Below are 70,851 nucleotides of genomic sequence, written 5' to 3'. Positions count from 1 at the left end.
AAATGGACATGCATATTTAAGACATTAATATTTTTAAAATAATAATTTCCAAAGCAAATTTATTTATTTTGATTTGCCCCACAATCAGATAAAGGAATATAAGTTATGTCAGTGTTAAGCATCCTTCATATGTGAAAGGTTACCATGTCCCATAGAGTTTCATCCAGTGGTTTTCCAGAATCAAGTGCTTCAAGCTTGCCCAATTCAGTCTTTTTCTCGGTGATCTATGAGAATGCGATAAGGTATTAGAAAAACATTGAAGTGGATACTGAATCAAGTGAAATAAATAGCACTGCAAAATAGAACCTTGGCAGCTATGGCACGAAGATATCGAGCGCGGACGGAGCCAGAAGCAGAAGACCAATCAGCACCTTTGTTACGGGACAAGGCTGATTTGGCAGCAGCGACAGCGAGGTCTACATCTTCTTTAGTAGCTGCAGGAATATCCCCTGAAGAACATAATAATAAAAGCTACCTTATCATGTAAAATTTATAATGAGAAGTAAAATAAAGGAATGAAATTGAAAGAGAAAAACCAATGATTTGTTGAGTCGAGGGGTTAATGATTGGAATTCGTTTTTTGAGGACTGGAGCTTTCCACTCTCCATCTATAAATAGTTCTCTACTTGGTACTGGAATTGGCATTTTCTCAAACACTTTGTGTGTGTGTGTCTGTATGAGTGAATTATCAAAGTGGAAATTATTCAAGTGGGTCTCTATCAAAAAAGGAAGAATTAAAACTATGGCATATCAAAGTGGTAAAACAATGAATGAACTTTGGTCCAAAAATGTTGGTGCTATATATAGTGTAGCATGTATGGCATGTGATTAATGTTTTGTTGGTGGCAATGAATGCAGCTAATTCGCACGTATTAGACAGTTATATGTGTATCATTATTACCAAATGGGTGATGCTATCACTTTATTCACAAACTCCAAAACAAACCCATCAATTTTCCTTTCTAAATTGGGATTTTACAAACTTTCTTGCATGCCTTACGCTGCAAAGTTGCAGCATTTACGAGATGAAGTGTGCCCATTACTCAATAATTACTTCAGACCATAATACAATCACCTTATAGCACATTGCGATTATATCAAATGAGATGTAAAACAAGAACATTATAATCAGGGTTGTGAGTGGAGTAGGACTTATCCCATACTCAACTCCAAAATAATCCCTTAGTTAACTTTGGGTATTTTTTGGTACTACCAAAAATATATCTCATCGGCTTTTAGTTAATGAACTAATCTCTTTCAAGTCATAACTATCTCTCTGTCTCTCCCAACAAGTATAGCTCCCAGAATCGAATTATTAACATTTTGGTTATCCTTAAAACCTTATCTTACTACATCAGCGCCTTTTAAGTTTAAAGTCTAAATTAGTCCCTTATAAGTATAATGAATTGGACGGTCTAAGAAGAATGTCACCACCGACCAGGTTAGTGTTGCAGTTGCCTTAACCATGCTTCACTAACTAATCTGGTGTGCTATATACACATATATCATATTATTAAACAAGAGTCTATCAACTAGCCCTTGTGGAATTGCACACGTTTAACATGGGAAAAAAAATTCATTTCACTACTTAAAGTTAAGCTTCTAACTTATAAAGAACTTGTGTGAAAATTTGGCATTCAAAGTTTTAAGCTGTGCATTTTAACAAAAATCATATCTAAATTTTAGGTTCTAGAGATCTATAACTCAGAAAACAATCATAACATAGACACGCACCTGTCCTAAAACAGCCTATACTGGTATTAAAATATATAGGCATGATCGATTTGCATTATAAAATGAATGGTTTACATATTTTAGGGTTATACTATATGTGGGGTTTAATTAGAGTTAGGTTCAACTAAAACATCATATTAATTATTTATTGGTCCACACCTCTTCCCTATTTGTCTGCTGAATCTCATTGGATCGTAAAGACTAATGTAAAAGTGTCACTCACCATTCTCTTACAATGAGAATGACATAATACATTAAATGATATACATATGGACAAGAATTCTCTGTCTTAAGAAAATCTTATCCTCATGTATTAAGTCAATCAAATTTCATAGAATAATATACAAATATTAATTTATATTATTATAATTTTTATTTTTAATTAAATAAGATTTTCTAATTAGATGAAGATACCAAATAGGACAGGTAATCTCTATTCATATACATATTGAGACAGAAGATTTGATTCCATTTTGTTGGGGTTGCAAGGAAAATGTAACATGTCTAATGGTGGGACATGGAGATTGAATGGAGGGTACAAATCAAATGGCGACCCAAATCACTATTGGAGCTGTTGCATCGGGAACCAAAGGGCATAAAATGGAAACACCAAAGAGGGTCCAAATTAAATGTGTGTTTATCAAAGATGTCTTGCCAAAGACTAATCATACATTAGGAGAGGCGTAGGGGTTTCTGAATAGATTTTACCTTTACAAATCTCCACCGATATCATGTTTTAAAAAATCTGGTTATCTAATTAATTGTATTGTGCCGTCTTGTAATTAAATGAGAAGTGTTTCATTCACCAACCAATGGAATATATTAAGAACTTACATTAGCTTCTATGTTCTATCTCTCTTCTGGGGATGGGTATCCTTATACTCATTGATCTTACCACTAAGGAGGGTTGTTGTGATACTGATTATCTCTCCTAGGGTAATTGTTTGCCTTGGTTGATTATTCACATGTTACACTTCTTCCTGGGGTGAACAATAACATGTTTGATGGTCTCCTGTTACATTTTGACATTTTAGAAACTTCCTACACATATATACTTAAAAACCAGTTTTTCACTCACTCTTGCAAAAAGCTCACAATTTCCGAAATAATTATCAACCAATTAAAAGTTCAAAATTTTCCGCTTTTCAGTAATTTTACATACATTTTTAAAAGAAAAACTCATTTGGATCTTCTGGAGAAAAAAATACCCGTAATCCCATTTCAATGGCCCAAGGGAAAGCCAGCTGCTACCCTCCACCTTATTTTGAACTTTGAAGGTTGAAAACGCGTATTATTTATTTATTTTACGTGGGGTGTGATCAATAAGAAGCATAAATGCAAATATGGACCCACACAGCGCACAAAGATTGATTTGACCAAAGCAGATAGATTAGATTTAGATTTTAGAGCTTAACGCTACACTATTTTACAAACGATCATTAACTAAAAGCAATAACAACCGCTGTACAAACCATTTGCCTCCTAATTTCAATTTCAATTTCAATTGTAGCACAAACAAATGTGAAATGAATAATTTAGGAGGCAAAATTGTAGCACAAACCATTTGCCTCCTAAATGAATAATTGAAATGAACAATTGATACTAGCAGTATCTCTCTCGTATAAGCTTTATCTTGGAAGGTTTTGTATACAACAACTTGCATCATTTGAAGATAAATTCTAGCAATATCATAACAGCAACCATTACAAGGAGTTGTGCCATTTGAGCTGAAAATCTGGCTACTGGTGCGCATTATACTGTTGTACACAATAGGTACTCTTGGTAGGGAAAGTCGTTCATTCTCCAGCAATGCATCATGTTGGTACAAGTGATAGTGTGGGGCACAACAATTTACAGAACAAAACCAACAGAATAAGCATCTACACGAGTTACAATGGTTCTTTTGCTGGTGTACCTGTATCACGGGGATATTTCTTTGGGGTGAGACGATCCTTTGAGCATATGACAGCAGTTCGCTGACCAAATGGGCTTTGTGATTGCACTGAACATGACAACATCAATTGGTGTATATCATGTATTGAATACATTAGGAATGATTTTTTTTTACTTTTCCAATAAAAAAAATTATAATTTTGATTCCTTAGCAAGTGCACTCAGGGAGGACACTTATAACAAAACCCTAAGAAAAAAGAACTTTTATTTTTTAACTCAGTACAAAAGTAGAGATGTCTAAAACATGACCCATGAGCAAAGTTTAAGTTTTCAAGTTATACCTGAGCATACTTGCAATAGAGATCCACCCATCTTGTGGATGGCACTTTCTGCTCTCTTAACTTCATCCTATCCAAACTCAATACATGGGATATTAATGGATGGTTCACAACTTCACATCTATGGGATATGTACAGAGTATCCATAAAATATTTCAGCTTGATTTGATAGAAAAAGGGTAGAGAATAAAACTTTGTACCATAACTGCTGACATTTTTTGCAGGAAGAAACCAAGTAAGCATCATTAAATAAATAAAATATTAATCAGAAGAAGATAATGATCGAGACTTAATCAATTTCTGACAGCTGTTACACACCTCAGGATCATGACCCTTGGGAGCAATAAATAATCCACCAACACGAACCAATGGAAGACAATACTCAGCTAGAAATGCAATAAGAACAAGAAAAAACCAAATCAGTAAAAAAATAACTGAGTATTAAAGCAATGAATAGCTAAATCACTTAAATGTCGATCGATATTACCCAATACTCTCATTTCCGCAACTGCCCTGGCCACTGCTATGTCAAATTGCTCTCTGAAACATGAATTCTGCCCCAAATCCTGTCCTATGCAAAGCACAAGACACATTTTCAGGCATAACAAGATAAGGGTAATTGGTGAAAGCTGGTTGGCAGTGTGAGGGTGTTTGGCAGTGTTCAGTTTATGAAAAGTGTTTGAGGTTATTCCAGAGTGATTGCTCTCAAAATATAAGAAACCATGCAAAACCTTTTTATTCTTGGCTTTTACAATTTCCTTTTTATCACATTAATTAAGAAAGTTACCATGCAATACACTATTAGGAAAATCACACATGAATTAAAAATAAAAGGATATATTGCCTTTCCAGTACTAGCTTAAGTCTTGTAGATGGCAGTGAAACACATTGCTTCAAAAGTGATTCGGAGTTGGAGTCTACATTTATACAGGATGTAGATGCAAAATGATGGTTATACTATGGGCAGCCCAGTGCATAATATATATGTGCCTTACTCTCATAAGTGAATATGTTGTTTATAGGATTTGAACCTCTAATCTTCGCCTAACTTAACTTACTACCCTACTGAACCTTTCATTTGGCAATAACAAAAAAATGCATTTAAATATAAATAATTACAAGAAATATTCAACTTGAGTGTCTTGCAATAAAATGAAAGGATAATGTTTGTGTTTGAGTGTGTTACCTCTGCTCTCCCTCTTACAATTTGAATGTTTGAGGAACCAATAACGCTGACAACATGCTCCAAGAAGACGCAACGCTTGTTCAAAGACTCAATCAGCGTTACCTCCCATTCTATTCCAAGACGATGAGTATCACAATTCAGAAATTTAGAATGTGAACATATACATTAAATTACAGGTGAACTAACTCACCCGGGCAAGCTATGGCCAAAACTACTCCGGGAAGACCCGCACCAGTTCCAACATCAACGAGTTTGAGCTTATCATATGAAGTTCCACAGTGCGTACGATACGAATCCTTCAATGGAGGCAAAATCGCAAGGGAATCCTCCACGTGTCTTTCCATTACTTCATCAACTTCTTTAACAGCAGTCAAATTCATGCGCTGCAATATAATCCAATCAGATTACACTTACATAGAAAGAATATGAGAATGGATGATACGAATGAATACCTTGTTCCATTGAAGAAGTGAATCAACGTATAGATGAATCTGGTCTTTCTGGTGAGAATTTAGAGTTCCGAAGTGAGAGAGAGAAGTAGTGTTAATGGATTTGTGGTGACAGAGTGTTTTTGACTTCCGAGGGATAAGGTGTTTGAAGAAAGTCCCATGAGAAAAGTGCAAGTTGAAGTGAACCATGCAGCGAGTACCGTTGGTAAGCAACATTTGGAGGGTGCGTTTTGCGCTTTCTTCACAACTTACGTTGGAATGGTTCACAACATAAGTTATCTGATATGGGCTTATGGCCCGTAAACTTCACATTATTGAGCCTAATCCTTTTTTCTTTTCCCCTTATATAAGGCCATTAATTAACAACCCGATACCAATTACCCCGGTTTGTGTCACTCACTAATTCCATATTTTAATGCGTCAAATGTGCTAAATGTATTGAAGGAATTAATTGAGAAGATCATTATGCATGATGATATTATTGAAATGACTAACTCGGATTAAATTGTAGTCACAAGAAAACAAATTGAAAAACAAGTCACCCACAAGATTAACCTAAGCTACGTGGTAAAGGGAATAAGAGAGATCAAAATATTAGGAATGGTTGGGATGGAAGGGAAAAAGTAAAGCAATCATCTTTTGGAGAGGGTATACACTTATGATAATGTTAGATATTTTTTACTTTTCCTTAAAAAATATGATTAACAATCAGAAATAAATAATAATATATAATTATATAATTTCACTAAAAATATTTCATTATTTTTATATTTTGTTTCCAACAAAACTTCAGAACTATAAAAATAGAAACCCTCCAAAATATTTTCCCCTTTCATCCGACTCCCAAATAAATAAGTGACTTTCTAAAATCATTTGATACCAAAATTACACTACCAAACAAATTGAAACTATAACTTGTGGCAACAATATATTAATTTGACCGCTCACAAACTATACAAAGTTGAGTTTCACATTACCACAATGTACTGATGATTTATAAGGATAAGTATCTTCCGTCTTTAAACATATCTTAAAGTGTGTCTTAAATTAATCATATTATATTATATCAATCAAAAATATTAAATACTCATAAATTTATCAATTTTTGTTTTATTATAATTGGTTAAGGATAAACTACGAGATATACTTGGATACAGCAAATACTAGATTTGTATAGTCTTGACTCTTGCTTGAGAGAGAAAACATGGAAATTGATAAGTGGGTGATGTGTGCAGGTTGAATTAATTAATTAACCTCTCTCTATATAAGAAATAAAGGACAGAGGGAACATGGCATACTGTGCACTTTATATATTTTGGTTTAGACAATGTTTTGTGCCAAAAAGACTTGAATCTCTGAAGATGAACTTCACTTTTATTCTATAGTTTCACTTTTTCATCAAACTAATTGGGTTTGCCACATTTTCCTCCAATCATAAGGGGGGAAAGTGGAATAAAAGGTTGGCTCATGCGTTACTTTAGCAGGGTCAAACATAAAGTCATAAGCAAATTAAAGGTTATATGATTGATTATTTTTCAAAACTAACTTTGTCCTCTATGCTCAAAACTTAATGGCCTCTTTATTGACCAGGCATATTTGCAAGCTACGAAAGGGGATTCTAGAATTGCACAATGTGAGATAAATCAACTTCATTTTGTTAAATGTCCAATATTATGAAAATGGGTATATATATATGTATGTATATATATAGAGGATAGGATAGGTTTTAATAACATAGGAGGAAATTATAAGAGGTTAAAATGGTGAGCCATAAAAGCAGGAGGGTGGGGAGTGCCACAAAAATGATGAAAAGAGAGAAACTAAGGAAATATTATAAAAGAAGAATTATGTAAAATATATTCTAGACAAATATATATCAGATTGTTGAGGAGTGTGAGAATCAAGAAGTATCATCAGACTAGGTTTAGGGTACTGGACAAAACATTCAAAGTAAGCTTATAGGGGAATCTTTTTATACTTTTCCTCTAGTTATGTAAACAATGAATTATTGCTTTCAAGCCTCATAATGCCGGGAATATTATATTGTTGCGTTATATAAACAGTAACTAACAATTTTTGTTCCCTTATATAAGTTTACTTTTGCAGTAGGACAGCCATTACATTCAGAAGACAACATATTCTATCTTCTTAATTCTTTCAATGTGTGTCTTCCTCCTCTTAACATTTTTTGCACTTTTATTCGTTCAAACTCTGTCATTGTCAGTTCTTTTGATGACTTTATCGTTCTTTATTCCCATGAGTGTATATAGGTCTCTTTGTCCTGCCAAATTTCATCTTTAACTAAACTCTATAAAGCTTATAAACACTTCATCATCCACTTCATATACAGTCACAAACAGCCTTTTACTATTTTCAAATATAAAACTGTTTATGATACAAATAGTTTGTAAATCCCGGTAACAAAATTGAAATAGATCGAAATCAGCTACAAGTCTAGATCAGACAACTATATCCTTTGTATTACATGTCGATGGATATTGATATAGACCCAATCATTCTGCATTTTTTTTCTTCTGAAAACACTAATTCAGATATTTTTTACTCACATCTCCTTTCTTTATTTAGATGAAATGAAATTGAGGCATAAACATAAAAAAAAAACAAAATGAGGTAAGTGCTGTTACAATTGAATGGGAAAAAATATATTAATCACCAATGATATATGTGCACATATCATTGTATGCAATTTTAGATGGCAATTCTGTAAGGCTGCTTGTGATCGTGTCAATTAGATTTTTGGTTTCAAGATAAGTAAAATTAATGCCTTTTTACTTATGAATTGAACTTTGAACATTAACTTTTAAGGGAGCAGGTTATATCTAAATAAATTGGTCTAATTATATTGGTAAAGAATTCGCCTAATATTCTAGAACTGTAGTTTGAATTAATGGTGGTGTAAGAATCTAGTTAGTCTAATTCAATTCACAAAAAATTGATACCATATGCAATTAAATGTAGTTCGATGTGACATAATGTACAACAATAACATTAGCAGGTGACATTCTCCTTAGAAAAACAAATGGGGTCATATTTCCTTTTTCCTTACCAACAAGAGCTTAGGGACATAAAAAATTGGCACTATGAGTTTCGTGATAATTCTTTCTTTCTTCCCACAATAGATAAGGAGAGAGAATAAGAGTTATCATTTTAGTCCCTCTCTTTCTCAGCAGAGATGATGATGGCACGAACTACCTTGGATTTTTCTTCAACCTTTCAACGCCATGACCCAACAGCAATCATCATTCCCTCACCCTTCTCTTTCACTCTCCTCCATAAACATCATCATTACCCCTTCAACGCACCCACCACCTCTTATTATTCCTTTATCACAAACATCATCATCCACCAACTTTTTTCTCATAATCACCTCCATCTTCACCACAAGAACCACTTTTCACATAGAACGCAAGCACAAGAAGAAGACGAGGATAACAAAGACAAAGAAGGAAAAGATGCTGGTTTTCTTGTGCTTATGAGAAAACCCTAGCTTCAGCAAGCTTTTATATATTGAGTTGATTAAAAGGGTTTTGCTAGCTTTTGCTGCAACGATCCAACAACTAACTCAACTCTTGGGGAATCAAGCGCCTCGGTCCGATCCATTTCTGTATTGCTTATATTAATATTCCACGTTACTATGTAGCACTTTTTATGTTGTTATAGCTAATTTTATAGCCATTTTTAGTTCGATTCGTGAAATAAAGATTATGTTATCTTGCTTTACCACTGCCTTCTAGCGGCTTGGGAAGTGTTATTACTTTTGTGATTTATCACTGTCTTGGTGCAATATAATCTTGAAGCTTTTGGCATGCTAAGAATTAAATTTGGTGTAGAAATTAAGGAGAACCGTATATTTGTTATTAATATTTAATGGTTTTCTTCTTATATATGTACAGGCAATCATGGTTCTGAGAAGAGCCTATTTGTGTAACTGTGTCACATTTGTGTCCCTGTATCCATTGTAACATATTGTCCACATAATGTTAGCCATGCCTTCAATTTGATTTGCTGGGTCTAGCTAGGGTTTGTTTTGTAGTGTCATTTTCCTTTGATCTTTTACACTAGTTTATGCTTCCTTTTGTGTAAGATCTGGATATATATGGTCTGACATGGAAGATTAATATAGGGATACACAGATGCAAGAGTATACCACAACCCCATTTCCATTGAAATGTTTGCACCTCTACTCTTTACTTTGAATATTCTTTGTCCATAGCTCCATATTCCTCTATAACATTATCTAATAAGCTTAAATTTTCTCTGGTTTTTGATGTGTTGCTCATCTAATTCGAGCCTCACTTTGTGGAACATGCTGAATTTTTTATGCATATGAATGTTGGCAAAGTTTGGAGAATGCTTTAATTTGGTATGTTGTTGTGTTTGGATATTGTGTCTGTGGCTTATGAGGAATGAAACAGTTTTTTGCAGTTCGAGTGTGGATTTTATATAAATTATGGACTTTATTATGTTAGCACTTCAGATCATGGAATTGGTTCTCATCATATGTGGGTCTTGTGTCTTTTGGTTATTCTCAATTATGTATATTGATCCATTTTTTTGTATTAGTTTCCCTATTTCTTTCTCAAACTTCACTTGTTAAAGTCCATACCTTATATATGAGTGAGCATCCTTGTGCTCTTAGTATTAAATTTGGCTTATAAACAAATTAATCGCTTCATATGGATAGATAAGCTAATTACAAAGTGTTATACATTTACGTATACATAAAAGAACTTAGAGAGCAATTCATTAAAAACTTGTGTGCTTGGATGAAGGGGTAAAGTCCCCAGAGTCACGGGTAGCAGTTTTCCACGTGCAATACGGATGGTGTATATATCATCATTCATAAAACAAAAACAAACCATGAATATGTTTTTGTTTTTTGTTTGATTATTATCAACTGTAACTTTTCAGGTATATATATCGTAAAGAATATAAAGAGGCAGATTTGATCACTTTCTTAGGAGTCTTGTTCCTCTCTATCAATGGAGATGGAGAGAGCAGTGCATATATATGATTATGATACATGGCATTAACAAAAATATAATAATTTATATTTTTACTTTTTTATAAATTAATAATTTTAAAAAAATACCCCTCTCACATTCCCGGTCCTGGTAATGGAGAGTCCAGTACTAAACAGGAACCACGTTCTTTTGTTAGTGGCGTACATTGCTAATAATAGTATACGGCGTCGGCGTCGTACTTTTGCAAATTGAATTTTAGAGGGAAATAGAAGGATTTATAATCAAATCATGTCATATTATTTCATGATTCTTCAACTTTCCATTTTCTTTCATTGTCTTTCCAAGTTAACTCTTACCTTTTTTAAGTTATATTTGTGAGTTGAATTTTTTACTAAGAGGAAAAGTTCAGGAACAATCTGAATGTTTATCCTTCTCTTCGTTTTCTTTCCAAATCTCAGTTCACGTTGACTATAGGAATCCATACTTGGAAAGGAACTTAATGGGGAAGCTCACCAATTTTGTTGGCAATGGAGGGCTATAGTACCCGCTCCAATTCCAGCCCTTGACTTTCTTGGCCCGTAATACTCGCATTGGGGAAAATGTTTTCCGTATTTTCCCGTGTTTCTGAAGTGTATGAGATGTTGAAGCTACAAAGAATGCTAGTATAAGAGGGTTGTCCAAAATTTGAAGCATAAGTTGCTAGAAAGGGAACACTGATATGAGAATTACAGTTGGAAATATGATGAAACGACGGAAAATACGCATAAAGCCGTGAAAGGATGAAAAGGTGCGTGCGATTAGTAGCATAGAGAGATTTGTCTCTCCGATTTGAATTCAAGCTACCAATCCACGTAAGAGATGATGAAAGAATGAGTATGCCCTAGTTGGATGACACAAGTCGAAAAACAATAGGTGAGTGAATTCATTTTATTACATGTCAAGCATATATTTTTTGTACGATATTCAATATCTGCACCAACACAATAAGTCAGATATTGGAGATATATCACTTGCCAGAGGAATTGCAGAAGGAACATTACGAACTCCTACAAGGATCTTCAATTTACCCTAAGTTTCAAAAATAATCCCAAACTGGTGTGCAAAGGAAGAAGATTTAAGTATCCTTTGCAGCTCTTGAATTGCAGAGAAAAGTATAGTAGCCATATTTGATAAATTAGATTAGATGAAATTGGAGCATTCTGTTTGGGATATACTGGATTCTATACTTCTGTTTATCCTTATTATTGTCGTTGCCCTTTGACATGGATTTGTTATGTGAAAATTTGTATATTAAGATACATGTTCGTTCGATTCTGGTTGAAAACTAGTTAAAGCTTGACTTAGTGCATGATTGGGAACTTCTATGCTAAAATGTAAAATGTTTTGCCCTAAGGTCTTGTAAAACCTTAGTGGTGATTATTTAGAAGTCATGAGCCCTGTCTTGGTTTATTCTATGAATTTAGAACTCTTTTTTCTTTCTCATTTTTGTTTGGTTGGAAAGAGGTGTTCTCATTACAGTTCTGGGCATTCTAATTAGGAGACAATTTACTAATCCTTGAGGACAGATCAATCTGTCATGTCCTATAGTTTCTCATGCATGTAGTTTATAGCTTTCAATCTGTAGTCATTTGATGATTTGATCAACATTGTTGGATGATGAGGACTAGTTAGCTACAAGACCTTGATACATTTTCAAACAAGTTGTTTATGTGTCTTATATATGTGTGATACCGACAATCTTACGTCATGTTATGTATAAGATACTTAATCGATCTCATGTTCATTTTAGAATTAATTTTTTATTGATTCTCATACTTAGCTCTCATGTCTCCGAATATTAGTCGATACCCAATTTTTTAAAATTTAAAATATTGTACAAAAACTTTTAAATTGTAACAAATTTGGATGAAAATGAAATTAAAATATGTGGTGATGATTAAGAATACAACGGGGTTAAGGATGCTCCTGTGCTTCTCAAGCAATATCTTCTCAACAACATCCAATGTTGCTCCAATTCTTTACATGATGTTAAAACATCTTATTGTTGAATGATCTCCGTATTTTTATTTAGATCTAATACATTTATTTTATAATTTATTACACAATTCTATAACAAATATTATTCTTACTTTTATTTGGGTTCCATAGTCTAGTAACACTTTTATATTTTATACAAATAAATGATTTATTTCTGCTCCTTTCTACCCATATTTTATTATAATTATAAGCATGAGAATATTATTGTACCTGAAGTATTCTTAAGAAATAAAAAAACTCAAATTGATAAATGAGTGAAAATAATTTTTATTTCAATAACAATGGTGCAAGAATGATGGATGAACATGCTCTTATTTTAAGAATGGTACCTAAGAACAAGCGTCAAAGTGAGTCAAACTAAGGTAAATTATATTTTATTTCCCTTTTCTTTATTTTACTTTTAATCCAACCAAACATTAACACTATGTTGGGAAGAAAAGAGGGGAAAAAGTGGTGAAAATTTTCATTTTCCACCATTGGTTCTAAAATTAAATAGGGAGGAAGGAAAAAATATACATGAGTCTCACAAAAAACTTTTCCTCCCTACTTTAGGAAGAAAATAAAGGAAAGAAGTTAAACCACAAAAAACTTTCAAAAACAAATATTAGTATGCTAATATTTTGTGACTTGTGAAATTAGAATCATCAACCTCTTTATTACTCAATTTCATAAGCAATTCACCCTTCCATCATCTTATTGATCTTAAGCCTCTGTTCCTGGGCTATTTCAGTATTCAATCTATTTTTGCATTGCCATTTTTAACAAACACACCCATATTGTACACCCAGGCTTTTTTAGGCTTAGCATTTGAGCCAACCGTAGGGAGATTTTCCTTTTGCGATGAAAAGTTCAAGTGAGTTGGGTTATTGGGTCATTTGGACTAGAGTCTGTGTAGAAAGTACTTACTAATTATCCGCAAACAAATTTATTATATAAACAACATGACAATAAAGTTTGAACTCATGACCATCTTAGTTATGGACAGATTTTTTACCAACCAAATCAACTTCCACAAACAATAGATGGTGCGGTAAAAACTGTTTAAAAAGAGATGATATGTGGGAAAAATTAACTCACAATATTTGTGGAAGCAGCGTAGCTTTTAGAGAACTCATTGAATGAAATCCACGAGTTTGAGAAATTGTAGACCAATAGTGTGACTTTCTTATGATCTAGTGCCTAATACTTCTTTAAACACGATTTTTATTGTAAATAATAACAAAAATACTTTAAAGCCTAAGTAGTTATTGGTTTACATAGTAACTCAGAGGTCCATGGTTCAACATATACTTAAGGAACACGACTTTTAAACTTCCATAGAAGAGAGAATGTATAAGATCGCAGAAAAGTTATATTATTGATAATTCATATAATACTGTAGTCAACTACACTATCCATTTAATTTTTCCATGATATGCGGTACCACTCTTCTGCCAGCATTTCATGTAAAAAATATTTACTTTTGTAATTAAAGTTTCCTAATATGAAAGCGAGATTAAAGATATTTTTGTAGCGGTCAGTTGAAGATTAGCTTTCGAAGCAAGTTCTGCAACCATGTACGGAAGGTATATGATTCCCCTTTCTTTAGTTGTTGATCATATAGATAGTACTGTCAGACATGGTTGCTGACAGCGTCTTTTTTTGGTGCATATACACAATGATACAAGAGTAAATGTTAATATTTCATCATATTTTTTTTTAGAATCAGTATATTATATATCATTTATTTATATTATTTTTTAAAAAATCAATAATAATAAAAATGAGTAGTGAGTGATAAATTGACAATGTGGGTACATATATTTTTTTCTCATTTTATTTTTAAAATATGTGCCAAGAAAATATATTATTCTACTAGAGTGTTTCCATGTAGTGTGTTGTGATGGGATAAGGATGGGAATAGCGGTGGAGGTAGCAGAGTATGATGTTTACAACCCTCATCCAGCTGTCTACAATAAATGTTATCTTCTCAACAACTTTCTTTATTTGGCTTCTTCATTCATCCCCTTCCTCCCATTTCAATTTGGATGCATGCAACCAAGTTGACCTAATTTGATCATGCTCTTGTCCTCTTCACCATGTAGTGAAGTGACATTTTGTGCACCATCATCCCTTACCCCTTATTTACTTCTAAAATAACGTCATATATGTCTTCAAAATAATTTTCATGTTTTCAAATGATTACGTACTTATATGTATTTTTTTTTAAATGGTTAAGCATTTATGTATCATCCACTTTTTATGTCATAATTTCTTTTGAGATAAAAATTATGCACCTAATTGATATAAACAACTTAACATGGTACTGTAGTGGATGGGGAACACGTGCCTTACTTGGTATCTTTATCTAGTTAAAAAACTTATTTGATTAAAAATAAAAATTATAATAACATAAATTAATGTTTGTACATTATTTTATGAAGTTTGATTGACTTATTATATATGGAAATGATTTTCTTGGAAAATCTAATAACACTTTTAGTACACAACTCTAGAACAGGATTTATAATAACAAGTGTGGAGTGTTACTGAATTAAGTCTGTAAGAAAATACGTGACCAGTTGTTAATAAGATGATAAAAACTCGTTAGATGCATGACAAAGGATAACTTACATGACTTAGAACGTACATTGAGATGATGGTTTTGAAATTTATAATTTCTAATTATTATAGAAATCATATATTTAATATAATTATATCACTTCTTTATTATAATTATATCACTTCTTTATATATTTAATATAAATAAGTGTTTTAATTATGACAATTAATAGGATTTAATTTCTAGAACTCATAACTAATATGAGTTTAATAACTACATATTTGAATGGTTGATATGTTGGGAATAATGAAAACTCTATATATCAACATATTTGGAATGGTTCTGGTCGCAATATACCAAACTAAAACTAGTTTTCTCTTCTCTCTATGTCTCTCTGAGAGAAAAATTTAGGATTTAGTTCAAAAAATTATTATACTCCTATACCAAAACTTTCTTAAGAGATAGTGAAAGAAATAGACTTAAAAACATAAATTGAGGTATGTGTTTATATACTTATGAGAATCAAGATGGTTGATTATTAATTCTAACAATAACTTTTATTTTTTGAGGTCTAACATCACTCACTCACCTTCAAGGGGCACTTGCTCCCCATAAGATTTTCTTCACTTATATATATATATATAATATCTTTAAAAATCTAAACATTCAATCCCACAGTATTATCTGAGATATAGAGAATGTGATTCATCCATATACTTACATTTTTCTTTAATATATTTTCTAGTTTTACTAAATTATAATTAAATATATGGTAAATCTATGTTTAATTCCCACCGACAAATGTTAACTCATTTGCTGTGTATTATTGTTTTCTATAATCTTACTGGCGATTATGTGTCGAGTTGATACAAATCAAATCAAACTAGTGTCCGATCTGACTCCCCAGTGTGGCAGACATTTGGCACGAAACACACAAAAGTGCTCTGACATTTGGTGAAATCAAATCCATAAATTCTGAAGAATGAAGATATGCTTAAAATAATAATTGACAACTCGAGGGCTCTTTTGGTAATTTGAAGTTGCATGCACATAAGTAATAAGTTAAGAGTACTATGGGTTTTGTGCTTGTGCTTGTACCTATATAAATGCTAGTATGTGAGGTAAGGTACTCACTGATTCACTGAACAGTGTTGGCTGAGGTTGAAGTTCAATCCTCAAACTAACAACCTTAATTCTCTGATTTTTATCTAACCTTTGTGTCTTGCTGCAATGACATTACGTGTACTTGTTTTGGGGATGTTGCTTTTTGTGTGCCTTACTAAGGTACACTAAATAACATTAGCTATATTTTGCATGTAATCAACTAATTAAAGGGACATGTTCCTACTCCTTTTTTAAGGTTGACTAGAGTGATTTTCATTTTTTTTTACTTTTCTCTGTGCTCTATGTTGCAGGTTTCATCTGATCTCAAGATAGAAAAAGAAGATGAAGAATTGACACTGCTCAATGAGCTAGTATGCAATTAATTATGCACAACTTTTTGCATAATATTATTATAAAAAAGTTGATTTACCTTCATGATTTACTGAAGTTCTCTGCTTTACGATAATGTCTTATTAACTATTGTTTACCTAACATAGAATCTTCTCCTTTTATATTTTGGAAACAAAAGAGGACCCCAATTTTTTTTTCTAATTTTCTTACTTTTACCAAATTGATATATAAATAACATTATTTTCTACCATATAACTATGTACATATTATAATATAATATGTTCTTGTTGGAATTTTCTCTTCAGCCTATTGTGAGAGATGTAAACAGAAGGCTAATGCAAGAGATTGGTAAGCTGTAAAAAGATTTTGATTAGTACTTTAATACTTTTTTTGTTGCAAAAATGTAATAAAATATAAAAACCAAGTTTAAATTTTGATTTGGTGTTTGTTTATTTCATTTTGCAGATTGTGGGGGATTATGCAAGTCGAGGTGCAGTGTACATTCGAGACCGAACTTGTGCAATAGGGCATGTGGGACATGTTGTGTAAGGTGCAAGTGTGTTCCACCTGGTACCTCCGGTAATAGAGCGCTTTGTGGAACTTGCTATACTGATATGACAACTCACGGCAACAAAACTAAATGCCCTTAGACCCAAAAAAGCCCATGACCCATGTCACCAAAAGGATTGGGCTTTTTCCTATTTCCATTAATCATCGACTACTGTGTGTTTTGTTGTAATTATAGGTTTATTATCTAAGTGTGTTTTAGTTTTTGGTTATTTTGTTAGATATCAGTTGTCACTTGACTGAAGTGTTGTCTTTGTTGGTTTGTGCAAAATATATTAAAAAGGAAACCTTTTCTCTTCTCAGCCAATTTCGGCTTAAGAAGATGTGAAAACATCTCTCTATAAAAACGGTGAGTTCCGAGGTGTGAAGTGGGAGAGAAGGGATTTCATAATATGGTGGTGCATTACTTGCTTTCTAGTTTGTGTCATTCCATCTATTTAAGTTTAAATTAAAAATAAGTCTAACTTCTTTGAAGTATTAACTGTACTTTTACATTTTAAATTGTATATTAGTGATCATACATTTATATAAATTAACAGTTGTTACTATAAGATATTCTTACGCAAATATGACAAATCATCGAGTTATTATTATGATTACAATTATGCATTTTACACTCTAAAAATACTTACACTTCGAATGAATCTAAGTCCATTAAAAATATATAAGTCTTAATATTTTGACAATCAATATTTAATAAATTTTAATTAACTTTTTGTTTGTAAATGGTTTTTACTTTTTAGTATAGTTGTGGAAATACAAAATTAAAAAGACAAAGATAATGTAACTTATTTTAAAATAAGTCGAACTAAAAAAGTGGGGTGAGCGTGTGGACTTATTTTGCTAATTTTGGAACAGTGGGGTCCATCTCACACCAGCACAGCACCCAATAGGCCATCCGTACTCTATTTTTAGTTTATTTTTAAAAATAAAAAATGTGATATCAATTAAAGGATATAAGTGTTAGAAATTTATAATTTCTAATTAAGGTGAACATTATATATTTGATACAATGATATCAACTATTTATTTTTGGGTTATATTATAAGTGACCTAATTATTGGCACCCCTTAGATTTCTAAAAGTTGATAACGGATATGAGTTTAATGGGTGAATACCCATCAAGTTAACCCATAAGGGATAATGAGAACCCTATAAGTTAACGCAGAAGGAAGATTATGATATCCAATACACCAAATCACAAATAGTTTATCAAATGAATAGATTAGAGAACATAGATTCATATATGACTTTGTATCCTTGTTTTATATAATGTGTGAGAATCATGAGATTCAAGATCCTAAGATTGATATTTCACCAATCATCAGGAAATATCTAACGAAGAATTTTGAAATGAAAGATCTTGGGGAAACTTCTTTTGTATTTGGTATTCGGATACTGAGAGATCGTTATGTTAGATATTTTCTGGAACAACAAGCATACCGTATCGTTCAAGTAGTAAAATTCAGTAAAGTAACGAAATATCATCCTCAGGGAGCAGAGTGAATTTACACTAATTCCTACAAGAATTAGTTGAGCAACTATTTACACGAATTTGTTTGATAATTTGATAATAATTTTATAACAAGGTTGAATTAAAATAAAAGATTAAATGTGAATTTAAAAGAGTTGAGATAGAAATTAATCATATTTACCTTTTGACATTCGTAGATTCAATTCCAAGCAATTTGCGAAGTTATTGATTCTGATGCACATTTTTGGCAATTCATTTACATCAATTCTTTGAATGTAAAATCCTTAGATAATCACTCAATTACCAATTCCTTGGCTAATTGACTGATTAACTAGCATTAAAAACAATGTAAAAGCTATTCATACATCATTATCCATTCCTGAAATAATAGTTTATGAAGGAAGATAATCTAAATGAGGTGTCAAATTTAACTTTCCAATTAAACTTGAACCTAAGAACAAGAATTCAGTAGCTAATTAAACTCATGCATTAAGAACGGGATAAACTTCCCAAAATCAAAAAACAATTACATTAGAATTGAATCTAGGAGTACAAGGTAAGAAAATTACATTTCAAATCTCAATAACGAAGAACTAGCCACTCATCCCTGCCATTACAATACTCTAATCATGAGAAATACAAGAAATTATGGATTTAAAGTCGTTCTCATGACTTCTATCTTCCTCTCTAGTGTTTCTCTCTCTAAAATCGTCTGAAAAAGCTTGGAAAATGGTTGGATAAGCCCATTTGCTGCCCAGAACTGCCTATATCAAGTTCTAACTGCCACTCTCTCGCTCAAGCTAAGGATTCTCGCTTGAGCGAGAGAAAAAGTTCCTTCCTTGCTTAAACACATTGCTTGGGCGAGGAGTCATCGCTTGGGCGAGGAGTCCTCGCTTGGGCGAGGGAGAAACAGAAGTTACCAGGTTTTTTATCTTCAATTGGTGCTTGAGCGACATTCCCTCGCTTGGGCGAGGGGTGTCAGTATTTTCTAGTTATTTTCTTCTGAATTATGGCCTGAGCGACCATTCCCTCGCCCAAGCGAGGGGTGTTAGTATTTTCTGGTGATTTTCTTCTGAATTATGGCTTGAACGATCATTTCCTCGCTTGAGCGAAGCATGTGTTGTTCAGAAACTCATTATTCTCTTTTTTTCCTCCTTTGTTCATCATTCCTAAACCTGCAAACAATAAAATACGAGTAATTTCCTAAACAATACAAGATTAGTTAAGTTATTGGGAATTGTACGTAATGACAACATAAATACACGCTAAGTGCCCCGAAGGCATATAAATTTCCTTAACAATTTGACACTTAACACGCTCTCAAGGTATCCCAAGGTTATCACAAGAAAGCTATATAGATAAAGTCTTAGATAGATTTGGCATAAAGACAGTAAACTAGTGGATACCCCTATAGTTAAGGGAGACAAGTTTAGTCTCGAATAGTGCCCCAACAATGACCTTGAAAGATACGAAATGCAAAATATTCCTTATGCATATGCAGTAGGAAGTCTAATGTATGCTCAAGTTTGCACACGTCCCGACATAGCATTTGTTGTGGGAGTTTTGGTTAGATATTTGAGTAATCCTGGAATGCATCATTGAAAGGCAACCAAACGTGTTATGCGTTACTTGAAGAGAAAAATTAGTACATGTTCACTTATCGGAGGTCTGAGAATTTAGAGATCATTGTGTACTCCGACTCCGATTTTGTTTCTAGACAGTAGATACTCCACCTCTGGATATGTGTTTGTATTGGCTGGAGGTGTTATATCTTGGAAGTCTATGAAATAGACGCTTATAGTTCCTTCAACCATGGCTGTGGAGTTCATGGTTTGTTTTGAAACATCAAACCATGGAATTTTGTCATTGGCTTACGTGTGGTCGATGGTATTGAAAGGCCATTGAGAATTTATTGTGACAACATATCCGCGGTTCTTTACTCCAATAACAATAGAAGTTCTACAAAGTCAAAATTCCCTAACATAAAGTTTCTAGTTGTTAAAGAAAGTGTTCAAAATGGACAAATTTCTATAGAACATATAGGGACAAATTTGATACTAGCTGATCTACTGACTAAGGGTTTGATACCTAAAGTCTTTCATGAGCATGTTACTCATATGGGTGTTGTTCCTTAGGATACCTTAGTTCAGTGTGAGTCTATATATTTTATGATTTGGATGTTAAATATAATTTTTTATGCATAATAAAATTGATGGTTTATTGTTTCATTTTGAAATTGTGCATTTAACTAGTGTGTTGTTGTTAAAGAATTTAGATTGATCTCATTAAAGAATAAATAAAGACTAGTTGGAAATAGACATGTTTGAGATCACATTGTATGAAATTTCCATGTTATTCATCCATATTTATCTATGTCATTGAATATATTAATATGGTGATCATCGTGGTCGAGTCACACTTGAATGTGATGAAAGTCGCGGTTCCATAGTTGATATATGAGATGGACCAACGTATTAAGGAGAAGTTTAAATGTAAATTGCATACGGATGCGCGCCTAAAGAACATGTGATATAATTGTTTCAGAAAGATATGAAGCTCATGTGGGAGATTGTTAGGAATTTATAATTTCTAATTTAGGTGGGCATCACATATTTGATACAATGATATCAACTATTTATTTTTGGGTTACATTATAAGTGATCTAATTACTAGCACCCCTTAGATTTTAAAAAACTGGTAACGAATATGGACTTAATGGGTGGATACCCATCATGTTAACCCATATGGGATAATGAGAATCCTATAAGTTAACGCATAAGGAATGGTATGGTCCCCAATACACCAAATCAGAAATAGTTTTCATCTTATTCAGGTATGACTCTGTATCATTGTTTTATATAATGTAAGAGAATCATGAGATTCAAGATCCTAAGATTGATATTTCACCAATCATGAGTAAATATCTAACAATAAGTCCTATTATATTTGTATTTTCTAGAATTTCTATATCATTGTCACCTCCAATAACATATTTACCATAAATATCAATAAGTAACATATTGCGTTTTTTATAGGTAATAATAAATAAACGATAATAATTAAAAAATTATAGTGGCGAGTTGAATGTTTAAAATCCAAGTGGATAATATGCTAAAACTGTAACTCAAATGACTTATTTACATCAAGTCAAAAGTTAAATATATAAATGCAGGTGTCTCTTCTTCAGATATCATATCATCAATTTATTCTGCTGGTGGAATTAGTGACTTGGATCACTATTGCTTGTCTAATTTTAACAGCATGGGCCATAGATATAACCAGACTCATAGTTTTCCAGTCCAACTCACCAACTCATCGGCCTGTTAAACATATTCAATGGCCCTCTCTTATATTGATGAAGATCATATGCAAATTTTCAAAGATGTCTTAGCCATGGGGACATTAAAATACTTTATTATAAGATACTTCTGATTAAGTTATTACTTTTCTTAATTTTTTAAAAAATATTATAAGATTACAATCTTATTATTAATTAATATTATTCATTAATTGATAGTTTTAATAACAATAACAAACGAGAAAAATAATCAAATTAGATGATATAAATTGTATATATACTTTTTAAAATAGATCGAATACAACTTCTAAAACAGTTTTAGAAAATCAGTTTCACTCAAGAAATTACTTGACGTTCGGGTAAAAAAATCGGGTCACTTAGAAGTTATGTTACCCAACATAATTTCCTAGTTCTCCCCTGGTCCATTTAACTCCATAAGAATGCATTCTTAAAGAAAAACACATCCTTCCTTTATGTTATTCTTTAAGAACACACCCAACTATAAACAAATCAATATGCATTCTGTAAAAAATGAAGAGGCTGGATTATGGAATGCAATAATTTCTTCATATTAGAGTTAAAGACCCTTCTCTCATTTGTTGGTGTACCCTAGGAGAAGGACTTCATAATGAAATGCATGAATCATGATGCAACAATCATCACCTAAACGTTCCTTGTTTAGTGCTACATGGCACTTGGGAACAAAGTCTAAAAATTACACAATATCAGTCAACTTTGATGGTTGTTTCTTTGTTTATAGCTGTCGGTTTTTACTCTCCTACAACGATTGGTCCCTTTATGCTCATGCACACTTTCATGGTAATAAGAAATGCTTGTTGGTTGCCACAAAGAATATCATAATGTAAGCTTTTTCTGCCTTCTAATTAATTTTATTCACATATAAACAAGCATTACTTATTATCTCAGCATGTTTATATAGTAATACCAACATGATATTTATAAATTCTCCATCATAGCTAATTTTCTTGATATATCATATAAACAAGCACTAATTGTTATATCATATGCATGTATTCTGGCTATAGCAGCAGTATTCTTGTGTTACAGTGCTGTGGAAGAAATAATATAATTATTAACATATAAACCATACAGAATAAAGAATCATCTCTATTAATGGAGGGACAAGTACATAATTTTACATGTGTTTCTAATGAGAAAAGTGTTATTACATTGTATATAAAAGAATAAAAATATCTTATCATATTATTGTTTCATTTGTTTTTTATGGTATTTATCTTTCCATTAATGGAGACAATCCTTACTCAAACGGTACATACCCAGAGCAATCTAGAAAGAGGAAAAGCATGTTTTGCTAGAATGTCTATGCAAATTCTCTATGATTATTCATCATTCAAAAGGGAAAAATAGAGTAACAAAAAAACATGAGGGAAAGAACACAGTGGCTAATGTTTTGGAATTTTTAAACAGAGAAATAAAGCACTTGGAGGAAATGAAGTTAAAGAAATTATGTCATGATTGAATGTGGAGACACCTTGCAGTGCAACTAACTTTCATGCGTATGAAGTGCACGAGTGTTGAGCTGGTTCCAATTGTCATATTCTATAGTTTTTATTTAATAATTATCTTTTGATTATGTTAGTAAAAGAATACATATTAAAAGGACAGAAAATGAAAGGGATCTTTTGCTTTATTGGCTATAGACAGAAACAAAGTTGTGTGGCACGAATAATGCAATGGGCAAGGATAAAATATTTTCCCCCTCTAATGGAGCTACAATGGTTCTTTTGTGTCATTATTGTGCAAATAAAAATATTCCTATATTCATTTTTCATTAAAAGTATATTAATTTTAATATTATTTAAATAAAGAACATTCTTGTTGTATTCTTATTTGCTAAATGAGCCCTAATCATTTGCTTTTTTTTAACATTAATCCTTTCTAACCTAAAAATATAGAAATGTGAGATTGATTGTGAGATCTAAATAAAAATAATTAATAATTCAATGATATACCGAAAAAATATTTAATAATATTAATTTATGAAGAATTATAATAAATTATAAAATAATATATAAAAGATATGTGGAAATTATTTATCTATGACAAACTATGAAATAAACAAAAAATTTTGGACCACAAATTATTAATACTTAAACTACATACTTATTATGAGAGACAATTATGAGCTTGAACAGAAACCCAAAAAAAATTAGTTTTTACTCAAAGATGAAAGGGTACGTATACTTATTTTTTTCCCATTGAAATAAACAATTGAGGCCTACTTATTGTTCATCAAAGAATCAGTGATTTCCTAAAACCTTGTGAGACAGTTCTCACATACTTCAATTTGATCATAGCGAATTAATAATTATTTGAGTCATATATTAATACTCCCACAAAAAAATACAAATCACACAAGACTAGTGGCGAATTTGTGAGAACGAAGCCTGATTTCACTAGAGTAATATCTGAATACATTAATTGATTTCAGATATGTCAACCTATACTATACACAGTTATTAATTATGCATGAACCCAATTGTTCAACTTAAGAAATTTAACATATATCCCTCAAATTGTTTCTGGCCTCCTTAACTGAGTGTACTATAATTAATTTCTAGGCAATCATGGAGATTGGAGAGATTTGTTTTTTGATGATTTGAGTGCTCCTCTGTCCCTCACATGATTGAAAACACAGATCAACTTGATGCTTCTGAGATGCTATGTAAAGATGGTTGCCATGTTCTTGACTTAGCCGTGGTGCTAGAACCATTAGTTGATTTTGTTGCCCTTGACCCATGTCTTTCATGTTTTGATTCCTGAAAAATCATATACAAAAAATAATTACATGGATGAAATCAACAATTACATATGTCCCTACACTTCTTGGATAAAATCCACTAGTCTAATTAATCCCTTGCAATTAAATTCAAAACTCTATACATATGTGGTTCATGTAAATTTTCTAATAAATACATGTCTAAGACACAGCAATTGTGATGTGGAAAGTTCCTAAACAAATCAGTAAAGCTCAAATTAGTATAACTAACAAAAATTCTTAATCAAATAACAAAATCAACCCTTTTATTAAATACTACTATAATTAAATTTACTGTTGATAAAAATTGATGTTCCTTGATAAAAAGTTGATTGACAAAAAAGCACCACTCAAGCTGGTCATGGAGAATCATTTTACAAAACTCTGGCTGAAAACAATGATAATAATTAATAGACACTTAATAGTAAAAAGAGTAATAACCAATTTTTGTTTCAGATTTACCTGGTTGGTCTCTGGCTCAGACCTCCTTGCTACTTCATCCATCTCCAAAACAGGTTTTTCCCTAACCTGATCTGTCTTATGTGCTGGTTCTGGCAAGTTTTTCTTCAGCTTTGCTTGTTTCTTTGCCCAAAGACCCTTCATAACCTCTGCACCCAAGAAACACATAAAGGCTCAAATTTTAATAAAACATAAAATTTCAGCAAAAGGGTCAAGCTAAAAGTGACAAGTTAACTAACCTTTAGTTGAGATGAGTCTATAAACTTGACCAAGAACAAGAGTATCCGTTGGCTTGAGAAGCTTTATGCGAGTTAAACGAACTGAATTGTTCTTGTTGTTATTGTCACTTTTATTTGGACAATTATCTTTGTCCTTGGAAGTACACAATGTTGTGGAAATAAGAAGAGCAACATAGTGACCAGGATTGGTTTTCATCACTTCACTAGCACTCACAGGCCAATATAATTTTTCTACTTTGCCATTGGGTTGTTGTATCACTATAGTTGCTGTATCAATTGCTTGGCAATTTCCCATTATCTGATTCTATCTACAAGAAAATGATGACAAGGAAGATGGAAGGAATGTTGAAGTACTTTAGTAGAATATTTATAGCAAGTAACAACCACTTAATTCCACCACAAGTTTGAAAAGGGCAAACAAGATATATATCTCATATGCTGGACATTTATACGCTTATGAATAATGATGTCGGTTAATGTATGGTTTTGATAGCAATTTTCTAATGTGCCCTTGTGCCACATTTTGAGGTTAAACATACCAAAACATACAACAGAACACATTTTGAGGTTTCTAATGAAAACTAGTTGTCACTGAGAAGTGATTTATTGCTTATTCTTGGATGAGATATTTATTTTTTTGATGGACAATACATGTGCTTAGAGACATATGTATATGGAGACAATCAATAAATGATAATACTAAAAAATATAAACACACTTATATATTTAAATACATTTGTTGTATGTGTCTTTATACAAGTTTTTCTTAAGAATGTATATAAAAGTAAGTAGGAGTGTAAATCAGATGTCTCACGGTATGTGTTATGCTATGAGTTTGTAATTAGTTAAAAAATATTTAAGTTAAAATTTAATTATTAATTATTTTTCTGATCAATTTATAACTAATAAAGTGAGGTAAATGATGGGAAAGATTATTTACTATGAAGAGTAGGGAAATGATGTAGGTGCTAAGATTAGAGTAGACAAAAAAACGTGCTAGCCCAATTGGGTTGCCTCAAACCCCCAAATAAGTTGATAGTCTATGTGAACTCCCTTTTCTATCCTATACTACCCATTTACTTATTTTTGGCCCAATCATGATTGAATTTAGATAGGATTAGGTTTCATTAAGTTTTGGTTGATGTTCAAAATCTAGACCTAATTAATATTCGTTTAAAAGGAAATTGGAAAATGTATTATATTTACTTAAGTCTTGGATCATGTTAGCCTTTTGATCTATGACCGAATTTGAGTTAAAAAAAATAATATTCTCAACATTTAGACACAATAAATAACATTCTTTCCTTCAACTCTTATTATCCTTGAAATATATATAAACAATAAACATTTAGAGATAAGTACTACAAAAAACAAAATAAACAATAATATGTTAAGACATTTTTATCTTTTATATACAATGAATAACATTTTTACCATTGAAAACACATGTAAAATTAAATACTTATCTTTACATTAATAAAGAGATACTTGTTCCACATTAAACCTTATAAATTGGAGAATTCTAAAGGATTACTATTGTGCATTCTCCCATGTATAAACTATATTTTAGTAGATTATGTGGGATTAACATATAATATTCATGGTCGTGGTCCCTTTTAGGTATATCATTGTTATGTCAAGCTGTTGGAGGTTGAAGTAAGGATGATAGAACAAGAAGTACTTCATGACTCAAAACTCAACCCAACTCGAACTAGAATTGAATTATACCTTATGAGATGATGGTGTAACTTCCTCTAAAAAATTAATATTAGTCTAATGATATACGTATATATTGTTAACGTACACAACTTTATATCCCCAACCTAAATGACTTTTTATGTTTAATAAGTGTAATAGAAACTAGTGAGAAACAATTTTGATAATGGAATCAGAAATGGGATGCGCCAAATTGGAGCAAGACATGAAAAGTGAAAGTGAAGAGAAGCTGTTATCCAACATGGATAGACATGTGAAACAGGAATGGGAGGAGTGGGGAAACAAATTGAGGGGACCTTTCTAGCTGATGTGATGTAATGTGCTCTGCGTGAACACATTAGATTTTAGCAAGTAAATTTCTTTTGATTACTTTTCTTTTGAAAACTTACTTTTAAAAGAAATTGTTTTATAATTATGACTTTGAAAAAGATTTATGAAATTATTGTTTAGATATAATTGATATCAGAATATGTATGATAAATAACTTTAATTGTTTTACTACTTCAACGGTTCAACCAAGATGGAGACACCAAACAATCTAGCAACAATATTTTTTATAAAACATATTTAAAAGACATGCGTCAAACATTTCTCACTGCTAAATTTTATCTCAGATCAAACGTGGAATAAATTATTTTTTTGTGTGTATGATTATCCTTTAAACAAAACTTGTTTCCATGAACCAAACTTTGACATTGGACTTTTATTTCTTGTCCGAAAATCCATCATTTTTTACATCACTGGATCAAACTATTAAATTTTTATTAACAATCTTCATTGACCAATTTAATTTCTTTTAGCTAGAATTATAATTTGTTACTAAAAGATAAAAGTCAATCCTAGCGCCGGTTAGAGTTTAACAAACCATGATTTAAATGAAACTAGATTAAAACTGAGTTTGAACTAAATTGATTTATATTCGGAAATTTCATTGTGAAAATAAGTTTGTAATAAAACCTAACCTCATTCGAAAGCTAAATTTTGTTATTTTCTGATAGACAATGATTTAAAATCAAATTTGCTTTAAAGTTATCAAATAATTTCAAATCATTACGTCTCCATGCATCCAAACATAGTTGTTGACCTTCCAAACTACTAGTATGATTTAAAGTTTCCGAATAAATTCCCAAACATACTTTTATTTTAAAAAACATACCACGTTATATTCCCATGGGTCTACCGTCTTATGAAAATGAAATTGTCACGATTGGCCATGTGAGAAGTAAAGAGTCAGTTTATATTTTATAATTATTTTTATTTAAAAATAGTTTAAAATTTGAACTGTTAATTTTTTTCCAAAAACACATATCATCATTTTCATCCAATATTGGATTTTCCGGTACCAGAGGATATGATTTGATAGACTTCACCCTTTTATAATCACAAGATTTTTGTCTAGTTCAACTAATTTGATTAAAATGTCACTATCAAAACTGAGTTTATATTTTTGCACTTCCTAAAACATTCTCTTAATATGATAATGGCTAATCGGTTAAAATGATATGTAATTGTTTATCTTAAATAATAACTTGAATTCGAATTTTGTAACATAGCTGAAATAGCTAAGCCCATCATATTATAAATATTAACACTTTCAAGCGCCTCTCATAAGAAAATACATATAGCTAACAACTCATACTTATCATTATAACACTTTATTTAATAGAATAAAAAAATGAAAAGTTAATATATCTTAATTTCCAAAGTTATATATAATATGGAAAAACTTAAAAATAAAATCAAAAAATTAAATACAAACAAGGACTCTTCAAAAAATAAAAAGGATGGAATTAAAAGAAAGAAAGAATTTTGCAGTGAAATATAAATAATCAGTTTTGATTTGCATCCCATGTTGACAGTTACGTAATACTAGTCCACTGCAATTGTCAATGACAATGATCATATCCAAATATTGGATTGCATGAGAGTTCTATCACTTGTTTTTAACTATTCTGCATGTTCTTTCATAATCATTATATACTACAATGAGAATATGCATTATTACTAGCTAGACCAAGGCAAGATCAATAATAATGATTTTTTTAATTATTAAACAAATAACATAAGAAAATACATGATATTACGTTGATAAAGAATTGTAATGGATTTCACTTTCAGTTTGAGGATGATAGGTCAGGCCAACTTGGTGTGGCGCATTATTTCTCTGGACCACATAGGAAGAAACGGGTTCTCATCTCTTATATCATCCTAGTTTTTGTGAGTGGTGTAGAATCAATGAATAGATGATAATTATAAATTGAGAGCACACTTGAATTTCATCAAACTATTTGGTAAACTTTCGTGAGAAAATTGATTTGTGCAAAAACAAAAGTTGTCCCGTGGTAATTTCTAAAAATTTGCACATCATTTAATTTAATTTTTCACGGTTTAAAAACATTGAGTGGCCATATTGTTACTCAAGAATTCTCCGTGCCGTATTTGATAAATTCTGATCAATTTCACGGCAAATTTTATTGGGAAATATGTCTAACTCATGATGTCATGGTCAATTGTAGTGAGGGATGGGGAAGGGAGAAACATTATGAGGATATTGAAGGCGGCGCGTGACTAGTAAAAGTAGTTGGATGATTGAAAACGTGAATAAGGTTGTTTCCTTGTGGGGTTGATCACCACCGTTGCATGCGACACTTAATCAGTGCCTGTCGTCGCGTGCGATGCACAGCGTGCCCCTTTTACCTTCTAAAACGTTTACAAAATAAGCATATATGGTGAATAGAGATATGATATCACAAAATTGTTTGCAATAGATGACAAAATAGATAATGTTTGGGGGCTAGCTGTATTTTTTTTATACCCAAGACATGCAAATATTACAAATTTATCTGTTTTGCGTGTCAAGTTCACTAGCGTTTCATTGGATAATGTGGGCAGTCCACGAACATAATTTAAGAAATTTTCAACTAAGTTATGATGTGATCTGATTTTTAATTGCTAAAAAAAATGTAATCTAATGTGATTTATTCAACTTCATATGAAATATCAAAGTTTTTATTAATTTTTTATTTTCAACTACTTTATTTTATTTTATTTATTATTTGAATTTTTTTATTTTTTTTAATTATTTAACAATGCTAGCAGACTACCCGCTACCTGAAAGCCCATTTTAAAACGGGCAGAGCTGTAGATATTTATGGACATGGGCAAAATGGACCGGACAACCTGTTTTGCTATCTCTAGTTGCAATCCTTATCCTATTAATTAAAATTAGAGTAAATTATACCGACACCCCTGAGTTTTAGTGAAATTACACAAACCACCAATCACTTTTCTACACCTACATAAACCCCTCATTTTTATACTTTCATTACACTGCTCACCATGCATAGAAATAAATGTAATTTTTTGAACAAAAATGTGATAAATACAATTAAGTTAAATAAAACATGATATATTATGGAGACAAGTCCAAATAATATATGAGTCGGTACCTCATTATTATTTTTGGTCCGTTACGATATAATATAAGAGCGATTTAAACAATATCTTTTTCGAACTGTTGATGCATTTTATAACAAAAAATAATAAAGATACATTAATTTGTATATTATTTGGACTTTTCCTCACAGTATACATGTTTTGTTTAACTTAATTGCATTTATCACATGTTTTGTTTAAAAGATTACACTCATTTCTCATGCAGGGGTGGTCAGTGTAACGAAAGTATAAAAACTAAGGGAAGTTTGTATAGCTGTAGAAAAGTGAGGGGTGATTTATATAATTTCATTAAAACTCGGAGGATGTCAGTGTAATTAACTCTTGACCGTTAATTTAATAAAAAACATAAATAAATAATGTGATATTTTTTAATATGTGTTCAATTTTATTGGACCGAATATAATTGGCAATACACTTTTGGGAAAAGTGATGTCTATTCCATATCTGATAATGAAAAAAAGTCCCATCCTGGCCTTTCTTAATTCTTATTCATTTAAGGCCCACCCAAATTGGTCGCTCTCTCTAATACTCTGTTAGCTCCAACTAGAAACCACTCTTTAGTTTTTATAAAGTTTTATTTGATTTAATTAAACTATTATTCGTTTTATTAATTACTATATAGTATATACAACTTTGCTGGTGATGAGCTCCCTATGTATCTAAAACTAACTTAATTACTCTCTTTACAGGGTTTAGTAACGAAGGAACTTCAGAAACTGATGTGCCATGTCTAACGGATACTGAAATCGACAAACATATTTTCATAGTTCATATAACCAAATAGGTTGCAACATTTAAGACAATTTCCATCAGAAATGACTTTGTCTTTGAAGTTAGAAGATGATGATATATTTACTCGTAAGTTTGAGAATGGGAAAACACTACTTCTGTCCGACCAACCTCATTGTCATCCCTGTTTCCTAGTGTAATGGTGGATGAAATTTTGACCTAGGGAAGTGGTGATATTATTATGGGGTGTGCGTGAAGAATATAATGATTTCTTTTCTTGTTAAACACATTACAGGGATATATGGTCGACAATTGAGTTTGACGAGAAAATAATATCTTAGTTAATAGTTAATACGAGGAAGTAAAAGCAACATCGTATCAGTTATCCACTCTTTCTGCTGATCTGGTTTTATAACTCACATAATCACGTGGCTCCCACCTATATTCTCTATTGCTTTATTTGATTGACAAGAGAAAATAAGAAGAGAGAAAGAAGTGAGAAAGAAAGAGGTGAGAAAGAGAAGAATTAGAGTAGATTTTTGTGATGTTTGGTACAAGAGAATAAGGAGAGAAAATGAATAGAAAGAGATATTTTCTTCTCTTACTCTTTTGTTTGATTGAATAGAAAATGAGAAGAGATAGATGATGTTATAGTTCAAATGACAAAAATGTCACTAAAATAAATAAAAGACAAATAAAATTATTGTTTTATTATTAATTAGAAATAAATTTTATTTTATATTTTATTATAATCTCAATTTTTTAATTAATATTTTATATTTAAAAAAGATTTATGTATATTAATAGTATTTAAAGCAAGAGAAAATATGTATGTAATGTTAGCATGTGAGTTTTCTAAGTTGTCCCTGTATTATTCACTATTCATTTTCGATCATCATTTATAATTAAATAAAATTAATAATGATTGATGCATTGACTATGTATAAATTTTTACACTATCAATCATATATATTACACTTTTAAAACAAAAAAATAGAAAAGTTTGAGGGTATATTTGACATTTCAAATAAATCACTATTCTCTCTTCACTTTCTCACCACACTAGAGGAGAAAGAATATATGTGGACCCCACACCTTTTTTATTCTCTCTTCTCCTTCTCCCTCCGCAACCAAAGGGGAGAAATCTTCACTTTCTCTCCAAACTCTCTCTCGCTCTTTTCTCTTCACTCTAATTCTATCCTACCAAACAAAGGCTATATGTTTTCATTTCAAAAATAGTATAATTTAGTTTAACCCTTTTTCATTCTCATATAAGAAAAATGATAGATACATCAAGTTACATATTATTCAATATATGCTGACTGAGTAAAAATAATACAAGATCAGTCACTATGTGATTACCATAAATATACAGACACGCTCTTTCAGGCAATATATTATGGACCTTGGTTTCCTTGTTATATATTATTATCAAATGCAAATGCAAATCCGAATGTAGAATCAATATATGCAACAAATCTAAAATATCATCAACTTTAGCTCATTAATATGCATTACATCCGTAGCATTTGATAATCTCCAATAATTTATTCTCGCCCGTGCTAAGGTCCCATTGTTTAAACCCAAATAAAAAGGAGTAATTTTGAATCACACTATTGCTTATTCCATAAATAGGTGGGTCATTAATTTCAGAAATAAAATTGGTCTATATCATGGTAGCTATGACTTATACTTGTAAAATTTAAATAAATAAGGTTAAATAACAGTTAAAAAGTGCAAGGTGTGATGTAAATAGAGCGAACTAATATAATTATAAATCAATTGCTTGCTAAATAAAACATGCACATTACTACCATGAATCCTCTTTCCAGTTCAACATTCACAGAACAAAAGCAATAAAATAATGTTATAAAATATTCTACTAGCCAAGGAGACTAGTTTCATATATAGTTGTAGCCTATAACAAGGTCCAATCTAATATATGAGATCAAATCAAGACCTTTCAGTCACTATGGTGAATCAATATTTGATGAAGCCACCTTATATAGTTATGGTCATTTGCACACAATTACACAGATGGGAAATACTTGTTTAGATTGAAAGGCAGTGAATAGAACTCTTCACTTCTTGTGTCACCCTTGAAGGACTTGTATTTATCCCACCAGTGTTTGCCTCTGTCTTTTCTAATAGCACCTTCTTTCTTATGTAGTGTGTTGTCCAAGAAATATGCTACAATACCAGCAACAAATGCTTTTGATTGGAATGGCACATTGATTATATCATTAAACTGCACATAAGAATTCAGTGTAAGTGAACTCATAACAAAAGCTAATAATAGATTCTAGTTTTATTCTATATCGAATCCATAGTTCCATACCCATCTTGCTCCGGTGTGGACTGGACCAAATCCATTGATTGCTTGATACTCATTAAAGTACTGAGCCACAGACAAACCTAAGAAGATAGAGAAGCCTAATACAAACTTTGTTCTGAAACTGTTGAGGTTGCAGAACTGAAGAAAACTAAGACCTCCAGCACCTACAAATGGCGAATGAAAATGGAAACGTTACACTTTGTTCATTGTAAGTACCAAAATAAATCGAAAGTCTTAATATGTCTGAGTATATATTATAAATTTGACATACCAACATAAGCAAAGAACAAGCAGTATAAAGCAGCAATGATAGAAGGTGGAATGGACGCGAAGACTGCTCCAAATTTACCTACACAATAAACAAAAATTAGTAACTGTTAAAGGAGGAAAATGATCAAGAATATGGTAAACTAGATGGAGAAATTACAAAAATAGCACTAAAAATCATGTTACAACTCACCAAGAATTGAAAAGAAAATCATAAACCCAGCAGATATTTGCACAACTCTTCTACTGCCAACTCGAGTCAAAGCCAAAAGACCGGCATTTTCCCTGTATGCAAACCAAAGAAATCCTTTCATCAATAAGAAATTTGTTTCTCTGGATTAAAATAGAGTTACAAGTACAACGATTATGGTCTTACACAGATACAGAGGATGCATTGACAGTTCCAAACAATCCAGATAACAGAATACCAACTCCCTGGCGAGCAAAAATAATATGCTTATTGATCAGTAATATCATTTATGAACTTGCCAACTACTTTATTTATGAATGGAAATAAGTTATTTTCAGATATTTGAGTATAGAAGTACTAGCTATCATCATACCTGCCAACCAATACCTCGACTGAGAATAGAAGGCGGTAATGGTGTTGCACTTGCAAACCGATAAACAGCGATAAAAGCTCCACTGGACTGCTCGTAACAAACAAAACAAGTGAGTATCTAATTTAATTTTAGTGAAGCAATATTATTCATTGAAAATTGCAAAGTGGCAACTATAAAACTAGTTTACAGCTAATGCACAACTATAAAAGCTATATATGGGTGAGGCAACTTTTACTCAATAGCTGGAGTGGAGAGGACGAGTTCTTTAATCACAGTGTTGGTATAAATGAACACCATATTTTTCATTCAATTTGGCCAGATTATAGTCTAAAGCTTTTCTTAGGGTTATAAACCTAACTTCAGAACCATACTCTTAAAAAATTCAATTTTTTAACTCATCCATGATGCTAAGCTACTAGATTTGTAAAATCGCATTATAATTTCAATGTAGGTCAATTATTGCCAAGAAAGGTAAGAATAATATGTTGTCCTAAATGTCCAGCTGCAATGCTAGATGCTATTAGAATAGTTATTGAATAGGAAGAGACATAGCAATTAATAAACAAAAGAAAAATATCATTCCAACTTAGAAAGAAATTGGGAGGATCTAAGGAAAGAAATTACCTCTACAAGAGCAACAAATGATGCCATCATCATGGCAAAGGCTTCGCCTGCATCAAATGAGGGTGGTCCCCATTGAAAGGGATATGGAACTCGTATCCTGTAAACAAAAAAAATCCATAAGAAACTATTTCTTCAGAGTTTCAATTCACAAACTATGCATAGGTAGTAATGTTTTGATGAATATGAAAACAAATATGCAAATAAATCTTAATTGAAGAATGTCAACAATTACGCCGTGCTCAAAAGTTTCATATAAAGGTTCAAGAAGGGCAAATGTGACATATATGCACCAGAAAATGATTAGTTGACTCTTGATTTCTACTAATTCATGACACAATCAACAGCTAATGCATTGGACTCAACAGGTTATAGCTCAGATTTTGGAACAAAAGGTCATATAAATTTGACAACAGAAAAGAGGATGAAAAATAAAGTAACCCTATTGCTATACAAAACTCATGAGATTCTTCGCATTTGAAACTGAGAGAAGTGCGGTTTCACTGAATCATATAACAGGAATCTCTCTTTCCTACCACTTAGCCACAAGTCCACAAAGCACCACTTTCATAAAAAAGTATATACTGTATAAATATATTCATAAGAAAGTCCTGTAGTAGGACTAGGAATTTTTCTACCACACACTTCATCCACACCTTGAAGGTTCAACCTTAATCTTTTTAAAAAAGATATATCATAAAACAAGTGTAAATACGAAGATCATGTTTTTGTAAAGAAATAGTCATTTGCCAAAGAAAAAACACCACTGGGAGTAAATAGTTGATGAAATCCCATAACTAACCATGGAGCAGCTTCTATTAGGCCAGCACGATCAGTACGGCAAGTTGTCTGAGTTTTAGGTGCAGCGTTCTTATAGGCCCCTCCGACAGTGAGTATATAAGCATATAACCACACAATTGCAATTGTAAATAAAACAGCAAAACGGCCAAAGATATGTTTTCCTGAATGTAGCACATCTGGTACGTACTGCTTGACAATCATTAACAAACTCAGTTTCATAGAAATATCACGTTGCAAAGATTTTGCAATATAGATGGGTGTATGCCATACTTAAAGAACTCTACCTGTGAGACAAAAATCAGCAATATAAGCTCCGGCAGCCCAATCTCAATGCATTTAGCAACCTACACCCAGACCAGACACCAAGATTATATTTTTGTTTATCAATTAACTTTGAAAATGAGCAACGTAAATCTAACATAAGGCTCACCCCCGGGAAGCCTAACTCGTACAGCCCAAAACCAACAAGAGACACCAAAGGGACAGCTGAAAGTGGACTTAAGAACCTGAAGAAATAAATTGAACTTAATTTAACAAAAAAACACTCAGTTACAATAATATTTAGTTCTTTTAATTTTCAGTTTATGGGAACCACATAGTTAATATAAAGTGCAGTGCACAAATCACTCAAGCATAGTACTCCAATGTCCAAACATCAAATCAGCTCGTATAAACAACTGACAATGAGCATATGTGGCAAAGGCATTCATGAATGCATCAATTAACTAAGAACCTGAGACCAACCTTGCAACATTACGCCATAGGCCACTAAAGCCTAGTACTATTTGAAGAGTTGAAGCAACAATGAGTGCACCCTGGATTGCCCGCATTATCCTCTTGAATTTCTGAATAAGAAAAAAGGTAAAAGCAAAACTAGGTAAATAAAGTGACCAAACAATTCCATCAAATAATGACCAAGATCTAATGTTTTATTCTGCTTCTTAAATGGAATTTATGATCTCTCTTTTTTGCAAAAAAGTTTAGGTGGGAGGGAAGTTGTCCATTTCAGGTCTGCACAAACCTCAACCAGTTAACCCAATCCTTATTAGCACATTTATCCTCTTTACAATAAAAAGTAACATAGCAAGTATCAACAGTGCAAAATTTAATATTGCAATATTTATTCCAATCACAAGACCTCGATTGGATCTGCCTCATCACTGAATCGACCAGCAAGAATAATTGAGATTGTCGTCGGAACAAAGGTATAAGACCCTCCAATTACTGCAGGCAATCGAGTCCCAAATAGTGATTGCAATAATGTGTTAATTCCAGCTACGAAGAGTAGTGTTTGGATAACTTGCGCCTTCTCCTCCTGCAAAAAAATGGAGTTCTCATTTAATATTCTTTTCTTTCTGTGTATATTATTTGGCTAGGAGAAAAGTGCAACTTCAATCACTTGATCAGCTAGGGTGAGAGTATTAACATGCTTAATTGTCCATTCGCACTCTATTAACCAATGATGATTTTGTAAAATTTGAACCTAAAACACTGATTGGTTAATAGGGAGTGTAGATAGACAATTTGAAGTCTCATTAGGCATTAGCATTGCTCGATCAAACAACCGGTGCTATAAAGGTCACACTGCACGAGGTCTGGGGAAAGATTAGACCCACTATGTGGGTCTAGTAGTGTGTCTATAGTAGGCAGCATTACCAGATATTAAAAAGAGCAACCTGGTCGGATATCCCTTTCAAAATCAGTCTACATTAAATTTAAACAATTCATCAAGTATTTTTAATTCGTTAATACTCACATTGCCACCTCCCATCTGGGGAACAAGAGCCGTTGGAATTAGCACAGTTGTACCAAGCATGACAAGATAGTGTTGAAAACCAAGAAGTATGGCCTCGGCTGCAACAGAATGTTCCCAAATGTCACATAAAATCAAATCAATACAGAAGCAAAACAGATATTATTGTCTTGTTTATCAACAAAGCAGAGTCCAAGGATTTTTAGGTGGGAAGAAGTGGAGATTCATTAATATTTTAGTTGAAACTACTTAGCATGGCAATAGAATGTGGCATTCAGGGCGTGGCTAGTTTCCTGGTTGAGAACCATGTTTTAATTTTTGCTGCAAAAGTTACTCTCGGTAGCTTTGGCAAAAACACACGAGTAATCAGCAGGGAATTTAACACATTGGAGGTAACAAAACATAAAAAACAAACATGCAGGGAATTTAACCAAATAAACAGCATTCCTTAATAAGCCGTAATTCTTTGCATGTGCTCAGTGTTGTTATAAATGATCAAGTGCTCCAAAGTTTAATAACAAGAATCATTTTCCCCCTTAACAATCTCATTATTATCTAGTAATAAATATTGTTTGTAAAGTACCAAATTTAGATCTGAAAATAAAAGAACATCAACATTAATGTAGAATTACAATAGATAAGGGAAAACAATAAGTTCCTATTCAAAAGAATTTCAATCAACTGGAAATAGGACTTCTCAAATTAGTCCCAATCATGAGAAAAGTAAAAAAAATCCGGTTGCTACTTGCATAAAACAGAGCAAAACCCTTAGAGAAACAAAATAACTCATTAATTGAAAATGAACAACCATGAAACTAAGAATCATGAACTAAAAGACCCAGAACTCATTTATTTTCCCTGATTTTGGTTCTCCTTATTTCCTCCACTGATAATTTGTTAAGCTAAAACAACAATCTGGAAATTAAAACTAAAAGGAAGGAAATAATTTATAGAAACAAACAAAATTACCATAATAAAAAAAGTGCTTTTTAAAAATGAAAGTTAATTAGGTTCACTCACGCCATGGTGGAGGACTAGTAATGCAGTAATAAACATTGGGTAATTGATCTTTTGGTGGATGTGGTTGTGGTTCATCAGCTTTTGGTGCTGGAGCTCCTCCTGCCATCACTGTTTCTTCCTAACACACTCTGAACTGAGAAGATGAAAAAGAAAATGAGAATATTAAAACCTTCAAAAATAAATGTGAAAAAAATAACTCTCAGATCAAGCTTTTTTTGAAAAAAAAAATGAGAATATTACAAGCTCAGATACTAAACAGAGAAGAAGAAATAAAAGAGAAAAATAGAGTTGGGATGTTTGGTTAATAAGAGCAGAAAATGATAGCTTAACTGAGACTTGTGAAACTAGAGGCTTCCCTTCTACAACGTAAAGTAATTATTCCAATAATTGTTGTTCAGTTTAATAGTAAAAGGAAAGATGAGAAAGAAAAAGAAAGCACCTTTTGACGAGGAAAATATGGAAATGAAAACAAGGGGGTATAAAGTAAAAAAACTGAGGTACCCCACTAAAACCAACAACTGCACGAGTCTCTCACTTAGTAGTCAACGGATTTTTGGGTAGGAGCCTTACCCCAAAAGTTAAAAGATTATTTTTAGGATTCCAATTATGATATTTGAGTTACTAAGTAACAACTTTATCGATTGACCAAAACTGACAAACCGCACCACTGCTTTGGATAAACAGGAGAGTGTGTGTTTGAGTGTAGAGAGTAGAGAAGTTGGTTAGAGTAAAGCAGACTCAAATCTATGAGAAACGAGAAAGGTGAGTGGAAATACAGAATATATATGATCAAACAACAAGGAAGCTACTCTTGCTCCAGATGAAGATTCTCTTTCTTTCACTTTCCCTTCATTTTCTCCCTCTTCCCGTATAAAATTATGTTATAATCACTATTATTTTATTAAAACATGGAAATGATTTATGAAAATTGAATATGAGCTTATAGTATGCTGTTGCAAATCTATTAACTCTTCTAATTTATTTTGTTAGTTTTTTTATTTTCTTTTTATGGTTGTTTTTTAGGTTTGGTTCCATGCTAAGATAAGGGCAACATAAAATAAAGAGCCATATGAGATCTTAGCATGGTAAACAATATTTAATGTGCGCTAGATAATAACAACATTGATATGTTGGGTGGCAATAATGTTCAGGTAAGAGTATGGGTATGGATATAAATGAGCTTGGGAGAGTACTTAAACTTGCCAGCACATCTACTTCCTACTAAATAACTCACTCCATATATCACTATCTGTGATTGATTAAAAAAATATATTTAAATTAAAATTTTAGTAATTAATTATTTTTCTGACCAATCACAAACAGTGGTACATGAAGTAGTACACTATTTTGAAATAGCAGATGTCCACCCTTAAACTTAGGAACATATTTGTTGTGCCACTTTTTGGACCACTTCATGTATCACCACCTCTAATTAGTTGAAAAAATTATTTAAGTTAAAATTATAATTATTAAATATTTTTTTGATAAATCATATTTTCTGACACAAGAAATGACACAAAGGATTGAGATAACATATATGTGCCGTTAAAGTTGGAGGCTGGCTTGCAAAAGAAAAATAAGGTAGCTCTAACTTGGTTTATTTATTTAAATTAATCAAAATATAAAGTTTGAGTTTGGATTATTTAAAAAAAACTAAGTCGAGTTTAACTTATATAATACTTGACTAATTTTTTCATATATATTCTTAACATTATACTAAATTAAAGTAGAAGACCTAAAGGCAGAAGAAAAATATACAATTTCATAATCATAAATATTACATCATGATTCATAGTTTTTCTATCATTACACAATAAATAACTCATAACAAGTTTTCACACTCATAGTGTTCAAATATTTTGAACTTAATTTATTTAAAATAAAATTATAATAATGTAATAATAAAATATTATGAGTGTACACTAGCTCTTAACTCATTAAAGCTGGGGTTTAACTCATTATTAAAATAATAAAGTCAATTTTCAATATGAAATTGTTAGATTTAAGCAAGTAAGAAATGCACAATCCAAAAGACTAATTTACGAAAGATTCTCATAACTTACTATATCTAATTTACAATGCTACTTACTATGAAATTCTTAGCATTGCCCACATTTTGAGTATTGACAACGACTTCCACTTAATCTATATTGACAACGACTTCCAATTCAATAACCTATCGCTATTTTAGGATTTAAGCATATAAAGATATCTCAACCAAAAAGATGAGGAGGATAACTTCATGGTTCAAACATTAAACTTTTATTTTTACTCGATTCGAGACTTTTAACATTCTTGCCTTTTCAAGTATTGAATTTAGCGAGTCAAATTTGAACATTTACACCCCTAGATATGAGGGGCAAACCTTCATTACCTTTTCATGCTCATTTTAACCTAGTTTTTCCACAAGATAAAAAGTAGTACTTGAGGTGAATAATACAAAATAGACCACCATGTTAGCCATATCTTATTCTATTGACTCACCAAATTATGCCAGAAGTTACAAGATACAAAGGAAGCAAAAGCCAAGCACACATTCTCAAAATGAAATCCATACGTAACGTAAGGATGAAATTAAATATACTACATTGTTTAATACTCTAAGTATCATGGTGATGTGATTGATAAAAAATATAATTTGTTAAACCTTGACTTAATTTTTTTATATTTCGACTAATTCTAACATAAAATATAGGAGATTTGGTCCAAAAAGTATAGCGGACGCACATGTAATTTCGCCACTTTAAGGTCCACATATTATGTAAGGTCTTTAAAATTTTCCTTGTTGCTCTTTCATAATTTCAGTCAGTGAGAAAAGGAGAGTCTAAGAAATTCAACGTAATAAAGTCAAAAAATACGTCATTATGTATACTCGAAAATCAATAAATGCCATTACATTTTTAGTTGCAGAGCGTCTGTTAGCATTAAAATAGAAGTGATAAATATGGTGGTAGATTTTTCTTTTTTTTTGTTACATCAGAAATTAAAAAATAAAGAAAGCAATTAGAATAAGTGAGAAAAATCTATCTCCATAGTAAGCGAGCTTTAGGGATGAAGATTCCCAGATTTTCAATTCATCCTAATATCTCATACTAAACTTAGATATGTAATCTATCATCATACTAAGCTTAGATATGCCAATAGATTATGACTACATAGATGTATCTTACATATATATATATATATATATATATTAATGAATGGAAAAGTAGTGTAAAAGTGAGTTTTTTATTTTATTATTTTAAAGTAGGGTATCTAATTATCCCTGTGGACAAAATGTTTTTTTCATGGACGAGAAAGTGGTCCAATTTGTCTAAATGAATTAACAACTTGTTAAGTTGGTATTATAAATGTGGTTTTGAAAGAATTAATGTGAAAACTATGTTCCAAACTATCACTCTAAACTACTAGGTGTGATGACACATTGTTTTTTTATTGTGTTATAAAAACGTATAGGCTAATTTGATAGAAGGATACATTATTGGTGTAAATTACTACTTAAGAGTAATAGTATAATTTACATGCGGTTGTAGCAAAAAGTATGTTCTGAAAATTCTCTGCAAACGCCATTTTCATGACAGAACATATGGATCGGACATTAATTGTTCCGCAGCATCAAGCATACATGGAGTGTTGTAACGGCTTGAAGTTGAAACGTCAACACAATTTGTTTCTCTCCACACGACACGCATTAAATCATAAATTTCATGTGATCTTAAATTAAAGGATGAAAAGTTTAAACAAATTCATCCGAATCTCTGATCAATGTAAGTGATTACTCATATGCTCGTGTCTAAAGCAATCTTCACACCCTCTTCATAATAACAATAATAGTAATAATAATTCACTCCATCTCATAATAAATAAGGGTTGTAAATATTCTTAATGACATATTACAAATAATGAGAGCATCATTATAAGATGTCACAATATTTATTCATGCTCCATATTTGGTTGTCGTTGTCGATATGATGACCAATGATTGCACAACTTTGCAAAAGGTTGTGGAAGAGCAAGCTCCTTTTTCTAGCTAGTCTCGAAGATAATGATTTTAGGAGCGTCATTATATATTGTTATGACTTTTTGGTGCAGATTAGGAGAGACATATCATGTTAAAGTCGATAAAGACCATTAATATTCACATATTTATCAGGAAATGGATTTGTAGTCACAAAAGTACGTGACTTCATAAAATCAAATCCCTTAAAAATACTGAGTTATAGTAGATTTTGGCTAAAGTAGTTGAAATGCTATTTGAGTTATTTATCTTATTTACTTGATAAATATTATTAATTTACATATACACACAATTTTATGAGTTAATATTCTCTCTATTGATGGATAAATAATACTTCAAAAAAAATTAGAAATATAACATTGTGACACATCTATCTACTTCATTATAATAAAATTACACTTTTATCATTATAAATAAGTGAAGAAACATGTATTTGTCTTTCCATTTATAAAGATATCCTTGTTCCAATTTTGTCTCAGTTTTTCTATTTTATTTTTTTACTCAATCCAATCGAAACATTGCGTTAGTGATTGTTGAGCTTTGGCTATACTCAATTATTTTGTTATGGATGGTCGACAAATGCTCATGAAAACGCCAAAGGATGTGAGTGTGTGCATGTCCTTGTGGTTCTCTTGGCGGTCTTCGAGATGGATGCAAATATATGTATCCATTGTTGTCCCTAATAATATATTAAGCAAATTAAAATGTATTACTTAATTGAGTAAAAAAATTATAAAAAACAAAAATTAACATTTTATATTATTTTGAGAAATGTTATTGGTTAGGAACATGTTGATAGGCTATTATTGGAACATAAGATTCTTGTCCCTTAGAGATAGCTGAACTTTTGGCTACTATCCAATGAGATTTGGCAACTTGTTAATGGTGTTCCGCGGGGAGTTATTTTTTCTAAATGTTGATGGCAATTTTGGTATGATAATGTGTTTGCTAGTTAGTTTGTGAACGGTAATAAAAAGAGTAAAAAGACATGAGAGCTATTTAATATACTTACTAAATGACCTTGAAGTTCATTGTTTCTCTACTTTATTTTTTCAAAACTCAATTTATAAATAGGCATTAAATACGTATTATTACGTGCTTAATGGTATTAGCCCAAAAACATATGATTTTTAAAAAAATACTAATAATAAATAAATAATAAAATGCATACATAAATGACTTCCCCCCTCATTTTCTTTTCCTTTCTGCTTAGTGGTCCTTTGCAGAGTAAATTGTTGAGTATATAGTTGAGTTTCACTGAAAAGGCATCGTAATATGAAAAGATTTAGGTGATAAAGATGACATTTTCTTATAAAATTTAGTCCAAAAGTGCATCCTCTTAAGGTAAGTGCGTTTATTTTTTAATAAATTTAATATATGTATCATTAATATAAGGTTTTTTAGACTCGCATCACATTATTCGTCATCAATTTGTATTACTTTTATTTGAAAATAATGATATTTAATGTATAAATGGTGAATAATTTAGTAAAAACAAAAACAATTACATTATCAATATGCGTATTAAATCATTTTTTAATTCAATGTTAGTTCTTCATTATCTACAATTATTTCCTTTGCACATAAGACTATAAGAGAATTTCGATTGAGGAAAGAGAATCAACTATAGTCACCCTCCAAAGGTCCTTCAACTCCACTCTCGAATTAAAGTTGCCCATGGAAATTATTTTTTCTTTTGCCCATGGAAATTATTTTTTTAAGTTGATTCTAACTAGTGACCAAGTTAAATATTAAATTAAACTAATGTTGTAAAGTTACATAAATCTTATTCAGTATATATGTGTGTATTTTCTTTTATCTACGAATAAGTCACAAAATGTAGGGGAATATATTATCTGACATTATTTTTGCGAAGGACACGAGTTTTTTTGTTTACTTTGACCGTGCATGCATACTCATCCAAATTAGGCCAAGGGAAAGAATAATCTAATGGTTATAATCAAAGTTAATACTACATCAAGACGTAATGAAATTTTCATTTATATCCTTAATAAACAACCACCACTACGTGTTGTTCTTACATGTGTAACTTTAATTTATTACTCCACACAATTATGTCATTATTGAATTATCCGTTTGGACATATTATTGGTCCCAATAATATCTCAATTGGAGAACATGAAAAGAAAATAAGGGTTATATATAATTGAAGCTTGAGAGTAAAGTCATTGAATTTGAACTCCCTAAGATTGTCCTTTTCCTAAACCTAAATATATAATATATATCAACTTTCTCTTGCATTTGAAGGCATGTAAAAGTCAGATAGGTGCTTTAATTTATTATATTTATGGGATAATCACAAAGATGGGTATTAATATAATGAAGTAGTTGGAATTAACAAATGTTAATTAAAGGATCGTGTTAACCAAAAGAAGAGGTGGTGACGGTGGAAAAGGTTCAGTAGTATCCTAAAGAATGATTGAGAATATTGATATGGGTAATCAATTAGAACTAGAAATAAAAAGGTTGGTGATGAGCCAAAAGAAAGAAGACAAAGGACATCACATGTGGCTGTTGCCATCAGTTTCGCTAGGGATACCCGTCAACAAAAAAGAACCAACTTTTGCAGTGCCCATACATAAGAAATTAGTCATTTTTAGAGTATGTAATTATCTTTTCAAACAAGTGAATCTATCAGGAATCGAATATTTGACTTTTTGATCATGTTAAGATTTAACAAGGTCTTACACCATTAAACTAGCGTCTGTCTCATTAGTACAAACCTTTCCATTTGAAACAAGTTGTTAATTATTTTAATATAGATATATATTACTAATTGTTATTAGATAAAGAGGACGTGTCTCATCATAAGAGTAAATAACCATTCATCACAATCACATCATAATTTAAAGATCATGAATTTGTATCTAAAAGTAATACATAAATTTGTATCTATTAACAAAATGTAATATACCCTTATTCTCTCTCCCTTTCTGAAAATGTAATTCAGTTCATGTATGTATATAAAAATCAGAAGGAAAAAACAAAATAAATGGCACAATTAAGATATATATGTTGCTACGTTGATCTACCATTATTCTCTCTCCCTTCCTTCCTCATACACTACACACATACAATATACATTTTTGTCTTGGCTCATTAGGGTGTCTCTAAACCTTGAAGGAACCTCACCTCAATTATATAACGGACTAGTATTTTTCTCAACTTATTTCTCTCTTTTTCTCGATTTTGCAAATTTCTCTTTCACACCAAACAAGTTTATGACTTTACAGCTGCAAAAAGAGCACGATCTATGATTTTGTGATGTCAAATTTTCCAAATAAATTGAAAGTTATGTTTTACAGGCCCACCTCAATTATATAGTCATTCAACATTCCACCATTAGTCACTAGTTCTTATTTTAAAGTATTAATCGCTCAATCATATTTTCTACTACGCATTTGTTTAATTTATATTTGAGAACAGTACCCGTTTGAAACCTAATCTGAAATTTATAGGTTCTTCAAACTTATTACATATATCTGCTTCATACATACATGATATATTATAAATTTGAACAACTAATATAAATTTGGGAGTTACCCAAAATATTCTAGCTAGTGTTTGTTTCAAATTTTATTTTTCAACTTATAATTTAGCCTTTACTTCTTTGCCAGAGTTGAGTGTCTGAGTTGCTAACTTCCAGTGTTTATATAAATATAAGAAAATGCCATTGACTCTTACTAGCTATTCGAAATAGAAGTTTAGATTTAAATATATACTTTTCAATTTCCATTTGTAACTTTACATGTGTTTTAAAAATACATCCATAGGCAGTGTTGAGGTGCTTTCTTAACTTCTTTGACGCACGTAACCATCAAGATTATATGTGTAATGTTTTTATAAACCCACGTAATATAGGCAAACAAATAAATGTGGAGTCTGTTTTGTTGTATAACCAAATATTCTTGGGCACTTTATAGGTTATAGAATTAATCATTTTTTGTGGTGTGTGATTATCTCTTATAATAAATATTACTCTCAAGAATTAAGGATGTCATTGAGTTTGGATGTATCCGGATAGTACATTACCGGGACCCGTCCTATTGCTTCATTTTTGGACCCAGGCCCGCCCTAGATCCATGCTGATAGCCGAACCAAGTCGAACCAGAGTTCAGCCTGGTTCAACTCTATAAGGATTGATTCGACTCAAAACTCGACTCAAGTTCGATACAAATTACTTTTTTAGACAAATTGAAAAGTTAATTAATTTTTAAAAATAGTGAAAAAGATTTTATATAATATAAATATAACTTTCTTTATATATATAATAACAATAAATATAAAAAATAATGCATGGTTCATAATAAATAAATATTAGTATATATATATATATATATATATATATATATCTCGAACTAGCTAATGAACTTAACAAGTCGAACTATATCAAACTCAAGTTCGACTCGTTTATCTAACGAGCCCAATTTCTAGCTCAAGTTTGGCTCATTTGGTTCATGAATCAAGTTTATCGAGCTAAATAACGAATCGAGTTTCGAACACTATCGAGTTTGTTCAGTTCATTGCCAACCCTACCTGCTGGGTCTGCTACTCATGGGTCCATGGACCTAGACCCGATCAGTTGCGAGTAGTTTTTGAGGGAACTCACGGGTTCAGGTACCCATTGTCATCCCTACCAAAATCAAACCTTCACATTTTTCATCCACCTAAAAATCTAGCAGGATCTTACAACTTCTAATGAGTGTAGGGTATCTTTAAAACAAGGGTTTAAATGTACTCCCTTAACAAATTTCTTATATTGTAACTGTTCCTATTACTGGGCTTGGCCCAGACCCAATCTAGATTTACGGTTCTAAGCTCAAGCATCAATATCTTGTTCGGGAGACTAGAGTCATATCTTCTATCCCAAACTTTGTACCACTTTATGTATCAATTATTTTTAATGGTCAGGACAGTAAAATATGAATCAAATATATATATTAACTCAATAAGAGGTACATGAAATGATATAAAGTTTGTGACAGAATATATGTTTCCTTATTCCTACCATCACGTATCATGAATTAATTGAACACAGTTTGATGGGGGTTAAAGGTGCCCTTCTTTCCCATTTGCTCATTGACTCTACCAGAATCCCAACAACCCCGTTCCAAAGCATGCTGACTAGTTAGTTTCATTAATTCAATTCTGCCACTGCCACATTCAACTCTTCATTCATGCATTAATTCACTCATTAGCTCAAAAACAAATTAGCAAAAAGTTAGACATACACCACATTTCTTTCTTAGAATAAATCTTAATACTATAAGTTTGGAGGTATGTTTAGAGAAAAGTTTTGCCAGGTGGCAAACTTAGGATCAATATATTAAGTAACTCTTTTTGAATTATTTCATTTTCTTTATTTATTTAGTAATTAGATGGTATTTAGTGATTATGAACTTCCAATGTTTCACTTAGAGAAAGTGAAATGGCTTATAAAAAGTGGGATATGTATAATTTTGTATGATGGTCCTTTATGTGGAGTTTTGTTAAATGTTCAGAGTTATATTCCTTTGGGCTTTGGAGTTTCAAGATATATTATGAACTTCCAATATTTTAAGTTACATATAGTGGATGGGTTATAAAAAGTTGGACATGTATAATTTTATATGATGGTCTTCTCTGTGAACTCCTTGTTTTGACAAATTGCACTTCCTTGAGTGTTCTTTTACAAAGAACATGTAAAATAAATAGGCTGTGAAATGTACAAAACTTCACTTGTGTGGGGAGAGTTATCTATAATGTAAGTTCATCAAGCTTATAAAAAATGTCAGGAAAGGACATCATAAAGTAACTCTTACTTTTTGCATATTGCAGATGCTTTATACTACAATTCTACACTGACTCTGAGCAAATTGCAAAGGTTAGGAGTGAGGCAGAATATATCTTCAATCCCTGGTTCCTTATGCTGCAAGAAATCAAGAGTGGTGAGTGCCAACTTTAGAAGGTCTATTTTTTGTCTCCTCTTTTAACATATCTTTTATTTGCTCTACATTCTCTCTTCATACTGTGTTATAACAATAGAACTTGTGTGTGACACTTTGAAGCTTATTATTGCAAACTTCCAACAATCTTTATGGAGGTAACATGACAACTGACAAGGTTTCATGCCTTGGTTCTAGAGACTCAACCTACTTCTAAACATCCCTACATGATGAACCATCTAATGGATAAAGTTGATAGATTATGACAATATGTGTGTACTACCATCAGTTGAACAATGCAAATATTAAAAAAGAGTACTTTGTTCCAAGGATTGAGGATCTATTGGGTCAGTTTCAAAGAGTTCAAATCTTCTCTAAATTTGACCTATGGTTTGAGTACTATTGATGAAGAATAAAGGAGAGTGATAACATTCCAAAGTGGTACACATGTGGAAGTCATTGGGCATATAAACAACCAACAAATTTAACTACATGGATTAGTAAATATACATATATATGTTAGATTTTTTTTTCTTTTCATTCATATATTTCTCATAATGTTCCTTAAATTCATGTATCAAGCATGCCGTATTAACAGAAATAATATAATAACTAGCCAACTTTTTTTGGCTTTGTATCCTTTATTCCTTTCCTTACAAGAATAGAAGTTTGAAAATCTCATCTGTCTATAAACCTATTCAAGAATTAAAAACATCCAAATATTCTGCAAACCTCTAGCCAAATAACCCTCTCACTTTTGATATTTCTACAGATTGGCACACACTTCCCCCATTGCACAGATGAGTTGTTTCATTTATGATGAACATTATTCCTTCCACACATGACATCTCTGCAATTTCATTCCGAACGATTAAAACTATGAAAAATTGTCTTAACCATACACAATTACACATACTCTTTGGTTTAGTATCAGATGATAATTTTGATTATAGTGCCAGACAGTTCTGAATTCAATAGCCACTTGATGATCATATCATTCAAAATTGAAGAATAAAATTTCTAATGCAGGATTTATGAGAGGGGACTATTATTAGGATGTCAACAAAATGTTACCATTAATAAATAATCAGAAAATGAGAGAATGTGGTAAGGAAAACCAACTAGAAAAACAAAGTTGTATGATATCATATAGAATGAGTGTACTAACAAAGGACACCATCGACGTGGTTTTTTCTTCTTCTCTTGCTGCTTTGGCGGGGGCTTGATGACCACCTTGATCGCAGCATCAAAAACCGTCTTGACATTCTGCAAATGCATTAAGAACAGATCAAATGCAGCAGAATTTTAGAAACAATAGGCAGTACCTATCTGCAGAAGTGATGAAGACTATCTTTTGAAGCAAAACTGAAATAGCAATGGACATTTACCATCAAATATCATTAAAGATTAGCTTTATCATAGATATTTCAAATCCTAAGCAATACTAGGGTGAATTAACAAATTTTTTCATAGTCTTAAGAGAACTAAGCTTCCTAGAGCAAGTCAGTAACATATAGAAATCACCACTTTTGGTCAAGTCAGAAGTATGGTCCATATGCACGAGTGAACAATCCAATATAATGCTTATTGAAACTGTCTTATGTCTGAAGTATCTATACCTAGAGGCACTGCTGAAGAATCCAATATAATGCTTCTTAAGTCGGGGGAATTGAGTTAGTTCTTGATAGAAGAGATTGTGAGGTATATCTTTATAAATGTCTTCAGACATCGAACTGTTGTAGACTAGGATGGTAGTATAAATATACCTGCTGAGTTTTTGAGCTGCACTCAATATAATAGGCAGCTCCTATCAGTTTTCGCAGTTCCTCCCCCTGGTTATGAACAAAACACAACAGTTTCAATAAACACTACATATTAAACTCTACAAGCTAATAAGGGAAGATATTGTACTTGCTCTGAAGTCACCGGCACCAGACCAGGGTGATCAGCCAAATAGTGCTTGTTTTGTCGGAGATCTACATGGTTATCATAAATCCAGTATTACATGCAGAAGTAAAAAAAATTCATGTTGAACTGATTAACACCATACATGAATGACAAATGTCCCCATTAAAAGAAATCTATACAATTGGTGCATTTACCAATTCTCTCAGGTCTACTAATTTGCTATTGCACCAAGGATTCAAGAGAAACACTATCTACAGATGGAGGCTACAAAACTAGATAAGGTTCATTTTGGGACAGAGTTCAAGTCGTAAATAGCAAAACTGTTGAAGTGATATGAGTGCCAACAGTGTTACATGAGAAATGGCAGAGATTGTGAAATTTGTTCATAATAAACAAAATATGAAGTTATAGAAAGTAGTTAATGAATCCATAACAAATTGAGGAGATAAACACATTAACTGTTGTCATACTTGATTGTGACTATGTTGCCCATGTTACTTTAATTAGTTTCTCTTAAGATAAACTTTCCGTAATCTTAACGTGCGGCATTGTTGTAGTTGATAGCCAAGATTCTGCATTAAGAAGCCTAACTAAAATTTAGCCATTTCGCAACCATCAGGTAATATTTGCTATGATATTCTCCCCGAGGTCCAACTTCCATTCTTTTATGTTTTGGTAAAAACTTGTAACACCCTTTTCACGTATCATACACTACCTTTTCATAGCAAGTTGGTCTCAACAGTGAATACTCTAATAATAATAAGAAGAAAATATTCAAGATATGCTATGAGAACATCTGTTAAAGGCATTACAGGGTTAAACTTGTTCTTTACTATGATTGAAGTATATAGAAGTGTAGGACTAATGGCACAAGACTAAAAGACATATTTTGCAGTAGAAGGTCCTTTGCTGAGCAGTTTGCATTTATAGCTGAACAAGACTTCATAAATGGATCACAAGCACGTCATAAAATAGCTGGAAAATAAAATCCCTGTCCACTATACTAAAGGCATGCATGGACAAGTTTCCAATCATGTTACCCCTAACATTGTACACCCACACATGACAACAACAACCAAACCTTAAATCCCACTATGTGTTGATGCCTACACATAAGTGGTAATAAAGTAACAGTCTAAAGAATGTAATCTATCTATACGGGTCTGTTGCTGTTCTAGCATAAAAAAGGAATATGTGGGTTAGTTGGACAGGTCTCGTTCAAACCGCATTTGGCTAATTCTGTATGAATAATTTGGCAAAAAAAGAACACATACAATCAGAAGATAGAATGATATTGAGTATTTAAGACCAGTGCTTGATGGCTTACCCAATTTGGTTCCGACTAGTACGACTGGGACACCAGGGGCAAAATGCTGGAGTTCAGGGATCCACTGCTTGGTGTATAAAAAGTTAGAGAAAACCATAGAGAAATATGAAAGACATGCCAAAGTACTAACACAAAAACACATGCTTACCTTCTTCAACACGTTCTCATAGCTCGCACCACTAACTAAGGAGAATGCCAAGACAAAGACATCAGCACTCCTATAGCTCAAAGGCCTAAGCCTGTTGTAATCCTCTTGCCCTAAAGAACACATTGGAGGAAATTGGAACATAACAACCTTTGCCATTTGACAACAAAATACTTTCAGGCACTTGAGAAATTAAGGGCATGTTTGGTTTGAGGACATTTTCAACTATTATTGATAATTATAATAGTGACTCCGTATTTTCGATCTAATTCTGTTTCATTATGATCGTGACTCCACATTTTCAACTTTGTTTCCTATTTTCAAAATATCATACCAAAAACAGTGAAAATAATAAAAGTACTTCTTGTAGGAATCTTTCAAGGCATGAGACAACGGAAACAGGGATCACATTCATAGTTAATAGAAAATTGAATGAAAACACAGGGTCACTGTTATGACTATCAATAATAGACGAAAATGACAGCAAATAGCGTTTTCTCAGATCAAATAAGCCCTAAACACAGGGTTCCCCAATTATTATGATTATAAATCGTAATAAATATATGAACAACATTTTTTCTATATGTATCACTTATTTTTGGTATGATATGTATAACTGAAATAGTACAACAATAATCAATCATGGTTTTAAATTTCGGTTGTGCCGAAATTGCACTTATGGTGCGTTAACTGCAGTGGCACAGTTGCGAACAATTGTGTGGGAAATTGCAAATGATTCCGTTGCGAAAACACAATTTAAAACCTTGACAACAAATCACAATGAACAGGTTTGTGTAAATATACCAGCTGTGTCCCATAGGCCTAAATTGATAGTTGTGCCTTCAACAACCACATTTGCACTGAAATTATCGAACACCGTTGGAATATAATCCTGATAACCAACCAAAACACAAGACAGAAAATTCAACATTCTTTTAACAAGAATTACACTGTTCCCTCTTTCCTCAACTCACACACACATAAGAGAGTCATGAAGTTTATGACTATCTCAAAATAAACTTAAACTATAAAGTGAAAAATACTCATAGCAAGAAATAATCCATTGATACCGTAGGGAATTTGTTGCTTGTATAACAAATTAGCATGCAGGTTTTGCCTACGGCTCCATCACCAACGGTAACACACTTGATGAACCTTGAAGCATTTGCAGCCATTGGAAACAACACAAAAGAAGAAAATTAAGCTATTCTCAAAAGGGTGTGTTTTGTTTAATTTGACAAGTTTAAAGGTTGAAGCTTTTGAGTGATTCGAAGAGAGAGAAAGAGTGTGACAATCACAATTCACATGATTATCACTCCATGCTAACTGTTGCTGCAGCTTGCGCTTATGAGATAATTTTATTCTCTTATAATTATCCTTTTCTTTTTCATTCAAAAAAAAAGTAAATTTGTTATTTTAGACTTAAATGTATTTTTTATGTTAAGAAAATGTTTATGGGAGAGTTTTCCAATTTTTTATTGTTATTTGGTCCACTAACTTTTCCATGACCCAATGTCTTTTTTGTCAAAGTTTTCATTAAAAAATTGTAGACAGGTCTATTTGGCTAACAACCACTATAATTACATCATATTTTCTATTTTCTTAAATTTTCTTATGAGAACTTAATACATGAATTGATTTTTCAAAACCTAAGTGAGAAAGCTTGAGACCTATGTTCAAAATTGCATGGAGATAAATTTCACACCTAAACAAAAAATTGGAGTAAAAAAAAGGATATAATTCTTTTTATTTCTCCGTCTAAAAATATTTATATGAGAAAGCATCACATAGTTTTTTTTTGTTTCTCAAAACATCCACAAAACTCGAATTCGAATTCTTGTTTATGACACTGTAGTTGTTTTAATTGGGTTGGTTACCGACTCTTAAATCATGCGGATAGATAATAGATTAATACCCCATTGAATCCTGTGGACATATTTTGCCATAGTGATTAATATTTACAAACTTCTTCAAATTGTTTTCTAGAGTTCAGGAAAATGGGTAAATAAGATTAATCCAATAACAAAACTTGTGATTAGTTCAATTTAACAGATTTACTTAACTCATGGAATGATTGAGCAATGATCAGTAAAATTAACTTAATTTTTTATTTAAAACATATCTGTTATAGATTTGATTTTTTAAAACTTATTTGTATAATTGCATAGGTAGATTAAACTCGTTATAATTGCATTGTGAAATATAAATAAATTTAAGTTGTTTTATATCTTTAATTCTGTATAACAAAAATTGTATTTTTTTTATCAGCCGTGATTTTGCAATAGATATTTATATTAAAATTTAGTTATTACATATTTTTAAACAAACATAATATAGGAATACATAAAAGGATAGGTTAACATATTAAAAACCTAAATGTATCAGCAAAATATTAAAAACCTAAATTTATTAAGATAGTAAATATTAGAATAAATGAATTTGACTATGATAAGAACTGATAAAACTACATAATCCACCGTGTTTTTTTACACCTAAACAAATATTTATAAATTTATATACATACATTCATTTAGAATAAATGATTGTAATTATACTAATTTCACTTATAGACGGTGACTATAACATTTGAAACATGAATATAAGTGTAATTAAAATAAACATATATGATAAGTGTGTAATATGCTCTTATTATTACTAACATTTGATAGTATTTTGGTGTCTAACAATATGTATTTGTTTTAGTAATTTTAATATTAAAGATTAAAATTATAAATATATATGCAATAAGTTTTTAAATAGAATATATAAAATTTATTATTAGTAATAATAATAAATTTATTTTAAAAATGTAAAATAAATATGATATAATTTGACTATACTAATGTTCAATAATGAGAAGACGAGACTAAAGAAAATTGCACATCCAGTTAAACCACATATTATAATTTGAATTTATTTAATTGTTAATAACTCAATTATTTTGCTTTTTATTTGATTTAAAGTAGTGATAGTAGTTGAATTCTAAATATTTTAATTTGTTAAAATATAAAATAATATTGAAACTGAGTGAAAAGATGGTTTTGTTTAAATTTTTGTAGCCACTTTTGATAAGATGGATTGTCCAACGATTTAGTTTGTGCTCACAAATTCTATGTTATGCCCCACTTAAAACATTTTAAAAAGTGGTCCACTAGTTTCGATAAATAAATAAAAATTCATAAAACTAAATAAAAAAGAAATTAGTCAAATAAGTTGAAGAGAAAAAACAAAAATAATCTTAACATGTTATATAAACTTAAAGAAATCAAATTATTACAACAAGTTTTTTACAACCACATTTGAATTTTAGCACCTTTTAGACATGTAGAATAAGTTGAATTGTGTTACCTAATAAGAATAATCAGAGACATGCTGAGCATCCGAGTTTCGATGATCAAATAAATATATAATGAAAAAACGTTGGTCATGTTTAAAAACTAGAATGATAAATTTTAATAATAGATAAAGTCACAAATTTAAAATGAATTAGTTCTTTACTAAAAAAAATACTATTGTATGTACAAAAGATGATTAGGTCTAGTATTAATTATCTTTTAGTGGAGTTTTAATTTAGGTGGCACCCCCCTATCTTGGTTGTTCAAAATGAGCGGATAAGAATAAACTTGACCTGTTTTTTCCCTCCTCGTTTCTCAGCTCTGATCTTCCCTCCCCTTTCACATTGAACCCAAACCAAAACCATTTTCAATTTCAATTTCAATTTCATTTACTAATTACTACTAATACTATTTATTATTTAATATAATAAACCCTTCTTTCTTTTTCATATCAATCCAAAAATGGGAGATCACAAACGCAAGCGAGGACGCAAACCCAAAAACCCCTCCCCCGAAACCCTAGACACCGCCCCTAACACCTCCACCGCCACCGTCACCGTCGACAAAGCCTTTAGCGTTGGCAACGTCGAGCTCATCGAAAACCCCTCATCTCCCCGCCTTAGTCGCCGCCGCGGCCGTCCCAAGAAGCTCCCAAACCACTCCGACAAGCCAGTCTCCCCTGCCTCAGAGCGCCGCTTCACCCGCACCGCCGTTGAAAATGGCGCTGACTTCGCAGTCCCCAACGATGCTGCTGCCTCCCCAACGGCCGTGGTGGGGATGGAAGCGGACCCGGCGTGGGAGAGCGTATCCGCGCGGGTGTTGCCGGCGATGGACTCGGTTGTGAAGGTGTTCTGCGTTCACACGGAGCCGAATTTTTCGCTTCCGTGGCAGCGGAAGAGACAGTATAGTTCGAGTAGCAGCGGGTTTGTGATTGGGGGGAGAAGGGTTCTGACGAATGCGCATTCGGTGGAGCATTATACGCAGGTTAAGCTCAAGAAGCGTGGCTCTGATACTAAGTACTTGGCTACTGTGCTTGCCATTGGTACCGAATGTGACATTGGTAACTTATAACCCTAATCTCTTTCTTTACTGCATTGTTACTATGTGTAACCGAATTTGTTCTTTATATTCATGTTTCATGGGATATCTTCTTGTCTTAGAATTCTAGTATACTTTTTGGGAAAATATGATATATAACTTATTTAGGCTTAAGGTTTGCTTGATTGGGAAGCTATCATTCAATAGAGTTCTACTATATGCGCCTTGTTTTGCTGCTGGAGACTGAAGGGGCGTTCGAAGAGCTTATATATAACTTATGTAGGCTTATGATTTATAAGAATAGTTTTTTTAAATATGCTTGCTAAAGAAGCTATGAAAATAGCTTAAGACCTTTTTATAAACACTTTTTAGTTTATTTCTAAATGGAATATTGAAAAGGGGCTTAATTTAGTTGTTTACGTCAGCTTGCCCTGAATCATTCCGTGCACAAGTTGTACATGATATTGGAAAGTCTGGCATAGTTAATTTGTATAATTTATCAACTTGGATTTTTTTTCAAAAGGAGGAATAGAGGAGAGTAGAATTGCATGACAATTATAGTGAAGAATGCAACTATTATATTAAACTAGTTATAGAATCATAAAACAATAAGTTTGAACTACTACAACAACCAAGTTTTACTCCTACTAGGTAGGGTCGGCTACATGAATCGAATGATGCCATAATGTCATATCATAAATCACATCCATTGGCAAAATATTGATCTCTAAATCTATCCTACTCGTTTTGCTATGGTTTTTCTTGGCCTCTCCCTGCCTTTATTAGGTATGCTAACATTCGTTTGATCTACTCTCTTTACCGAGGCTTCTAACGGTCTCCTCTACACATGTTCAAACCACCTAAGATGCATTTCTACTGTCCACAATAGGAGCTACCCTAGCTCCTTTCCTAAGGCATTAATTCCTAATCCTATCTTGGACTACAATAAGTGTGAAATAATTTTGAAAATATAATCGAGGAAATGCATTTGCTTTGAGCTAGAGCGTTAACATCTATGCTGCCTCTACAAATAGAGGGAGTTTCAAATGTTCCAAGTGTTTAAACTTGTCCCCCTGGTAAGAACACCAAATGGAAAGGGCGAGAAAAAGGGCACCAAGAGTAAGAAGGAAAAAAACCAATGATTGAAGTTCAAGCGTGGTAATATGCTTAGTTTCATGCATATGAAACCTCTTCATTATGTGCTTTATCTTTTATATGTGGTAGGATTGGGTGGGGGTTGTTCTTAGAATTACTACTTTACTACATCTCAAGTAGCACAACAGAGGCGTTCTGCTAAACTTTCATATATGAATTAAAATTAATGCATTTGGTTTTATTATTGCAGCCATGCTTACAGTTGATGATGATGAGTTCTGGCAAGGGATGTCAACTGTAGAGTTTGGGGATTTGCCCACACTTCAAGATGCGGTTACTGTTGTGGGCTACCCAATTGGTGGTGACACTATTTCTGTGACCAGTGGTGTTGTATCACGCATCGAGATTCTATCTTACGTCCATGGTTCCACCGAGCTTCTAGGTTTACAGGTTAGGTTGCATCAATAGATCTTCTACCTTTATAATGAGTTTTCCTCACCAAGGTCATTTTTGCAGATAGATGCTGCTATCAACTCTGGTAATTCTGGCGGGCCTGCCTTTAATGATAAAGGAAACTGTGTGGGGATTGCATTTCAGTCCCTCAAGCATGAAGATGCAGAGAATATAGGTTATGTCATTCCGACACCAGTTATCATGCACTTCATCCAGGACTATGAAAAGAACGGAAAATATACTGGTAATATGGTTGCTATACACTAACTTTTAGATTTCTCTTTTACAAGCTGTTAGGCGAGCATGGTAAAAAATGTAGTATCAAACTTGTATGTACCATGATTACTCTTTCTTGAACTGCTGCCAGGGTTTCCTATTCTTGGGATTGAGTGGCAGAAAATGGAAAATCCTGATCTGCGAACAGCAATGGGCATGAGACCCAATGAGAAAGGTGTGCGTATTAGAAGAATTGATCCTACTGCTCCAGAATCGAAGGTTTTGAAACCATCGGATGTTATCCTTAGCTTTGATGGGGTTGATATTGCCAATGATGGAACAGGTGACCGTCATTATAGTTTTATTCATGATATCTAGCTTAGATTTGTTTAGGTCCACTTCTAAAAAGTAATTTGAAAGAACTAATTATTTATTTTATAGTAACTTCTTTTCTATAGCAACTACAATAGACGAAAGTTTTGACAAATGTGTGACCTCTTTTAGTCACTCAGACAGCATTCGTTGAGCATGTCACTGCTCCACACCTTGCCTCTTAAACTATGTTCTGTATGTAAACTGTATATACTACCAGTTTCGTGAGCTAATTATGCAGTTTAACCATGAAGTTTTATGTTGGTGCTCTGCTATCTGTGTGTGTTTAGATAGCAATAGTGGGTGGGGTTGTGTTTATTACCAACTTTCATGTATAAAAAACAGTTTAAGCTTAACATTCAGTTGTATAATTCTTTATAGCTCAGTTGGTAGAGCCGCGGGACATAAAGCGTGAACACCTGAACACCTGAACACCTGAATTCGCTTGTTCCCCTCCCCGTAAAAAACTTTACCTATAAAAAAATTCAGTCATATAATTCTTTGTACTCCTGTGTTTCTTTTCAGTTCCATTTCGCCATGGGGAACGCATTGGTTTCAGTTATCTCATATCCCAGAAGTATAGTGGGGATGATGCAGCAATCAAAGTTTTGCGGAACTCAGATGTTTTCAGATTTGACATTAAACTCCATAGTCACAGAAGGCTCATTCCAGCACACAGCAAGGGCAAGCCTCCCTCATATTATATCATTGCAGGATTTGTTTTTACAGCTGTTTCAGTTCCATATCTTCGTTCTGAGGTTTGTGATTAATCCAATGTCCCTATGCATTCATTATTCAGTTATTGCTTGTCTAGCTGATGCTGTTGTTTTTTTCCTACTTTTTATATTATTTTATGTTCTTTCTATGTTTCTTCCTCCATGTGGTTTTTAAATGTATGGTACTTCTGTGTTATGGATAAATCTTGACCGGACCTGACAACTTGACCTTGTCGCACCTTATCTACTAGAAATGGGGAAAACATTCATTATTTAAACATGAAACTTAAATGCTCTGTAAAAGTGAGTGTAATTGCTGAGGAGATTGTTGAGATATTTAGAAGTGCAACATTGTTGGTGGCATTTATAAATTTCTAGATTGTCTCATGGCATTAGCCATGTATATTACACCTCTTTCTTTTCTTGCAGCTGTATGATCTACTTTTGACATTAATTAATGATTTTGTTAATACTAAGAGCCATACTTTTCCAACTCTTTTTCATGTATTAATAGTATGGAAAAGATTATGAGTTTGAAGCTCCTGTCAAGCTTTTGGATAAACTGGTGCATGCAATGCCACAATCACCAGATGAGCAAGTTGTTGTGGTCTCTCAGGTATGCCCTGTCCCCCATTCTTATTTATGCTTCTTGTAAGTATCTTAACAAGTCTGGTTATTGTTTGAAACAACTAAGGTGCTGGTGGCTGATATCAACATCGGATATGAAGATATTGTTAACACCCAGGTTGGTAATGGCTGTTCCTCCTTGTTTCTTATGCGTTTTTCTTTACTTGCTGGTAGCTATGTTGGCGTAATCACTAAATTCTTAACCGCCTTCTAATCTGTATATTTTTTTGTTAAGGTTGTTGGTTTCAATGGTAAGCCTGTGAAGAATCTTAAGAGCTTGGCCACTATGGTAGAGAGCTGTGATGATGAATATCTAAAATTTGATCTAGAATATGCCCAGGTGCTCTCTCTATCCCTCTCTCTGTTTTAAGTGTCCGCATGAAACATGGCATTGGCTCATTTATTAACTAGTCATCTATGCAGATAGTGGTTCTTCGCACAAAGACTGCAAAAGCAGCTACTCTGGATATTCTTGCAACACACTGCATTCCATCAGCAATGTCTGATGATCTTAAGTCATGATTTGGATCATAATCATGGTAATTCTGCACCTGTGTTTTTGTTTCATGAGCAGCTTGCTGTTTCTGTTTACATATTTGGGTTAAGAAAGATGCAGACTTGTAGGGCTTAGGCTGGACTTAGGTCTTTGTTTAGTTGTTACTTGTTAGATTGCTTCCCTACACTATGTTAGGATTTATGATATATTGTGGTACTCCCTGATGACTCCATTTTTTGCAAGCGAAGATAACAAAGCGGGACTTACATTCATATTTCCCCTTCTCGAATTTTGACTTTGGAGGGAACTGAGCAATGCAGACTTTCATTGCTTTCACCAGTGTGATTTCTTTTTTGACTTGCAATAGAAATATAAAGGATGTTGACTTGGATAGATTAACCATGATATGAACTAGTAGACAACGGTAATGGTTACCCTGAAACGTTGATCTCAGGGTCAGCCTAGTAGAGGGCTCTCTTGTGCTGATGAGGATGATAGTTTCTCAACTTGGACCCCTTTACCATTTTCCTCCTTGGATTGTGCCCACAGTACTGTGTAAACTCCAAAAGGGAATATTCAATACAAAGCAAGTGCCTTCTCAGAAATTTTGAAATAAAACTATTATTGGTACTGTAGTTGCCTTCAATGATGCAATCTATTGTTGACATTTGATGACAAATAATATCTTCCTAGTGTGAATTTCCTGCCAACATGGAGTGTATCACTAAGAAGCAGAACACTCGTTATGGCAGCAATGACAATCCCTACAGGCTGGAACATGGTAACTAAGACAGGTCCTTGACTCCTTTCTTATCTATGCACCAAGTCAGTCCTGAAAATGTCATCACACTTCTGAAAATCAACTGCAGTGTTGTTTTTCACATTTGAATGAGCTTTGCAATGAACTGTCTTGATTTATAACCTATTTATGTGCATTCATGCTTGCTTTTTTGTGTGCTAGTTATGTGCTTACCGAGAGGGTGAGCTTCGGCGCAATGGTAAGATTGCTGCTTAATGATCAAGAGATCATGAATTCAAATCCTTGAAATAACCTGTGTTGTGGGATAAGATTGAATACATCACCTTATCTCACTAGGTGGAAGTTTCGTGCACTGAACCAACTTTTTAGTTATGTGCTTACGGAATAGAATAGAGAGACAACTCAATGTTAGGTATGTGTCCAGAGTTGTGCCATCAACATAGATGGTAATGGTTGGGATGGAGAGGTATACCTACACCTATTATTATATAAGCCTAATGATATATTTACTTGTATACATTTTAAGGTAAGAGAGTCAAGATTAACCAAGTTAGATCAGTGCAGTCTATCTTATTCTTTATCACCTAGGTGCGTGCTGCCATGCCGGTAAAAACCACACGCCATGGCATGTGGTTCAGCATTTGTTTGTTTGCTTACTTTGCTTCTTTATTGACATGGCCAACTCTAACATTTCAATCTCTATCCATCATTCATGTGGAAGATGCCTCCCTTGGTATGCTACTATTCAAAATGGTCTTCACATTTTGACATGCCATGTGTGGGTGCTCAAAATTGGAGATTTGTGGCATGGGAAAGGATCAGAGTTGGCATGTCTATAAATAAGCAAAGTAAGCTATTCAAGTACCAGCATAAGTATTATTAATATACGTTTCAAAGAGAACAATACATTTTCCATGTTTCACCACTGCAAGTAAAAATTGAATAATAATATGTGAGGAAAAGGATATCTAAAACCAAGTTCTCTTCAATTAGAGCCTCCTCAGCCCCCAGAGTAAAAAGATCAACATCCATCAAGCATTGCACAGTTCACCCAACCTTACAGCTTAAATATTCTTGGAAATTAGAATCTTGTTGGTAAAACAGGATGGCAAAGGATTCCATGATTAAATCCTTTATCTTATTATCTATACAGTCTTAATACGAAAATAAAGATGTAAGGGGGAATGCACAAATACTTGAACTAACCCTTCAGTCATATACTAGTCAGTAATGCATAAAAATAGTGAAATCATCATGCATTGAAGAAACTTTGTTCAATCAAAATAAATTAAAATTCCGTTTATAAGTATGAATTAGAAGATACTTATGGAAAACTTGAAAGACTAACGTGATTTTTTCTTAGACCTTGTTAGAGGAAAAATGATACAAAATGATGTCGTTGTGTCTTTTTTTTATAATTGGAAACATTATTTTGCTGGGTTGACAAAATAATTCAGCATAGAATTCCTACGTGTGCAATCAACATGCCATGAAGGTGATTTTGTTAACATTAATAAATAGGGGAATATATGTTTTAAAATTTGGAATCAAAATAATAATTTGAATTTATTGGGGATTAAATTATTCTCCCTCTATCCAATATTTACATTATGGGTGATATGTTAGGTTGCCTAAATTATTTTATTCCTATATGGGAAAAAGGTTTGAAGTTATATGATTTCACAATCAATTTGCGATAAATTTGTCTGATAATAAATATAATCACGTCAACCGTGTTTACTTTTCATATTTTATTCATACCCACATCTCAATAAAAATATCACACAAACTAAAAGAATAATAAAAGTCTTCCCAAATTGGTTATAAAATTTTAGTGAAGAGTTGAATAGTACTTGAAAAATTAATATTAATGCCTTTATATAGTTTGAGGAGTAGAGAATGCATTGTCACAAGTAGTTTTTGATGAACCCTGAACCAAATAAAACAAGGTGGTATCTAACCTGCGAACTAGTGAAAAGTTCGCATGCAAGCGAACTATTTAATAACCATCGGATGAATTGTATATGAATGTGTGCCGTTGATTTTCAACTAGTTACTGGCAACGAAATTTTTAATGAAAGTCGGGATAGAGAATCCCGACTTCTGAAGTCATGAAAGTGGTCCCCGACTTCAGTATAGGTACCATCTAAACGTAGCACCTTCGGACACCAAATCTTGAACATAACCAAGAAAAAAATCAAGAAACGAAGATTGGTTGAGAATGGAGATACTCCAGTGCAGAAAATGGGCAAGGGGAAGCATGAATTGTTTGTGAAATTGGAGTAGAAGGAAACCAATGAAGAGCAGCAGAAGGTTGTTCTATCTATGAAGGACTTCGATGAGAGGAAAAAAATTATCACCCAAAAACAGAACTGTCCACCGTCTCCAAAAATCAGCCAATACTCTCCAATCTAAAAAAAGGATAAGCTAATACTCTCCAACCTCGTCAAATAATCAATTTCATCATTTTGAAGCAGAAGATTTTGTATTTCCTCCTCCATAGATTAGAGACAAAAGACATCTTATCTTCCTTCATTGCACATGAAGCAGAAGATCAAAAGTCGGGCATGTGTGTTCCCGACTTATGCATGGAAGTCGGTGACTTATTTCACGACTTCAGAGATTTACCAAAACCCCACACGGAAGTCGGGGCTGTGTGTCACGACGTCAGAAGTCGTGAAAGATAATACCGACTTCTGCATGTCCATAAATTAAAAAAAAAAACAGTATCCATTTACCACATACTTTAATCCAACGATGGAATCACAATTCGCATCCAAACGAACTATCTTATAGTTTACATTTTAGCAATCACCATAAAACAGATGTAGTCACCAGGCTTTTGGACACGATGAGCACACTTTGAATACACAATTTCCAAAATCATGTTAATATATGTCCCCCTTATATTTTTATAATTTATTTATTCTAAAATATTTATCTCTTGAGTTGAAAGTATCAACATCATAGTAACAATTTGTTAAAAAACCATCTTCATTCTTTATTATATCTCAACTAAATAGAAGAGGTGGAGTGAGATTCAACCAAGAAAAGCAAACTAATTTTGAACCATGAACTTAATAGAAAATGGTGGACTAATAATCAGTAAGCATAAAAAATGGAGAAACTTGAGTACCACTTTACTGTCACTTTTTGGTGACACGTGGTATGACATTCATCTCAGTCTATCTCACACACCCTATATATCTGTTCCTCCACATTTTCATTATTCTCTCTATTTTTGTTGCTTTTCTTACTTTCCTTTCAATTAAATTACTCTCATAACAAACCGAACATCTTCAAACGCTTAAAGATTTCAATTCAAGCAAGGTGTTCCCCCATATAGTATCAGAATATCAGTTATACCTTCTAGATTCCCTGTTTTATTTTCTCTGGGTTTTGATTTTGTAGTAATTTGAACCAAAGTTAAAATTGACCCTTTGTTTTATCTCTATTTTTGGTGAAATGGGTCGACCTTAGATCCTTACATCTTAACCTGTATGAGTTTATTGTACCATGGGTCAAAATTAATGCCTTTTGTCAATTATATAAAAAAAATTGCTTTCATTGCCGCATTGGTTCCTGGAAAGTTAATCAGAGTAAAATAAAAAATTCTGGGAATTATCTTTGTTTGGAATGGGCGTAGTAGTTTTGAAAAAGATTTTAACTTTAACATACTTGTACTTGGTGCCGATGAAGAATGTAGTTGGTACAAACTCGGTTTCACTTAAGGAAGGTTTCGGGTTTGATTATTGTGAATCGGGAAAAAAAATTGGTCTTCTTGTCTTGCTCAAATCGGGTTAGTTCCACTACAATGTGACTTTTAGATACCGAAAGTCTCATTAAAAAGTAGAGAATGCTGCCATATTCTGTATCACACACTCTTCATATCCTCTGCGCAATATTTCTGTAGCTTATTGGACCTTTCTCTCGATGCATTCATCTATAATCCTGTCTTGTCTAAACCACATGCACCTTAGGTGGTTTGGCATGTATGGAGGAGACCGGTAGAAGCTTCCGTAAGGAGAGTAGAGAGTAGATCAAATAGAGGTTAGCCCAATTCCTACAGTAATAGGGAGGCCCAACAAAATCATAGGCAAAACGATTAAGAAAAACTTAGAAATCATTGCTCTATCAATGAATATGATTTATGATATAGTATTATGGCGTCGTTCGATTCATGTAGCTGACCTCACCTAATTGGATAAAGGCTTGGTTGTTGTCGTTGTTCGGTTTCCTACATCTTTATTTCATATGTTAGCATATTGTGAATATCTGTCAGCAAAGCGATGTGTTGGTTTGATATGCGGACACACTGCAACAGATATGTTGTGCTATATCAACGAGTTCCTCATCCTCTTTTTATTTTAATGGAAAACTATTGAGCCTTATGGCTGCACATTTGAAGTGACTTTTGCTTGTAAACCTTCGATTGTGATGAAGATGGGAAAATATATGTAAATTTGGCAAAAACTAACTTTTCTTAATTGTCCTCGTAGCAGGTTGAAATAAGTGTTTTGTTATTTTCAAAATGTCATCTCCAAGCAAGAGAAGAGAAATGGATGTAATGAAATTGTAAGTATAATATATTCTTTTACTATAGTATAAGTTTTTTTTAACTGTTAATCTATAGCCTTATTTTGCAACTTGATGGATATCAGTATGTTTTCAAAGGTAATTGAATTATGTTTTAGTTCAAATTTGTTTTGACTACTGATATGATGTAGAAGCACTTCCCTAAGTTTCGCAATTGGACTTATAAGGAAAAAAAAAATCGTTTTTTTGCATGTAGAGACAGGTCTAGCTATTCTATTATGGTATAGAGTCCAGTCTTGGGCGTAAGGTTTGTGTCAAGTGTTAGAGACCCACATCAGTTGAGTATATGAATGTACCATTGATAATGACTTGGGCGACCCTGCTCCAAGAGCTAGTCAGCTAGCTTACGGGGTAGAGTTAGGACCCATTATTATGATAATCGTCATGTTGCCCTGCGATAGCATCTAAACAATACTTGTTTTAGTGATTTTATTTGCTAGTGAAACCTTTTTTATGCCAATGAATAAATTTGAATTACAGGGACATGATACTTTTTCAAATTACTCATTCTAAAACAATCTTCTTGCCGTCCAGTTTTCTCCTTTCTTTTTCTTTTCCAGTTATTATATCCCTTTCCTTTAGCAGTGGTGTTACCGACATTAGGCAACTAGTGAACCTTTGCCAGTTTCTAATGGGACGATATAATTGTAGATTGAGTAATGGTGCCATTTACTCTTGATTGCGATATCATTTGGGCATATTCTTGTTACCCAAATAAAGGTTGGGTATTGATCCAACATGGTGCTTGCTATGGCATCATGTCATCATCGTGGACTGGTGGGTGTTGATGTAGATTCTTGATCAGAGAACGAAGGGAAAAGTTTGAGTTTGTTGCTAAACTTATGGCTAAAGAGCATGGTTGAAATTGATAACATTGAATGATAATGGAAGTGTATACGGCATAGATTTAATTTAAAATATGTACCTAAAAACATTCCTTCCTTCTTTTACAGGATGATGAGTGATTATACAGTGGAGACGATAAACGATGGGCTCAATGAATTCAATGTGGAATTTCATGGTCCAAAAGAAAGTAATGTTGAAATTCTAGAGCTAACTTAGTCTTTTGTTTGATGAAACTGCACTATATGAAGAATTGGTTACTAATTGAACGTTTTCATAAGTTAGATGAAAATTTTCCTTTTCCTTTCTCTCTGAAGTACAAAAAATATGAGGGCAAACAACCTTAATCAACGGTCTCTCTCTATTAGCATAGATGTCTTCTAATATTTGCATGCTTTACCTTGTCTTTTATCAGGTTCTTTATCTTTAAAAGGGACGTGAGTGCAAAGACTAATCACTCATCTTTGAGCTATTTGGTTGCTCCTTCATTCATTACATTTATGTGATTATTGCAGGCCTTTATGAAGGTGGAGTTTGGAAAATTCATGTTGAGCTTTCGGAGGCTTATCCATACCAATCTCCCTCTATTGGCTTTGCGAACAAAATATTCCACCCAAATGTTGATGAGTTGTGAGCACTATGTTATTGATCTTTGTCCTTCTTTTCTTCAATGGGAGGGGGTCTAGTGTAAAATGTAGTTTGAGCGCTGGTACAGTTTGGAGGTTGATTTAATACAAATAGTTTTGGGACCTATTTATAGTATTTATCATATGAAGTGCTTAATGGTCTATATATCTGTTTTTTAAACAAAATCTGTTAAAGTTGTTTGTCATTGCTTTGGGATTTAGTACAAGAGGGAAATAAAATTTCTTGAAAGTATTAAGTCACAACAACAACCTTCGATTTGTAGGAGAGGGAAATAAATGCATGGGTTATGGCTGATTCTGCTTTGTACATTTCATCAACTGCAGATCTGGCTTCGTGTGCTTGGATGTCATTAACCAATCATGGAGTCCAATGTTCGGTAATTCCATTATGGGCTGTTCATAGTAAAAGTATGAAGTATCCAGCATCTAAAATTCCATTGTTTTGTCATATTCTTGTGTATGCACAAACTTGTAAATGCATAATTACGTGTGTGACGATTTTGCAGCATGTTCACCTTCACTAGTCGGCCCTCTCCTTAATATTATTGATCTGATTTCCTTGTATTTGGTTTTTATAGATGATCGAGGTTTCTGTTTTTTCAGATCTTATAAATGTCTTTGAAGTTTTTCTTCCACAACTATTGCTTTATCCAAATGCTTCTGATCCTCTCAACGGTGAAGCAGCATCGTTAATGATGAAGGATAAAAAGCTGTATGACCAAAAAGTTAGAGGTGAGTATACTGTTTGTTATGCTAGATTTCTAACAATTTAAGATAGCTTTCGGAGCAGTGCCTATATGCTATCGTGGTAATTTTTATATGAATGGCTTAATTTCTTAGGCAGAAACTGACTTAGACTTTGGCCCTTCACCAAGTATAATTGTCCCCTGATGATAACACCGTCCTAATGCTCTATACCCATGTCTCTCTCTTGCTCTTTCGAGCTTATATTTTCCCTCGTTTTTTAACACCTATATCATTAAATGCTTTACTACTACATATTTTGATGAAAGGCTGAATAATTCAACCAAGAAAACCCAACACAATTATGGTAGTTGGAAAAGGCTTTGTTGCTAGAGGTTATACTCACTTTGGTGATCTTTCTGCCTCAAAAGGAATTAGTCTCCGATTGTTGGCTGTGAATAACCTTAGTACACGCAACTGAATAATTCAAATGTTATGATACTTTCTGTACTCAAGATTGCTCCACATATTTTTGAATATTACGATTTTTCGACAAAAACCGGATCGTTTATTTGTGATGAGAAAAGATATGTAAAATAATGCTGCTCTATTTGTGGAGACAGAGTACTGTGAGCGGTATGCGAAGAAGGAAAACATTACCAACTCTACAGCTGATGAGGATAGTGATGAGGAAGACATGAGTGAAGAAAAAAGTGGATCAAGTGATGTTGATGACATTGCTAGCCATGCTGATCCTTAATTCAGTTTAGTTTGGATCTGAAACTTTTTAAGGTCCATTTAGCATCAATAATAGCACTATTACATGTTTACTTGTTAAATTATAAGATAAGATATGTAGGGTTATTTACTATTCTTTATGCCTGTTAATTGCAATTCTTTTTCTTGTAATGAATTGACCAAACAAAAATTTATTGTCTTATTCGATAATTCTCGCTAATGAAAACATGATTATCAATTAAACTTTGTTATTAGTTTTTTTTTTCATTATCATTGTTGTAGGATAACGTGTGGGACAAGATCTGATACAACAAATCTATGTTTGAATTGACTAGGGTATATTCAATAGATGGAAATTTAAAGTAATATCCATATGTGAATTTCTAAGTTGTTCTGACCTCCCTTTCTTTTCATGATCTCTTACCCTTACAATGCAGTTTTAATCATATTCTACGTTTGTCTTTCAGTATTTGGAAAAGCAAAGAATGCCAAAAGTAAAATACACACTGAAAAAATTGGTTGTGACTCGTGAGCACAAAAGAAAGACAATTTTGATAATTGACAAATTTACTTCATTGCTAAAAAAAATCAAAATCGGGGAACAACTCTTGCTGTATTGTGTGTACCAATGTAGTATTATATATACATTAATTAAGTTCCACCAAACGTAATTAGGACGTCAAGTTAATCATTTACAGTATTTTCGTTTTGGTTGGTAATGATTTTTGCAACTTATTTTTGGTCAATATTGACTCTCAAGGAATATATGAAGGGACATCTTGCTCTTACATTTCATTGAGTTGCCATTTTATCTAATGGTGTGGGTTGGAAAATGGTACGTTGAATTTACTATACTTGAAGAATCAAAAACTGTAAACATTCAAGAATGATGAGACTTGAGAGTAGGTGTTTTAACATCTTCTGGTCATTTTAATTATGTTATTTTCTTTCAGGAAAAAATGCATGCATCATGTATGAGTTCTATACATTGTTATTGAATCATTCATCATTCATATTTAATCATTACTGACGCTGAACAAAAAGTAAAAGTGTATGATGTAGTGTCTATGCATAAATCTTAATACTGACCGTGCATAGACATTAAACTCTATTTTCTGATCAGGATTATAAGTGTTAGTAGTATAATAGTGTTATTTAGATAATCCAAAATACAATAATGTTTCTTATAATTAATCAAATTATTTCTATATTTTTAATTTTTTATCTTAAAAAAAATTCATCTAAAAATCCCAGGGAAATTTAAAATTGTCATAACCTGAATGCCAAAATAGCATTATTGTATAAGCATATCAATAATAAGTATTGACAACCCCTCATGGTATACATTGAGTTAGATTCATTATTTCCATAATTAAATTATTTTGTCCGGGCATAATATGAGTGTTAATTACTTCAAAGTACTTAACTATATTCAAAATTGTTTTCCTATATTTGGTATTTAAACCCATCTGTTGGTTAGGCTGGATTAACCCCTCCATCAGTCCATTGCATGGTCAATAACATAATAGTGGCTTAATTAACTTAATTGAAATGTATTCACAATTACTTAATATGTCACCTTAGGTCCAATAATTAAATGAAAATGTTAACATGTGCCATAAGAAAATTATTTAAGTAAGAGACATGCAAAAACAAAGTTAATTCATTTCAAATATTAATTATCTCGTTTTTGTATTCTTGAACAATATTATGAAGAAAAATCCCATAACTAAATAGTGACAAGTCCTCCAATATCAATATAAGAATATTGTGCAACTTATGAACTACTACAGGCGGAGACAAATTGATTTATATATATTGGACAATTAATAAAAATATAATGTTGACTAATCAATAAAAATGCATGATGTAAGTTTGTATTTCAATATCTAATAATTAATAATGACATATAATGATCAAAGATGTTTAATAGGAAAAAAAATGTAAGGTGTAAGATAGTGATATGATATTCAATATGGAGAAACAGTTGCTAACCCTTTGAAAGTAGCAATAATAAAAAATGAGTAAAGCCCTCAAGAAGTTGACACTAACCATGTGTGACTCTTTCAAGAAGCCAGTAGCCAAAGTTGTTACTTTCTTATTCTCAATGAATGTGATCCATATTCCATAGTACTACACAAATTTGTTGTTTTATATAGCCAAGTGGTAAAACTG

At 32.4% G+C, this 70,851-nt stretch overlaps 9 protein-coding genes across 19 annotated transcripts in view; 4 read left to right on the top strand and 5 right to left on the bottom strand.

Moving 5' to 3' along the window:
* LOC109362269 (betaine aldehyde dehydrogenase 1, chloroplastic-like) overlaps positions 1-770 on the bottom strand; it is an 11,393-nt gene extending 10,623 nt beyond the window's left edge. For 2 of the 3 annotated variants that reach the window (XR_002109383.1, XM_019607947.1), the window contains exons 1-3: positions 537-770; positions 307-449; positions 144-224 (exon numbers count right to left, since the gene is read on the bottom strand). Coding sequence is in view for 2 of the 3 variants with exons in the window: in XM_019607947.1 (XP_019463492.1) it covers positions 144-224; positions 307-449; positions 537-645 (333 nt within the window). In the remaining variant the exon portion in view is untranslated. The remainder of the gene's footprint in view (positions 1-143; positions 225-306; positions 450-536) is intronic. The other variant, XM_019607946.1, reaches the window with a different exon arrangement.
* On the bottom strand, positions 3,340-5,850 carry LOC109361586 (ribosomal RNA small subunit methyltransferase G). Of its 2 annotated transcripts, XM_019607085.1 has the most exons (7): positions 5,604-5,844; positions 5,342-5,534; positions 5,152-5,261; positions 4,453-4,531; positions 4,284-4,351; positions 3,969-4,035; positions 3,340-3,736 (listed from the first exon to the last, which is right to left on the bottom strand). In XM_019607085.1, the coding sequence occupies exons 1-7, from the start codon at positions 5,814-5,816 to the stop codon at positions 3,624-3,626; spliced, it is 843 nt and encodes a 280-aa protein (XP_019462630.1). In that variant the 5' UTR covers positions 5,817-5,844; the 3' UTR covers positions 3,340-3,623. The 2 variants fall into 2 exon arrangements, with proteins under 2 accessions (XP_019462630.1, XP_019462631.1); XM_019607086.1 differs by lacking the exons at positions 3,340-3,736; positions 3,969-4,035 and adding an exon at positions 4,060-4,170 and having other exon boundaries at positions 5,604-5,850.
* On the top strand, positions 16,263-17,488 carry LOC109361675 (snakin-2-like). Its single transcript, XM_019607192.1, has 5 exons — positions 16,263-16,348; positions 16,393-16,448; positions 16,580-16,639; positions 16,925-16,967; positions 17,085-17,488. Exons 2-5 carry the CDS (start codon positions 16,395-16,397, stop codon positions 17,267-17,269), a joined length of 342 nt encoding a protein of 113 aa, XP_019462737.1. The 5' UTR covers positions 16,263-16,348; positions 16,393-16,394; the 3' UTR covers positions 17,270-17,488.
* On the bottom strand, positions 24,380-25,809 carry LOC109362492. 3 transcript variants are annotated; one of them, XM_019608317.1, is made up of 4 exons: positions 25,457-25,809; positions 25,310-25,366; positions 25,221-25,276; positions 24,380-24,759 (listed from the first exon to the last, which is right to left on the bottom strand). In XM_019608317.1, the coding sequence occupies exons 1-4, from the start codon at positions 25,749-25,751 to the stop codon at positions 24,640-24,642; spliced, it is 528 nt and encodes a 175-aa protein (XP_019463862.1). In that variant the 5' UTR covers positions 25,752-25,809; the 3' UTR covers positions 24,380-24,639. The 3 variants fall into 3 exon arrangements, with proteins under 3 accessions (XP_019463862.1, XP_019463861.1, XP_019463864.1); XM_019608316.1 differs by having other exon boundaries at positions 25,221-25,366; XM_019608319.1 differs by having other exon boundaries at positions 24,380-24,764; positions 25,262-25,366.
* On the bottom strand, positions 33,126-39,161 carry LOC109362490 (nucleobase-ascorbate transporter 6-like). 6 transcript variants are annotated; one of them, XR_002109409.1, is made up of 16 exons: positions 39,048-39,161; positions 38,718-38,845; positions 37,701-37,798; positions 37,083-37,259; positions 36,689-36,789; positions 36,375-36,450; positions 36,229-36,288; positions 35,946-36,130; positions 35,147-35,243; positions 34,523-34,609; positions 34,336-34,394; positions 34,153-34,244; positions 33,964-34,041; positions 33,696-33,856; positions 33,332-33,605; positions 33,126-33,279 (listed from the first exon to the last, which is right to left on the bottom strand). XR_002109409.1 is itself a non-coding variant. In XM_019608311.1 (15 exons), exons 2-15 carry the CDS (start codon positions 38,821-38,823, stop codon positions 33,387-33,389), a joined length of 1,596 nt encoding a protein of 531 aa, XP_019463856.1. In that variant the 5' UTR covers positions 38,824-38,845; positions 39,048-39,161; the 3' UTR covers positions 33,126-33,386. The 6 variants fall into 6 exon arrangements, 5 of the variants coding, with proteins under 5 accessions (XP_019463856.1, XP_019463857.1, XP_019463859.1 ...); XM_019608311.1 differs by having other exon boundaries at positions 33,126-33,605; XM_019608312.1 differs by having other exon boundaries at positions 33,126-33,605; positions 38,970-39,086.
* On the bottom strand, positions 49,200-53,419 carry LOC109361493 (rac-like GTP-binding protein ARAC8). The gene is made up of 8 exons (XM_019606959.1): positions 53,131-53,419; positions 52,865-52,952; positions 52,064-52,173; positions 51,916-51,979; positions 50,592-50,656; positions 50,447-50,512; positions 49,849-49,946; positions 49,200-49,530 (listed from the first exon to the last, which is right to left on the bottom strand). The coding sequence occupies exons 1-8, from the start codon at positions 53,233-53,235 to the stop codon at positions 49,491-49,493; spliced, it is 636 nt and encodes a 211-aa protein (XP_019462504.1). The 5' UTR covers positions 53,236-53,419; the 3' UTR covers positions 49,200-49,490.
* Positions 55,823-60,744, top strand: LOC109362710 (protease Do-like 9). Its single transcript, XM_019608699.1, has 9 exons — positions 55,823-56,455; positions 57,779-57,978; positions 58,045-58,225; positions 58,349-58,540; positions 59,095-59,327; positions 59,800-59,901; positions 59,980-60,030; positions 60,148-60,252; positions 60,336-60,744. Exons 1-9 carry the CDS (start codon positions 55,858-55,860, stop codon positions 60,432-60,434), a joined length of 1,761 nt encoding a protein of 586 aa, XP_019464244.1. The 5' UTR covers positions 55,823-55,857; the 3' UTR covers positions 60,435-60,744.
* On the top strand, positions 65,651-68,872 carry LOC109361749 (ubiquitin-conjugating enzyme E2-23 kDa-like). The gene is made up of 6 exons (XM_019607290.1): positions 65,651-65,743; positions 66,718-66,797; positions 67,123-67,237; positions 67,579-67,631; positions 67,858-67,986; positions 68,562-68,872. The coding sequence occupies exons 1-6, from the start codon at positions 65,700-65,702 to the stop codon at positions 68,696-68,698; spliced, it is 558 nt and encodes a 185-aa protein (XP_019462835.1). The 5' UTR covers positions 65,651-65,699; the 3' UTR covers positions 68,699-68,872.
* Positions 70,643-70,851, top strand: part of LOC109363033 (probable inactive receptor kinase At2g26730) — a 3,385-nt gene continuing 3,176 nt past the window's right edge. Inside the window, exon 1 of the mRNA XM_019609196.1 lies at positions 70,643-70,851. This exon is cut by the window's right edge and continues 1,443 nt beyond it. The gene's annotated coding sequence lies outside the window, so the exon portion shown is untranslated.

Source organism: Lupinus angustifolius, chromosome LG12 (genome assembly GCF_001865875.1).
Source record: "Lupinus angustifolius cultivar Tanjil chromosome LG12, LupAngTanjil_v1.0, whole genome shotgun sequence".
In the NCBI taxonomy this organism is placed as follows: Eukaryota; Viridiplantae; Streptophyta; class Magnoliopsida; order Fabales; family Fabaceae; genus Lupinus; species Lupinus angustifolius.
The sequence above is the reverse complement of the archived record's forward strand: the minus strand, read 5'-3'. Positions and strand labels throughout refer to the sequence as shown.

Excerpts from the sequence above, each read along its gene's own strand:
- LOC109361586 (XM_019607085.1), bottom strand. The coding sequence starts at position 5,816 with ATGTTGCTTACCAACGGTACTCGCTGCATGGTTCACTTCAACTTGCAC. Across the intron at positions 4,532-5,151 it reads TTGTAAGAGGGAGAGCAGAG|GATTTGGGGCAGAATTCATG; the intron begins GTAACACACTCA and ends TGCATAGGACAG. Across the intron at positions 3,737-3,968 it reads TCTATTGCAAGTATGCTCAG|TGCAATCACAAAGCCCATTT; the intron begins GTATAACTTGAA and ends TGTCATGTTCAG.
- LOC109361675 (XM_019607192.1), top strand. The coding sequence starts at position 16,395 with ATGACATTACGTGTACTTGTTTTGGGGATGTTGCTTTTTGTGTGCCTT. Across the intron at positions 16,640-16,924 it reads TGACACTGCTCAATGAGCTA|CCTATTGTGAGAGATGTAAA; the intron begins GTATGCAATTAA and ends TTTTCTCTTCAG. Across the intron at positions 16,968-17,084 it reads AAGGCTAATGCAAGAGATTG|ATTGTGGGGGATTATGCAAG; the intron begins GTAAGCTGTAAA and ends TTCATTTTGCAG.
- LOC109362492 (XM_019608316.1), bottom strand. The coding sequence starts at position 25,751 with ATGGGAAATTGCCAAGCAATTGATACAGCAACTATAGTGATACAACAA. Across the intron at positions 25,367-25,456 it reads TAGACTCATCTCAACTAAAG|AGGTTATGAAGGGTCTTTGG; the intron begins GTTAGTTAACTT and ends TCTTGGGTGCAG. Across the intron at positions 24,760-25,220 it reads CTGAGCCAGAGACCAACCAG|GAATCAAAACATGAAAGACA; the intron begins GTAAATCTGAAA and ends ATGATTTTTCAG.
- LOC109362490 (XM_019608311.1), bottom strand. The coding sequence starts at position 38,823 with ATGGCAGGAGGAGCTCCAGCACCAAAAGCTGATGAACCACAACCACAT. Across the intron at positions 35,244-35,945 it reads CTAATAGAAGCTGCTCCATG|GATACGAGTTCCATATCCCT; the intron begins GTTAGTTATGGG and ends TTTTGTTTACAG. Across the intron at positions 33,606-33,695 it reads TCCACACCGGAGCAAGATGG|TTTAATGATATAATCAATGT; the intron begins GTATGGAACTAT and ends TCTTATGTGCAG.
- LOC109361493 (XM_019606959.1), bottom strand. The coding sequence starts at position 53,235 with ATGGCTGCAAATGCTTCAAGGTTCATCAAGTGTGTTACCGTTGGTGAT. Across the intron at positions 52,953-53,130 it reads CAAGCAACAAATTCCCTACG|GATTATATTCCAACGGTGTT; the intron begins GTATCAATGGAT and ends GTTGGTTATCAG. Across the intron at positions 50,657-51,915 it reads ACTAGTCGGAACCAAATTGG|ATCTCCGACAAAACAAGCAC; the intron begins GTAAGCCATCAA and ends ATAACCATGTAG.
- LOC109362710 (XM_019608699.1), top strand. The coding sequence starts at position 55,858 with ATGGGAGATCACAAACGCAAGCGAGGACGCAAACCCAAAAACCCCTCC. Across the intron at positions 58,226-58,348 it reads AAAGAACGGAAAATATACTG|GGTTTCCTATTCTTGGGATT; the intron begins GTAATATGGTTG and ends AACTGCTGCCAG. Across the intron at positions 59,328-59,799 it reads TTCCATATCTTCGTTCTGAG|TATGGAAAAGATTATGAGTT; the intron begins GTTTGTGATTAA and ends ATGTATTAATAG.
- LOC109361749 (XM_019607290.1), top strand. The coding sequence starts at position 65,700 with ATGTCATCTCCAAGCAAGAGAAGAGAAATGGATGTAATGAAATT. Across the intron at positions 67,238-67,578 it reads CACCCAAATGTTGATGAGTT|ATCTGGCTTCGTGTGCTTGG; the intron begins GTGAGCACTATG and ends CATCAACTGCAG. Across the intron at positions 67,987-68,561 it reads GTATGACCAAAAAGTTAGAG|AGTACTGTGAGCGGTATGCG; the intron begins GTGAGTATACTG and ends TTGTGGAGACAG.